The sequence below is a fragment of the Carassius auratus genome, chromosome 9 (genome assembly GCF_003368295.1).
Source record: "Carassius auratus strain Wakin chromosome 9, ASM336829v1, whole genome shotgun sequence".
In the NCBI taxonomy this organism is placed as follows: domain Eukaryota; kingdom Metazoa; phylum Chordata; class Actinopteri; order Cypriniformes; family Cyprinidae; genus Carassius; species Carassius auratus.
Genome location: NC_039251.1, coordinates 30,733,967 through 30,785,974, shown reverse-complemented (window position 1 = coordinate 30,785,974; position 52,008 = coordinate 30,733,967). Strand labels below are relative to the sequence as shown.

At 39.8% G+C, this 52,008-nt stretch overlaps 2 protein-coding genes across 4 annotated transcripts; one reads left to right on the top strand and one right to left on the bottom strand.

Annotated features, from left to right (window-relative positions):
• The first annotated feature begins 4,669 nt into the window (after positions 1–4,669).
• On the top strand, positions 4,670–8,468 carry serp2 (stress-associated endoplasmic reticulum protein family member 2). Its single transcript, XM_026272494.1, has 3 exons — positions 4,670–5,022; positions 7,944–8,016; positions 8,128–8,468. The coding sequence occupies exons 1-3, from the start codon at positions 4,939–4,941 to the stop codon at positions 8,166–8,168; spliced, it is 198 nt and encodes a 65-aa protein (XP_026128279.1). The 5' UTR covers positions 4,670–4,938; the 3' UTR covers positions 8,169–8,468.
• Positions 8,469–9,276: 808 nt separating this feature from the next.
• Positions 9,277–49,543, bottom strand: tsc22d1 (TSC22 domain family, member 1). 3 transcript variants are annotated; one of them, XM_026272491.1, is made up of 3 exons: positions 46,438–49,543; positions 11,838–11,889; positions 9,277–10,557 (listed from the first exon to the last, which is right to left on the bottom strand). In XM_026272491.1, exons 1-3 carry the CDS (start codon positions 48,975–48,977, stop codon positions 10,303–10,305), a joined length of 2,847 nt encoding a protein of 948 aa, XP_026128276.1. In that variant the 5' UTR covers positions 48,978–49,543; the 3' UTR covers positions 9,277–10,302. The 3 variants fall into 3 exon arrangements, with proteins under 3 accessions (XP_026128276.1, XP_026128278.1, XP_026128277.1); XM_026272493.1 differs by lacking the exon at positions 46,438–49,543 and adding an exon at positions 16,133–16,486; XM_026272492.1 differs by lacking the exon at positions 46,438–49,543 and adding an exon at positions 12,350–12,754.
• Positions 49,544–52,008: the final 2,465 nt, after the last annotated feature.

Here is a 52,008-nt window from a genome sequence, read left to right as displayed (position 1 = left end):
GCTCCACAAAACACCAGCACAAAGCTGGCCAGACAAAGACCTGGGATGTGACTTTAGAGGAGGTGCATCGGGGGTGAGCGGAAGTACTTTTCATCATGACCTACATATAGTGCAGCTCTCTGAGACTGAGACATGCGTGCCTGTAATTCATGGGCTGCTGGAGGGGGAGGGGGAGGGCGCATGACTCTGATCTCCATCTCAGTGCTTCTCAAATGCGTTTGCTTCAGAAGACAGATTTGACAGGCATGGACTGAATCAAAATACTGACTGTTTTGGTTCTTAATATCTCAGTGGTTTAGAAGAGACCAAGAGCAATGCACTCGAACAGCCTTCATCAAATATGGTGATGAAAACCTTAAATGCCATGACTTCGGCCACATTTTTCAATTTGGTTTGGCATTAGTTATTATTTGAAAGTTGAGATGGCATATTTGATGCTGTTTTTGTATTCAAGGTAAATGAATGCTACCCACAGATGCCACCCACATTGCTGTGAGCAGTTTTAGATGAGTATTACATTGGAAAAACGGCCCTTCAGAATTGTTTCGGGAAAATTATATTGCATGCTTCTTGCATGACATGAAATGGCCAGTGACTCAGTTTTGAATCTGGCGCATATTGTGGAAGTTTGTTTTGACTATTTTGTTTGAAATTAGCTTATACCCATTCATTATTTAATTATGCATGGTCAAGTGAAAATTTTGAGTGGTAATATCAAAACACACTGTTTTGGCTGTATTTTGTTAAAATGTCATCAAACCCAATCGTTTATTGTTTATCGAGGCCTTTACTTTTAGAGCCGTTGACAATAAAAAATGATTGTGCAGCTTTTGCACTTCAGAAGTCTTTGAACATCGAGCCATATTCATTTCATGCTACATTAATGTCTCTTTTTGTTGCTTAGAGTGCCCCTGTTATGGGTAAACAAAGGTTCATATTTTGGTTTTGGGAGTCCCCAACAACAGGTTGAAAGTATGCAAGGTCCAAAACACTTTAATTGTCTTATAATATGTATTTATTTTTACCTTACTTGCTCACCGACTCCCAAACGATGAGTTTAACAATGAATTTTTCCAAACCCCTCCTTTAAGTGATGCTAATCTGCGGTGATTGGTCGATTGGTCTCAGTTTCATTTCATCATGCCTGTAATTCCTGATAAGGCAGAGTTTGTGAGCAGCATTACGGGGGAAACTGCTATTTTTTGCTCACCTAGTGGCAAAGAATGAATTTGCATTTTCTTTCAGACCAACGTGAAAAGACCAACAAGTGAGCGGCAATATGCTAATGTTTCATGGTGAAGTCAAGCGACTCATTTCAGTGATTCAGTCGACTCTTTCTTTTGAGAGACAATAACTTTATACACGGTGCACTTACAGATTTAAAACTTTGCCGGATGTTTTCATTCACTAGAGCTGTGTTACACACCGCATGAAAGTAATAGGGATAATACACAATAGGGACATTTTAAAACTTTCAGACCTCATTGACTTTTATTATGTGGACAAGAACAGGAGAAAAATTATTCTTCAAAATATCTTCTTTTATGTTCCAATGAAGAAGAATTTTTTTTTTATTTGTATTGTTTTAGCTGAATTATGCCATTAAATGATTGTTGACGGTTTGCAATGTCAATGCATACAGAAAGATGGTGTGGCAAGCCCAGACAGACTCAGACTAAAGAACTATTCATTACCTCAATGTCGTTTGCATCCACCTATCATTTTAATACCACATCCATCTGATTAAAATAAATTATCAGACATATGTAGTTAAACGTATGACTCAAGCAATCCATGATAATTGCTTTGTGTCTCCTCCTCTTTTCCATACCTAAATATTATTTGCTGAAGCATAATTGGGGACGAGTAATTTAGGGGAAAACAGATCTGAATCTAGGTCAGACATTTCTTCTCCCTCTTTTGACTCGGGGGTTGAAAATGTAGCTGCACTGGCACCGCATCGCAGGACAACGGAGTGTGCTTGAGTCTTTTTGTTTCGCATGATGGTTAATATTTGAAAGACACATAAGGGGCCAGTCTTAAGTACTTTGTTCTGGCACCTGACACAGAGAGATATTGTGCTGCAGACACACGAGGAGGAGGGAAAAGAGTTCTGAATCAGGTGAATGCAGAGAGCGAATGCTCCAATTTGTATGTGTAAATGTGTGTGAGGGCAAGCAAAGGACAGAGGGTGGAACGAAACAGAAAGAAACAGGATTTCAAGCTCGAAAAGAGGAAGTAAAAGGTGAATCCTTGGTTGAGGGTTTTACTTCCTTAATCTTTCTAGCTATGATCACATAACAGGCCCCGCTATTTCCTCTTTCCTATTTAACCTTCACCCGTTTGAATCTAAAAGTGTCTAGACACCAAATCAGAATCCAGTATGCTCCTCCTGTCCTTGAAATGAAATGAAAAGACTGCTGCCTGCAGTCGGTCATCGACTGTCTGCTGTATTGGTGTGCTATTTACAAGCAGTTTTTATGTTTCACTGTTAGTACACATCTCAGTTCTCCAGTGTTGTGGTCATATTAAAAGCTAAAGCTGAGTGGAATGCAGAAAGTCAACGCATGCCCTTGAGTACACAAGATCATTTGAGATATGTAATATAATGGCTTCAAACTGTCAGCTAAAGAAGAGTAATATTTATCATATTTGAATGTTGTGTTGATGCTCGAAGGGTCTTTAATTAGAATATAAATGATAAAACAAATACATGTGCAACAGAAGATGTCAAAACAGCGTCAGCCACAATACTGCAGAGGAGATGCACAATGTGTCATTTTTCATGACTAGACGAGTCTTGAATGCAGCAGAAATGGAAAGTGCACCGTGGACCTGCATCACAACATGTGCTGTGCTGTGAAATGTGAGCCTGAGCTCTCCGCTGTGACATTGAAGGTGTGCGCTGATGTGTGTGCACAACCGCCTTGATGCAGTTGCTAAGCAACCCAGTTATCGTCTTGTAGGACCTGTGCCGACTGCTGAGGGAACCACGTATCTGATGCACTGGCACTGACTCCAAAAAACAGCAAAAACAGGGCACTATGCACTTCAACAGTTGTGGGGAAACTCAGTGGGAAAGCACTGCAGTCCCTGAAGAATTACAAATAAATGAAAAGTCCCCTGCAACTGAAAGTTACATGATAAGAACACTAGTTCTACACGATCGATATTAGACAAAGCATCAGACAGGAAGCAATGGAAGAAATCCCTGCTGGAAACGTCAGCTTAAGATGGTTAGCTTGGTTTTTTGGAAATTGATAGTCATACTAGATCAAGATGTGTTTTTACAACATTAACTGGTCAAACAACTAATGACCATCTAGCTAAAGACCAGCTATGAGCAGTGTTGGGGCGTAACTATAGTTAGGAAATTACGTGATTAATTACAAAATAAATGTCATTGTAATATGTTACGGAGAAAACATATATTACAGTTACAAAATGTTAACGATTACAAAGGGATACACGAATATTTCCACACATATAAATTTGATTGATTTCTTTCCCGAATTGCATTAACTGCTCTTAAATATGAAACACCAATGTTTTTTAGTAGCCCCCCACAGCATTATTATTAGATGCCAGTGTTTCCTGTCATATGCAAAGATCTGATTTCAAAAACATTATCGTAACTATTAAACTATATGATTAAAATCTGTATTTAACCTCAGAACAATCTCAAAGTGAAAAAAGAGATGTTATAGTCTGATTTGGCTGTACTTCAAAATTAAATTAATCTAATCTTTAATTCAAGTGATGAGAGTAATCATTGTTGAGTAGCTTACTACTGTAAGGTTAACACTGACTGGTTTAAATGTTTCAGAATAACAATTCAAATTTAGAAAAGTATTGGAAAAAGTAATCAGTTACATTTTAACAAGTCATTTAAATAGTTACACTACTTATTATATTTTAAATAACGTAACTTGTAATCTGTGACCTATTAGATCAAAGTAACCTTCCCAACCATCCTGGAACAGCCAAGATCATCTTGGACAAGCTAATAACCATCTTAGACCAGCTATGGCCATCCGGGAACAGCTATGACTACCTTGGACTAAACTAATATTGATTCTTGAAGAGCTATAGCCAGCTTGGCCCTGTCATGGACCAGCTAATAACCAGTTTAGACCAGGTAGTGACCATTCAAAGCCATGGTCGGCTTGGTACAGCTAGCAACCGTCTTGGACTAGCTAAAGGCCATTCTGGAAATCCCATGGTCAGCTTGGCTAGTCACCATCTTAGGACAGATAATAACCATTCTGCAACTGCTATAACCAGCCTGATCCAGTTTATAACCATCTTGGATTAGCTAATTGTCTTTCTGGAACAGCTATGCTCAGCTCGTTACCATTCTGGAAAAGCCATAGTCAGCTTGGTTCAGCTAGTGACCATCTTGGACAAACTATAATGACCATCCTTGAACAGCTATGGCCAGCTAGTGTCCAACTTAAACCAGCTTGTGACCGTCTTGGATAACCATGATTAGTTCATGGTTTGGATCAGCAAATAAACAGATGGAACATTCAATGTTTCAAAACAACTACCAGTTTGAGCCGGATATCGAAACAGGGAATAGCATGTTTATTTAATTTAATATCACTTTAATATATTATTCAAATATTATTTTAGTTATTTATGTCGTATCAACATTGGGGTTTGATTGGCTATATATCAAGTCTTTACTTAATTTGTAAATATACAAAAACATTAGCAAGAAATAACAAAGCTTAGTTTACTGGAGCTGGGAGATGAATAGCGAGCTCGTCCCTCTAGACGTTGTTAGTCTACATGGAGGCGCACTTCCGTCCCCCAGAGCTCGGTTTAGGGGAGCAGGTGCAGGGAAGGGGACTGAAGCGTCACCTCACATAAAGCAACATAGGCCTGTTTGATCTACAGCAGCGTTTATTTCATACCTTTACGCTGGCTCGGAAGATGGTAGCAAAACAGAGAATCCGGATGGCAAACGAGAAGCACAGCAAAAACATCACCCAGAGGGGGAACGTGGCGAAGACCCTGGTAAGACGAGCCTTTGTCGACTGAATACATGCAGATGAATGGAGATCGTGGCTTTTCTGTGTGGATTTCGTGTTTACGTGCATGATTTGAGACACGCTTCGAGGACCTCGTCGGTTTTTAAAGATGCTGATTTATTCAGACATCATACGAGGCGAGTCTGAGTTAAGACTTCACCTAACGTTAATTATTTTCGGTATCGGGGATCCTCTTAAATTAGGCTTAATTCGCAAGCGATTGCTATTGTTTTACATAATCACATTCTGCTCAGTTGTCTTTATGAGTCGAGAAGCACGATATAAACCAGATTCGGTTAACGTTGACGCCTATGTTGTTGCTATGGCGACAGTCACGAGCTGGTGACAGGTGCGCTTAACTAATCTGACCTTTACTAGTCGCTAGTAAAGGTGCAGGTTAACTGGGTCGCAACCTCTGCCTCAGGCGTCAGTGAAAGCATCCGATGTGTTTGTGTTCAAGGGTTAAAGCATGATGAACATCCCATAATGTTAATAATAAGAACGTGTAACGTCCAGAATACATACAGTGTGGCTCGAAAGTTTGGGCACCCCTTGCAGAATCTGTGGAAATGTGAATGATTTAAAAAAAAATAAAAGAGATCATACTAAATGCATGCTATTTTTATATATTACTGTCCTGAGTAAGATATTGTACACAAAATATGTGTATTAAGTCCACAAGACAAAAACAAAAATGCAGAAATTATTAAAATAACCCCATTCAAAAGTTTGGGAACCCTTGGTTCTTGATACTGTGTTCTGTTACCTGATGATCCACGACTGTCTTTCTGTTTTGTGATTGGTGTTCATGAGTCCCTTGTTTGTTCTGAACAGTTAAACTGAGCAGCATTCTTCAGAAAAATCTTTAAGGTCCTGCAGATTCTTCAGTTTTCCAGCATCTTTGCATATTTGAACCCTTTCCAGCAGTGACTGTATGATTTTGAGAGACATCTTTTCACACTGAGGACAATTAAGGCACTTTAACACAACTATTTAAAAAGACTCAAACAGTCACTGATGCTCCAGAAGGAAACAAGATGCATTAAAAGCTGGGGGGTGAAAACTTTTGAACACGATGAAGATGGCCAAATTTTTCTTATTTTGTTGAAATATAATTGTTTTACATTTAGTTCTGCCATTCGTAAGCAACAGAAGATACTTGCATGTTTCCCAGAACACAAATTAAGTACAATTTACCCCTGATCTTCAAGTTCCAGAAGTTTCCACAACTTTCGAGCCCCTCTGGATATATACAAATGGGCCTTCAGGGTTGGAAACAAAATGTATTTTCCTCAAATTTTGTATGTATGCAAATAATAATATATGATTGATTGTGCAGTTAATTCTCATATTGTATTTTCTAAAAGTTTTGGAATATTTTCCCTCTCCCCAAATTTGTCACTTCCTAAATATCATTTAATAAGAAGGGCTACACTGACCAATTAAGAGTTTGTTTACATCTACCTTGTAAATATAGGTTTTGCTATTTTATCAAAACGTTTTTAGAGGGAACTCAAAAATAATTAATATTTTATAAATATTCAAACTAGTGGTAGTGACAGTAATGTTTGGGTAGTGAGCACATCAAATTACAGAATTTTACAAAACTACTAAAAACATACTAAAATACAGTAGTAAAAAATTGCATAACTGTATTAAAATTTTATTTACTCCCTCAAATAAAGGATTATGTGTTGTCACTACTGAAACAGTAACAATGTTAGGGAATAACAAAAAACAACAACAACAAAAACGTCACTACCGAAACTTCACCGAATGTGCACACACACACACACACTCACACACACACGCATACCCACACACATACACACTTTTTTATGGTTTATGGGGACTTTCCATGGGCGTAATGGTTTTTATACTGTACAAACCATATTTTCTATCGCCCTACACCAACCGTACATCTAAACCTACCCCTCACAGGAAACTTTAGCATTTTCAGATAAATAATATCATTTATTCTGTATGATTGATACACCTTTTGAAATAAGGGGACACTGAAAATTTCCTCATAAATTATTATACAATAATAATTATACAAATTTGTGTCCTCATAAACCACATAAACATACACACACACACACATACATATACATATATATATATATATATACAGTACAGACCAAAAGTTTGGACACCTTCTCATTCAAAGAGTTTTCTTTATTTTCATGACTATGAAAATTGTAGATTCACACTGAAGGCATCAAAACTATGAATGAACACATGTGTAATGATATACATAACAAAAAAGTGTGAAACAACTGAAAATATGTCATATTGTAGGTTCTTCAAAGTAGCCACCTTTTGCTTTGATCACTGCTTTGCACACTCTTGGCATTCTCTTGATGAGCTTCATGAGGTAGTCACCTGAAATGATCTTCCAACAGTCTTGAAGGAGTTCCCCGAGAGATGCTTAGCACTTGTTGGCCCTTTTGCCTTAAGTCTGCGGTCCAGCTCACCCCTAAACCATCTCGATTGGGTTCAGGTCCAGTGACTGTGGAGACCAGGTCATCTGGCGCAGCACCCCATCACTCTCCTTCTTGGTCAAATAGCCCTTGATGCCTTCAGTGTGACTCGACAATTTACATAGTCATGAAAATAAAGAAAACTCTTTGAATGAGAAGGTGTGTCCAAACTTTTGGTCTGTACTGTATATATATATAGTCATGTAATTGATTGCATAACAGCAAAATTAATAAATACTAATTTAAATATAGAGTTTTGTGTACAAACACAACACCGAGTCTTCATGTGTTTGTTTTCTTTCTGTTTCTGTGACACTATGTAGATATTTGTGTCGTGTGTAAACAGATTTACAGACATTCCAGACCATATTTTGTTTGTGGAATATATTTGGTTTCTGAAACACTTTGACTTTGACTGTTCCAGCGACCACAGGAGGAGAAATATCCGGTGGGGCCATGGCTTTTGGCACTCTTTGTATTTGTTGTTTGTGGATCAGGTAATATTAAATTTGTATTTTATGGAATATACAGTTTGCTGCTTGCTATTAAGCTTCCCATGTTTTTTGTATTACTAAACTAATACGTTTTTTTTGTTTGTTTGTTTTCAGCCATCTTTCAGATTATTCAGAGTATCCGAATGGGAATGTGATTTTTGGGGGACTGGACACAATCTGAAGACGGACTGATCGGTGAAATCTGTTTGTGGTTCAGAGGCTTGTATGCTGAGCTGGATCGAGTGTACAATACTACATGACATTGTCACACGTTTACAGTGTCCCTGGAGGAAGGGAGCACATGCTTTTCTACAAAACCATTGTTGTTGTTGACTCATCTTATCATTTTTGTCATATTTATTTGTTTGATTGATGATTGCCATGATCTATTTCTCTATTTAACCGTGTTTGCGTGAGCCTTTTTCAAATAAACGTCAAACACATTTGGATAATGACTCGTATACATTTTGCTTTCTTTTTTTTTTTTTTAACCAATCTTTTTGTTTGTATTTCTTTTGTGAATTTTCATGAATGTTACAGTAGATGTAAAAATGTACATTTGTTGTGTAAAATTAGCAGACAGAAGATTAAGTCTATAGACAATCCTACTGGAGCAGATCTTTATGAAATTTATGGTTCATCTGGATTTTAATCTGCAACCTTTGAGTTTGCTTCTTGTTCAGTGAACATCAGTTTTCTAGCTTTGTAGTTCATAAGAAAACATGGATCGAAAAGAAAGTAGTTACTTTAAAATGAGTCGGTGTTTAGATTTTACAATTCACAATAAAGGACTTTTTAGATTCCCATCCATATAGAACCATTATGCATTGTACGGTTTAGGATTAAATTATGAACGGTACTATGAAGATCAACAAAATAATGCAATTTGGGTAACTTTTCATAGTAATGCTGTCAAAATGGGCATGAACTGAATGAACACCACTTTATGATCAAAGAGTGTACAATTCATGCATACAGTACATTCATTTGAGTTTTAATATCTTCATACATCACTTTTAATTCATGTTATTAATACTTAACGCTAATCAGTTACACTCAAGATGTATGCCAAAGATCTGTCGATTCATCGGTTTTAATCATGTCTTTAATAAACCGATTTTTTCAGAAAAAAAAAAAAAAACGGTAACCACAATGTGAAAATGATATACCAGTCTGTATAAACTCTATTCTGACTAGCATTTCTACGGTTTCTCCAGTATCCCGGTCCATCACATAAGCGAAAGCATCTCAAGGACTCTTCTCAACGGTGTTCACAAACATGACTTTATTGAGAGTTGTGAAAAGCAACTGGCGAGTGCAATTACAGTATTTTACAACTTATCTCCTGGTTTGGAGAACATGCACAGAACATAAGCATACGAGTTGTACACAATGCAAATCCATGTCAGCTATATGATAGTCGAGAGTAACTTTAAATTCAAAGATTGATCCGGAATACTTCACTGTCCAAACTGAAAACAGAAATCACATGGCTGTAATACTTCAAAATCATCTCAAGGGAACAAAGTAGTGTACAGGAGGCGTTAGAGGAGTAGTTTCTATCTGTCAGATAAATATCGTAAGACCGATCCCGCTTAACAGCATTTAAAAAAGAAGGATGATGTCTCTTGGGTAAGCCAACTACCTTAAATCTGTACAACCTATATAGTGTCTCTTTAACCGCTTCACATCGCTATTTTACAAAATACTTACATTAATCATACAATAATATACAGTTGGTCCACCTCGCATTTCAGCTCATCTGCCATTCTCACGGCACAGAGAACGAAAGAGGATCTGAAGCATCAACCCTCCTCGTGTTCTTCATCCAAAAAACAAAAAGTGTCATGATTACGCCAATGCAGCTGTGGAAGTCAATGCGTCTGCCGTCCCCATGCCAGCTGGGGCACAGATCGGCAGCCCTTCAAAGCCTCGTCACATTCGTCACCGTAAAAGTGCTTGCTTTATTAGAAGCTCACAGTCAGCATGTACACTACAAAGGGAAGGGAGACTGAAACCAGACTGAAAACCATGGGGACTTCAGACACAGGCACAGTGATTCTTTATATCGCGTCCTCCGGGATCGTTTTCTTCCTGACCATCACATTCCGTGGATTTTGGCAACGTCCCACCCAACTGGATTGTCACTGGCGTGTAAATCACCTCAGTTTGACATCTGTCAAGTTTCGAAAGGTGTGCAAATTTCGTCAGTCTAATGTGTGAGTGAGGCATGTCTGTTCAGTCCATCTCGAGCCACTCGTCACCCTCAACAGCAGCTCTGGCTGGGTGCTACGCGGACGGGCCGGAGGTCTGTGCTGTGAGTTGGGCCGGCGGGGCAGGAGTCTGCGTGGAGGACGGCGGCGGAGGAGAGCCGCTCTGGACCTGCGCCTGGAACTGTGCGAGCTGCTCCGGACTGGCCAGGTTCTTCAGCAGGTTGTTCTCCTGCTCCAGCTGAGAGTTCCTCTCAATCAGCTCCTTAATCTGTTCCTTCAACACCTCCACCTCTTCACGGACCGCGTACATCAGGTGACTCTTCACCAGATCCTGGAAGAGGACAACAGTGTTATTTTCAAACCTTATTTTTTTTTGTTTATTCAAAGCAAAACATCTGTGTATTAGATTCATTCTTTTACATGCATCATATGTGACCCTGGACTATAAAGGGTCACATAAGGGTCCATTTTTTTACATTTAGATTTAGGGTGCACTCGCCCCAGGCATTTTGAACCATGCCCAAGCACGTTTGACCCCCAAAGCCCGGTTCGTTTGACTATTGTGGGCGCTCCGTGCCACAAACATATTCTATTACTACAACTGCACTACAGTTTTCAATAAACTGAATTCAATAAAATACATTTAGGTTTATAATGCTTCTGATTCCTACTGTATTGGATGAACAGGAAATGTAGCTAGCGAGTAAATATCTGCAAATTATTGAATTAACCTCAGCTGTCTCTGTAATAATTTTCTGATACATACAAGTGAAAATCAATGATTACATCATCTGATAGCTGAATAAATAAGCTTTCTACTGATTAATGGTTTGTTAGGAATCTGAGGGTGCAAAAAAATCCCCTTGAAAGTTGTCCAAATGAAGTGCTTACCAATGCATATTACTAATCAAAAATGATACATTTACAGCAGGAAATTTACAACGTATCTTAAATGGAACATGATCTTTACGTAACATACTAATGGTTTTTGGCATAAAAGGACGGACCCAGACAAATTTTTGTTGGCTGTTGCTACAAATACTCCTGTGCAACTTATCACGGTTTTGTTCTCCAGGGTCACAGATCGTGCAGAAACCCCAATCTACTGAGAGATGCTGCGTTCACCATTTGAGTAAATCCTTGAAAAGCTCTAACCTGCATCCCACTCGCCACCCACAACCCCCCACCCCCCTTTATGCCGTCACCAAACCAACAAAATGGCCGTCCCACAGCGCGTCAGGCCAATCAGAAGCCGAGATATTTATAACTAGGAGTAAAAGCTTTGGGGTTTGCCTAGCAACAATAACAAGGCGCACAGATCGCGTGAGTAGTACGCAGACAAAACCCAGGCAAGTCAGCAAACAAACACCAAACTCTTCGCTCGTTTCTTAACAGTTTTTCTACTTTGGACTAAACTTAACCTATCGCGAATGAACAATGAAAGCGGCAGAATATCGACGCTGTCACAATGACAGAGCAACAGTCGTTTGATAATGATTACAGAATTCATTCCAGCGACACTGATGCAACTCGAAAGCCTTCTTACGGCATGTAAACACAATATCTGTTAGGATACGCAATGTTTATGATGGGAAAGCCAGGATGACTTACCATCGCTTGTTCAATTTTGTTGTCTATGGCCACCACACTGGCACCCGATGAGCTGTGAGGGAAAGAGAGAGAATCGTTACTTCACTGCTTAAATACACCACAGGAAACCATGACAACGTCAACAAAATATCGTCACAAACACAAGAGATATCGAAAATCATTGTGTAATAGTAACTTATACACTATGTGTTTCTATGGAAATCTCTAGAACGTGTTAACTCTGCGTCTGTTTATTCAAAAAGATAACGTTACGTTTTGTACATTCAAAGCTGCCTTCAGCATCATCTCTGAGTGAAGTGAAAGAACATGCGAGCTGCTCACAGCTTAGGCTTTTAACCACAAACCAGCATTAAAAACATTCAGCTATAATATTAAATGACCCAGATTCTCTAAAACAGCACCGCGTCGCGTCTTTGCGCGTTCAACGCTTGTATTTTGCACTGAACGCGGGCTCTCGTGCACGAGCTTTAGCTTATTGACGGTATATTACGAGCACGAGTCTGACATTTTACCTATTGTCGAGCTTGACGGACGAAGTCTCGGTCCCCAATAACGACGAGAGGAAAGATATCGAGAAGTTTCTAAGCTGACAAACACCAAGATCCATCGCCACGGAATAGCATGGAGAATTCATGCTATAGCGTCCATCAGAGATCGCGCAGGGAAGCGAACGCGTGTCCTTCCTACAGCCTCTGGAGCATTACATCCTTTGTGTGCGTTTGCAGGGATATTATGCCGTGACTCCCGCAGAAAAGCTCGCTTTATCAGGAGACCGTACATCCAGTGCCGCAGCACAAAGAAACTCCAAGGTCAGCTCATCTCTGCGCTGGGGAATATCTGCAGCCTGGGCTATTTGCATAATTTATTTCACATCAGCGCTGCTAGGCGCGCTATTGGCGGAGAGCGAGAGATATTTTGCATAATCTATACAGTCACGCCCCCTTTGACGCTCTTCCGACTCGCTCTGGATAATTTATTCAAACTCCACTTGCCTTATAAGACAATCCGCTTGGAGCGAGTCGATGTTATTTCAATCAAAAATCTCAAGGCACCAACAGCTTTTAACAGCCCATTTCTATTACTCAGCATCTATATTTGAGCACAGAATCCAGGCAGGAATACTCACCGCTTCTTCACGTTATTATTGCAAAACCTTATGTGAAAAATATAATAAATACTACTTCCACCAAATATGTTTTCCAGTCTATTTGGTTTTCATATATACACGGGCAGAACATTATTTGAAGGGGAATGAATGCTTTTAAGCACAGTGTTTGCATGACGCCGTATATCGGCAAACAGCGGAATTGCAGTGGAGTGGATCCCTAAAACAGACGAGTTTTTCCCAACAGGACCATCAGCCATCCTGGGACTCCCGATTATACATAATAATTTAAAAAAATAAACAAAACAATTAAGCATAATCCAGATTAAATTACTATTACCTTTTAATACTAATGTTTGATCTAGAAATTTATCAGATTATTAATGCACCCCATTTAGCAATACATTTTGAAACATACCAATTATTTTTACTCTTGTTTTCTGGGTTCATGGCCCTCCAGGGTGACTGAAAGCTCAGACCTTAAAGCTCCAGCATGTTTAGATGAAACTCAGTCCCCTGTGATTTAGCTGCAGCTAAATAACTAATCTCATGTGATCTTTAATTAACGTTTTTAACTACACATCAGCGTGCTTCATATTACGCACGTGTTTGGTTTGCCAAGCTTAAGAGTTCAGAAGAGAAATGATCAAACTAAAGCCAAGCACACTTACTCAACATGACAATTATCTCTTTCAATCAATGGTGATGAAACTATATCTCAAAGCTTAATCTTTCTCTTTAAATTATAACAAGCTTTACATATAAAGCTTCTATCTTATTGTGAAGAACATCCACGCATGTTTGTTTCCTTTTATAGTTTTTGACCTCATAATTCTTAATCAAAATGATCTTCCAATGAAACTTCAGACTTCAAAACAATCATTTTGTTTCTATAAACCGCTCTTTTCTTATAGTAAATTGCAAGCTCGCATTCAGATCCCCATTGAAGCAACAAGCGATATCTCTTGCATAATCCATTTCATTCAGATGTACATCACAATATGGAAGAAAAGATCCATTGTTAATTATTATACTGAGACTAAACTGTATTTACAAGCATAGGGAAGCAGACTTAGGTGGATGAATTGGAAAAAAGAAAATCTCAAATTAACCACAAACATTAGTCTAGAGAGATGAAGATATATATTCAGTTTTTCAATCAGCTGGACATCACAAAATAAACAGGGTGATCAGGTCTTGTGTCGCCTTTGAAAGGGTTTCTTCTGCATCATTAATCATCTGATTGTATATGATTAGATATGGTTTATAACATGAGAAAAGATCCCAGATTAATCAGTTGAGAGTCCGTTGAACAGTTTGCAGTAATGATTCAAACATTTCTGATAAACAGATGTGTTATATTTCATAATTTGCATAAAAGATGTGTATATTTCACAGCACACCGTTGCGTCAACATAATGTTGCCTCGAGTAATGATTGTGGTTAGGTAAGTTTCCACATATTTTTGGTCCTGCTGTAAAGGTGTGTACCCATATGCCAAGCCACAAGCCATAATAAAGGTGGTGTAACACCCACCCGTGCTTCAATACGCTCACTGGAGCACATCATTTCCTGCCAAATGACAACCGATATCCTCTGTTCTTCTGAAACACTGCTCAAGTCCAGCTCATGATTGACACAAAGCTTTGAAAACATGAGTGGGGTTCAGCACCGCTGAAACGTTTCAATCAAGAGTACACTTGCGTCCAGTATAAATAGATCACTTATCCTAATTAAGTGCAGCGGAGGCACACCAAACCAAGCTCAAACCTAAGAAGCTCAGGATGTTGTTAGCTGTTCCAGGCTCTTTGACTGGAAGTGGATTTAAGCAATTACGGCTTCCAAATATACCTCTGCCGTCCATGACCTGACCTCACACTACCACCATTCGGAGCGCTCAACTCAACACAACCTACTTATTTACAGACAGCTTCGCCATCTCAGTCACAGCCACAATTAAAAGGCCATTGCACACAACTCCAGATGAGACACAAGCTTCAAGACCTGACTGGACCAGGAACCGTTTTTTTCCGGACAATGTGTCATTGCATAGTGAACATGAAGAACAAGTTCTAACCGATAAAGAAGCTTCTGTCCAGAAACCTGGAGCAAAGCTCGACAGAACAAATCATCCATTTACACCACAAGTTTGACTGTAGCTCAGGCCCTGTTTATACTTGTGCGTTTTAGTTTTAAAACGGTGTTTCCACAGCAATTCAGAAACGATCTCAGTCCACACTACAATACTGTAAAACGAATGTCACATGACCATACATGCAGGTACAATCATAGATATGTGTATGTTCATTTATAATTTAAATGTATATGTAGATTTCCTTTTATTTAGATGGCGGATGCATCTACGTGCTTGGAGCATCTACCTCTACATATCTATGGCTACAACAATGAGCATGATGTTATTGTTTACATGGTCATCAAAGATACACAGAGCGAATATGGGCAGCTACACAATCGTTTTCAAGAGTCTCCGTTTTTGTCCATTTACACCGAAAACGCAACTAAATTAATTTTCACACTAAAACAGGGTCTGCAGTTTTTTCCAAGTCTCAGTTTTCGGGGGTCAAAAATGGCAGAGTTGTGTAAACGAGAGGCAAAAACGTGGCAAACGTTATGCGTTTTTTTAAACATAAACATACCAGTGTAAACGTAGCCTCAAACAGCAGAGCACCGCAGTAGAAACATCATGGGTTCGAATCCCTGGGAATGCATGACGTTGAAAGCAACGCAAATCGTTGTTAGATTAAATAATCTGCCAAACGCAAATGTAAATTCATGAGATCAAATGACATCTCACAGGAAACAATACAATTACGGAGATGCATAGACTGTCAAAGCACCAAATACTATTTGGAAATATAAACACTTCTTTCTGTAACTCAATGTACTTTGATTTCCTCAATTTTTATTCTCTACATGTACAATGTAAAAATAAATACTGAACACGATCTCCTCATTAAAATGACCAAATTAATCTGACACACATTTGATGCCCAGAGGAACAAAGACCTCCTGAGACTCTCGAAGTAATGGAGCCATACCTTTCATACATGTCAAATGAATTTGCATGCACTTTCAATCTTTCCACATCTAAAATATCTTCCAAATAAAGCACACTAACAGAAAATGCTCTATGCGGATTAAAGTCCAGGCAGTGTAAAACACACTTTACCTTTTCAAATGCTGCTCTAACTCCCAGAACAATAGCTTCATGGCCATTTCGTCTCGGCCGTGAACTTGGAGGACTGTTTCTCTCATTGATCTGTCAATCAGTGGTCCTCCGAACACAGAACTTGCTCCTCTATTCCTCACAAGGCTCAAACACACACACACGAGCACATGCACAAAGAGGCATGGCCACCGTTTGGCTCCCTTTCTCTTCTCCAGCAGTAGTAAAGGCTAAACACTCACAAGGCCTGGTAAAATCTCAGTGGTCCTGTCCCCCGTACTGCCTTTGTGCATCTTACAGGGAGATTCGTGAACGATTGAGTGAAAACAAGACGAGGGCAAGCTGTGATGTCACGTCATTGATGGGTCACGTGACTGTTACATAAACCAGCAACAGAGATTAAAATATTCCAAATGATGGCTTCTCGCACGCACCCATGCTCTCGAGGAGCATGCCGTCCTCACAACCCTCAACGGCTACCCTGTCCCCATGTTTTTTTCCCTCTTTTCTTTTCCCGGCACAGAAGCGTGCATTTCTCCCCTGTGGAGAGAAGAGACGGGCCCCTGCACTCGAGCCGGGACTTATCTTGTCACTTCCCATCAGTATCGTAGCCTGAGTCAGGCTTACAACGTGTGCGGCTGGTGAAACACACACACGTCTCTGCAGCTTAGGCTGCTCGCAGTAAAAAAAACAATACGGATCCCAACAATGGCAGGGATTTTACCTGTTCAAATAACACTCAGTGAGGGCTCTGAATGGCACTGAGGCTCCTGTGCTTACGTGTCTTTCTGTGGGCAACAAACAGCTGATCAGAATCAATACTTGACTGACTGAAGCTCAGAGACATTAAATCAAGCTTTCATAATATTTCAGAATCTAAATCTCTCATACTGGAAAGATGACTTTGTTTCTGGATCTGAATCACTGCATTACACTGTCTACAAGGCGAGTTTATTTGTATAGGACATTTCAATAGGCCTGTGGCCAATTACATAATCCGCTGATCACAACAGTCTGCAACATTCACAATCACTGCTCTTTAAATATCAGTCGCGTTAATATTTCTGCACTTATTTTTCACAGAGCTAAAGAAATCCTTAATGATGTTTTTGAAACTGTAAATAAAACATTTACAAATCAAAAATACTATTTTAAACTTTTCTACTTTGGTACTTGCCGTTTTGTTGCCATTTTTCTAGCAAATTTTACTAATTACTAGCCATTTCTGAGTGAAATTGTTCCTACACTTTTTTTCAGTGCATTTGTCTCTGTTTCTAGTGTTATGAGTGCACTCCGTATGACCTTTAGTAGGCGTGTTTTAAATAGGGTTCATTTCAAGTCCACAGCGCAGCGTTCATTATTATAATACATTACGCACATGACGCAGTATGGTTTTCACCTTTTAACATTTTTGCATTTGTCCAAACATTCTTAGCCATTACCAGATACCATATAAACATGACAGTGCTTTCCAAAAATTAACATTTTTAAGGAAAAAAGGCTAAATGTCCATTTTAATTAATAAAATAATAAATATAAAAAATTACTATAATAATATAATGATTAATAAACCAAACATCTTTTTTTAAGAACAAAAATTAGTTCTATAGAACAAACAATAAAATGTAATTTTATTAAACTGATATTCAGGCCAGTCTACCATGGTTAACATTTGTTCACCAAGCCTTACAGGAAATCATACATCTTGTGCGTTTAAATTCATTGTAAATAAACGGTGTATGTGTATTAAGTTTGCGCTGCAAATGACATGAGCGACCATTTATCGGCAGCAAGTTTCGTAATCATGACAGCCCTATCTGAAAACTGGCCAGCCTCAATATTTACAAGTAAAATAGGCAAACAAGATTTGAATAAGCGCTTTGAGAGTTTCGCAGAGAGCTGGGCTGAAATTGAGACCATGCAGGAGCTGCAGATGAGAACGCCGTCAGCAGCTCCCAAGACTCAAGAGTCACAAAATTTATAGAAAGGTTACGCATTTCAAATAGTGCATTTAGACGGGCACTAGGCAACCGGCCACCCTCAGCGTCTGTAACTTATCTGAGAGTCAGAGTGCAGATGCCATTCTCCACAGTCTTCAACTTGAACCTACTTGAGGTTTTTGCCACATTTCACAATGCCTGGATTTTTCCACCAACTTAACACAAATCAGGATTCTGAATGTGGACCCTGCATACTGCTACACAAGTGTAAAAAAAAAAAAAAAAACATTATGGAAGACCACTGAAGTTTGCATTATGACAAACTTGTCCTGGAGGCACATCTCTTGAGCTGTAAGATCGGTGAGATCACATTGTGGGATTTCAACACGTTGCGTGGGATTTCAACATACCATTTTGCCAATTGGGCTGACAGCAGCAGGTTGCACAACAGAGCTTCATCCTGTATTCTCCAGCTCCAACTCTGACAGTGCAGCACACACAGAATAGACTGGACAACCTCAGCAAGTTTCACTCCATGAGCAAGAAAAGAAGCATGTGTGCATTTCACTGAACTGGATGACTTAATACGGCAGCACTTTTCTAAGAAGGGATGGCCGTGCATTTAAAAATTCCACAATTCACTCCTAATGAAATGAATTTTAGCAGCGATTATAGGCGCAATGTGCCTTTTAAAATGGAAAATGGAACAAAAGTTGCTTCGGTTGGTCCCACAGGTTTGTGAGCAGTGGTTTTATTTTCCGTAGAGTGGCGTGTTCCTCCAGCATTTAGGGACTTGTGAACAATCGACAACCTCCTCATGCATTTACAGTTATGTAATAACTACTGTGCTGGTAGTTTGCACACAGAAGAAACAGGTATAAGTAATGTGGAGTGAAATCTGGAATTATCAGGATTAGCCCAAAAGCATAAGTGGCACAGAAAAGACCCGGGATGATTCATTGAAGTCGTTTCCACTACAGAAAGCACAAAGGCCTGTGGCTAGAATAGTAGAAGCCTTCTTCCCCTGCTACAGTTATACGCACCAAATCTGCACCGGTCCACCCTCTTCTTTTGTCTGGAAGCACTGTAGCCTTTATATAAAGTGACAGACGAGGCACTGTAGAGACGTAAGACTCTGGGAATTCACACAGTCGTTTTATTTTGCATTGTGCAATGCTTATAGCACCTTAGCATGCAATATATTGTAGCATTAATGGATTCGCTGCTGTCTAAGAGCACTTTTTGAAAGAGAACGCTTCAGTAGTACACTGAAGACAGTCGGAGACAAGCAGCCATTGATGTTGCGGTTAAGCTCCAGTTCGTTGGGGCTGATCGAGTGAGACAATAGCTGGGATGTAGGCGAATTGAGAGGGATTTGAGAGGGGGGTTGTTTACATTGTACACGATGTTCTTGATGCAGACGGCCAGTCAAGCATGAGCATTACCTCCACTCGAGCTCCAAATGCGATTTGTGGACTTTTCGGTATGTTTGCAGACACTGTCAAGATGTGGCAATATTATGTCGGACTGATACCATAAATGAAAAGTTGGTATGTCAAAGTTGGCCTGTTCTTGTCACTACAAAAATATAATTAAATTGGTTTTATTTAATTGTACATTTATTTAAAATGCATTTAATTTTATTGAAAACTTGATTTTTTTATTGAAAACTTGAAAATTGAAAATAGAATTGAATTGAATAAGTTCCTAGAGACACACAAAAAAAAAGACACAAACTTGTGCTTTACCATAAAAATATAAATACAACAAGCAAACTTGAATTATGTTTCTTCCAAGCAAAACAGCTCAAAGCACCCAGCTGCCCTCCATCTTTTCATGGAGTGTTAAAGCTTCAAACCCCTTTTACAAATGAGACGTCTCACGGCATGCAGAGAAAGCATTGAGTTTAAACTGCAGTATGATCACTGGGATAATCAGAGAAGGTTCTCGCATCATCTCAATCCATCCCACTGTGACGGAGAAGCTTAAGAAAGATGTATCTCCTCATGACTGCACTCGGGAACACAACGTTCCTCCTGCAACTCTATAGTATATGTAGTGTGTGAACAGCACGGGACCAGAATCACACGCTTCTCAGGTGAAGCAGGGTTCATGTTCACAGGCTGAGCAGCAATTACCCTGATGTAACAAAAGAGATAACAGACCTGCCCTCAGCTCATGATTATTTTGGTTAAAACATGAATCATTCTAGATTCATCTGCCACTGCGTACCAAACCAACAGCAAACAAGTTGTTTTTCCAATTATCTCCAATAGTGTTGGCTGATCAATATCATTCTGCCATTTTATTTGTAATTCTTGGTAAAGCTGAATTTGCAGCATCATTACTTCAGTCTTCAGTGTCACATGATCCTTCAGAAATCATTCTGGTATACTTATTCGCTGCTGATGTTGAAATCATTTGTGTTGCTTAATATTTTTGTGGAAACTGGGATACTTTCATTTTTCAGATATCTTTGATGAATAGAAAGTTAAGACGAACAACATTTATTTGAAACACAAATCTATGTGAAATTTGGATGCCTTTACAGTCCTTTATGATTAATGCATCCTTGCCGATAAAGGATTTAAAAAAAAATCATGTTTTACTGACTCCAAACATGGTTGTGTGTACTTTTACTCATTTATGTGTTAGGTTAGTAAAAAACCTTAGCAGATCAAGCAAAAAGTGTGACAGAAGCCCAATCAGGCCAGCAGAAAGTATTGTTACTGTACCTGTAAAAATTTTAGGTACTAATATGCAACTTTTTACAGAAAAAAATAACAAAAGTGTACCATTTGAAAGTGTACAGACTTTATTATCAGCAACCCTGCTCTTTAGATATTGGTATGTGTGTCCGCCATTAAAAACCCCCAAAGTTTTGACCACGAACCCCAAATATTTCCATGTTAGACGCCTAGGGAAATGCTTTATGTAAATGCACACTCAACACTGGGGCCAATTACTTGCCCAATGATTTACCATGTCCCTGTTAGCTCTTTTTCTTTCTAAACTACACTGGCTGTTTTTCCAGATTCACCGGGCGGACTCCCCCGCCTGCTCCCTCTCTCCATCTGTCATGTCAGCCAAGTCCTCCTCTCTCTCTGCTCTGCCCTAATTCTGAGAAGAATGTATACGCTCGGAGCCAACCGGCAGAATCCAGTTTGCTTATGGAAAAGAGCCCATGATGAGAGCCATGGAGATGTCCGGGCAATGAGGTGGGACACATTCCAAGCCCTCCCTCCACGAAAACATCAGAAGTATCTCTGCAGTCGTGTGCTGGCCTGTGTGAGCAATCACACCTGCAGCAGCGCTGGAGCCGCTCGAAACGCTTGGCAAGAACACAAGCTTGACTCGCTGTATGATGACGCTGAGTAAGGGAGACACATGAAGCACTACTTTATCAGTGACATTTCTAAATGATAGGTGGTGGTCCGAATCATACATTTGAAGTAAATGGTTTGGATTTACTTTTCTGACTTTGGCAGAATTAAAAGTGCATCCTGGTTATAAAACATGATGCTCATGAAGTCAAACAACAGACATAATGCAAGCGATCATATCCAAATTACCCCTGCGGTTATTATGGGTGGCTCAATAGCGCGATATGCGGTATTACCTCCGTATTTTTTTTTTACACACCTAATTTATCCTGATTTTGCTGCATACAAAGCTCTATCATTGAGTTATGTAGCATATATTGTTGCTTTTTTAAGTGACAGAGAGACACGTTTTAAAACATTTTTGTTTATTGTTAAATGCCAAATAGCAACAAGAATATGCGTTTTCCAATATATATTTTTTTAAGAAATCAAAGAGTTCTAACATGTATTACACATATTTGCGCACAACTTTGGACAGCAGCGGAAATCTAGATTGATTATGGCGCCACCACTGGCCCACCAGGACAGTGGATTCGCGCTGGAGTCGATGCACTCCTCAAGCAGATAGCGTGTGTGAGCTCGTTATCTGCTCGCGCTCTCTTGGGTATGTGCACTTACGCCGAGGTTATCCGTGACTTCAGCAGGTATGCCTGTTACTTATGAGAGGAAAAGGCTTAACGTGTTATTAAATGCGTTGAATTCATATTCAGGGATCATCTGATTTTTTTTAGATAATATACTTTATTAATCTGATGTTTAGTGAGTTCGGTCTGTTAATATCAATGTATTGATACATTGAACCACGTTAAGCATTTTAGAATGTCCCAATGACCTCAAATTAGATGTACAGCTGCGTCACAGGAACCTTTACGCAGCAAATTTTGCATATCGGCTCATCTGTATTCGCTGGCTCGCCCTTTTCATTGGGTTGAAAGCCGAAATGTTCCCAAACTGGCGACGTGACATTAGGTTTTGGGACGAGATCGAGCGCCTCCCATCGTTTCAGCCGTCCTTTTCAAAACAAAAGAAAGCACCATAAAGCTACAATGGCTCGCAAGAAAATTACATATTACATCGTAACCATATTGTATGATTAATTTAACATTGAATGCACAGTGACAAATATAAAAAAAAAAAACTGCGGTTGCCAAGGTTTCTGTGGTTGCGATCTTTCCTCTGCGGTTTGCTTGTCAATAGTGTGGTATTACAATATTGCGGTTATCGCAACAGCCCTACCCAGCGCCTGGGCCTAGTGCTCATGAGGGTGATGCAAGCTTAAAAAGAGCTTGCGTCGTTCCCCTCGCTCGTCATCCGTTCTTCTGCTCAATACTTTTTATTTCCTTTATACTGATCACATCAATTAAAATGAGGCTAAAGTGAAAAAAACTATAAAAGTGAAGTGACATTCAGCCAAGTATGGTGACCCATACTCAGAATTTGTGCTCTGCATTTAACCCATCCGAAATGCACACGCACAGAGCAGTGAACACACACACACACTGTGAGCACACACCCGGAGCAGTGGGCAGCCATTTATGCTGCGGCGCCCGGGGAGCAGTTGGGGGTTCAATGCCTTGCTCAAGGACACCTAAGTCATGGTATTGAAGGTGGAGGGAGAGCTGTTCATGCACTACCCCACCCACAATTCCATCCGGCCCGAGACTAGAACTCAGAACCCTTCGATTGGGAGTCCAACCCTCTAACCATTAGGCCACGACTTCCCCTTGAGTTCAGCACCTTGAGAATGCAAAAAGATAAAACGGCTATACTGATTTTTCTCAGCTATGCAAAATCATACACAGACAAATATCCTGCATGTAATTTAGTTATCAAAAATCTGCAGTGGAATGCAGTGTGTGTGTGTGTGTGTGTGTGTGTGTAGGAGGCCCTGTGTTCCTCTGTCTCTGTGGAGACTACAGGAATCTCTCCTCCCACCCCATCGAACATCATGCGCCCCTCTCCCGTATCCCTTTTTCTCCATTCAGGCGGAGGAGAACCTGAGGGAGCCTCAAGCCTCGCCTGTCTTCATTGTGTGTTACATAACCACTGTTTCATTTGGAGAGGGGACCCCCGGTCGCACTAATCACTGCGCGGGAACACGGCTCCGCTCCCTCTGCCAATCCTCCCCTTTGTTTAGACAGGAAGGGGGCACGGGTGCAGGGCAAACGAACCCACCACCTCCTTCTGCAGGGCTGGCAGCACAACAGACGTGTGCTGTGTGTGGCGGAGCACAGTGCTGTCAGTGGAGAGGGAAAACACGATCAAAGACAGAACTGACCACTGCGTTCATGCACTGACCTAAATATGAGTCAGTAGGTCTGATCACAATTATATGCGATGACCTTTTTTGTTAACCACGTCTGCAATGTAAATTTGATTTGAATTTCAAGTGTATAAAAGGCTTACAGTGCGCAAAAAAACATTTTGTGGAACAGCATCAATACCTCTTGCTATCGACACTTGCTCTGCGGTGCACACATCTGATCAGATCTTTAACAGGTCTTTTAGCTGAAGATAAACCTAAACGGAGAGTTCACCCTAAAAATCTAAATTCTGTCATCAGTTACTCACAATCATATCATTCCAAACCCAAAATGACTTGAATTCATCTTCAAAGCACAGATACTTTTAATGAAAGCAAGCACATCTCTGCACCTGGTGAGTCCCAGACTTCTAGCAGCCATTGCATGCAAAGGATATGCAACAAAGCACTAAACGTCAACATTTGCATAATATCGCTGTGTCCCGAACGTTACGGCACTCTGAAATGGGGGAGACTTAAAAGGTGTTTTATTTCTACATGTTGAATCCAAAATGCATAAAAATACCCTTGAATAAAATGGGACACTGTGAACTTTAAGCACTCATGAAGTGTTGGATTACAAATCTAGAACTTCATAGTGCAGAGCAAAACAAATCCAGAAAAACAATTCTGTCCAAAAATTTACGGTAGTGTAATACCGTAAAAACGGTATTATTGTAAGACATTTAAAATACCCGTTTAATGTAAAACGTCTTTACTGTTGTGTCAAATCTAATGTATGTTCGCTGAATATAAGTATTCACTTCTTTAAAAATAAATCTTTCTGACTTTTTTTTTCCAGCAGCATAGCCTCGAGTCTAAGACTAGCACATTTAAGACTGTCAGTTCTTTATGACAGTTTTTAAAGAAGCAGACTGGCTGTCATTCTTGGTATTTATGATGGAGTGAGCATGTCTGGTCTTTGAAAGATGCCCGTTTCATCACTCTGCACTCCTTCGATGACAAGCAAAGCTCAGTCGAGCGACTCGGGTAATTCTTAACATTACTGCTGGGAATTCAGTTTACCTCTGATGCCAAAACAACTGGAACACAATGAACCATAAAGCCGTTTCAGAGGAATGTTTTAAAGCAATTGTTCGTGACGACGACTTAACCTCAGACTGTGTGGTTTGCTGCTCAATCCGGCCTATATTTAACCCATTCACTCTTCTTTCTGCCACGCTCAATGATCATCTCATTAAACGTTCACTCACAGAAACCAATATCCCAGATTACAAGTCTACGTCAGATGCAAATCCATGATGCCCACGTCTTGCCTGTAAAAAGATTTAATCTCTGAGTGCTGTCCCTGGTCTCTATCGCTGTTCGACTGCATGGAGGAGTAGAAAAAGCTGGTGCATTGTCAACATATTTTCCTCCGAATATGATCCAGCCTGTGAGAGAAGACAGTTTGGCCAGTGCTAATTTCTAATAAATGCAAACACAGCATCAGAAAGCTACATTAACTTAAATTGAGTCTACACCAAACCCGAGCTGAACTGCGCCACACGACACAAAATACAACAGAACTGTTGATGCAGTCTTGGCCGGTTGCTGAACGACACGACAAATCCCTGACAGTAAATTGCTGACTCGTTCTATTGGTAACATACTGACACAACGCTCAAATGATCTGTAATGCTTTGTCGCGTCCGGATGTAGTCACAGTGAGTTCACCATTTTAACGTACAAGTTTGCTTTCATTTATTTTCCTTCTAAAACGTCTATTGTTGCTTTTACTATGGCTATAAAGATGATGCAAAATAATATTCAGGCTCACATTAGACACTTTTTACATTGAATAAAAGCACAATCATAATCAGAGATATCGCTGTCATATTTTGTATGCTGTTCCTGCCACAACGTCACAGAAAATAAAAACCGTCCCTAAAATAGAATCCCATGTCGCTTATGGCTGGGTATCGATTCAGATGTCCCGATTCAATTTTGAGTCGCTTCTCAATTTTTTTTCTTTACATTCAATGAATATGGTTTTAAAATAAATGCTATTGCTACATATGTAAATGCTATATTTCTAAAATTAACCGTAGACATCAGTTTACAAACGAATTAATAAAAAGCACGAAAAGTGTCGTCTTAATTTACTTGTTTATTGAAGTGTTGAAAAAAAAAAAAAAAAAAAAATCAATACCACATTTGTAATTATGGTAATTTTTTTAGAAAAATTTAAATGCAGTCTTCAACTGAAACGGATTTACAAATTTTCTGCCCCATGTCTTGAATTTGTGATCATCCTAAATGTATTTTAATAGACTGAATCATGCAGTTCAAGGACACAATCTACACTAGTCTAGACTTCACTTAATGTATTCGTGCGCTCTGTAAAGGTGTTTGGAATGGTTTTTGCAAAATACTGTCAAATCGCACATCCTTAAAAATACAAATTAGGATATTAATCGCAGATGATATATAATCGCACACCCCGACTTTCCATTGATTAAAATGTTCTTTATAGTGAATTATTAGAACATTCTTCACACTAAGAAAAACTGGTTCTTCTAAGAATGTTTCATTGAAAGGTTCTTTGGGAAATGGCCTCTCTGTGAAAACCCCTTTTTGAAACCTTTATTTTTAAGACCGTAGCTGGAGAGAGAGAAAGAGACTGTGATATGGAGGGGGAGCGGCAGAGCCGGTTATAACCGGTCCTCTTGACTCCGAGGAGCTGACGGTCCCTATAGTACAGTTACAAACAGACAGCTGGGTTTCCTGTTCAAATACATCCCTCGGTTTTCTATTGGTCTTTGTCATGTGCACCCAGCTCTAGCAGCTTCATTTCAGGACTGCAAGGTCTCAAAGGCCCAACAAAGGTCATACAAAAATTAGTGCTTAGATGATGACAGCAACACTGAAGCTAAAAACAACAAACAGAGGAACAAAGACAACGAAGGGCCGGGCGGCATGATGGTATAATACAGCTTGACAGTAGAAATGTCTTAACCGGTGGAGATTTTGCTACATTGTTTACAGATGGATATATTTGTGTGACTATTAGTGGGCAGGATCGCTTTACGTAATTTACACGTGAGGGCGACGAAAAACGTGGAGTGAAAACACAAAATGTGATATGCTTTAAAAAAAAAAAAAACTTAAGCAACATTATTGCACAGCTGAGTTTAGTCATTGCCAAGTAATGTTGCAACTTGTGCTTTAATACGATAAAGCGGTCACATTTGTGAGTATTTCACAAAGTGGCTCATCCAGTCAGATTTCAAAGTGGGGACTGTTTTGTAATATTTGTGGTTTTTTTTAGTTTTACGTAATCTAAAGCTGAAGGTGTTTTTGAACTGACACGTTAATCATGAATAATCTCATTGCTTTTATTTTAATCCATCCCAATAATAAGAAAATAAAGTACCTTAAATATGTAATATATAGCTATTGTCTTTCTATTCTGTAGCTATTATTCATTAGATAAATCGTTACATTACCAGCAACAATATTTATTCAATAACGCATACCATTGCAGTTAATATAAAACCACTCTGTGTTACTGTGATGTAACATTTTATTCATGCCAACCCTTATATGAATGCATATATAAAACCTACAAAACAAAATCAAACAAAACTGAATTAATCCAACAAAAATTACACTATTATAGCAAATGCGAAATCTCGAGGAAACAATTACACATGCCATTTGTAAATGTAGACTGAGATTGAGTCTCTTTAATACAGGCTAAGAAGCTACAAATATCCTGGAAATCCATTTTGCTTAAGGATTTACCCAACAAACTCACTTTTTCCCTCCCATAACATGAAAAAACAGAGCAGGTTCGCATGCAAAGAACAATGAGCATGAAGTTTGCACAGCAGCACTTCTAGGAACTCCAGTCTAGTGAGGGATCTCTACTCAGAAGATGCTTTCCCTGAAGAGAAAACTGTATTGCTATGACTTCAAGGAAAATAGATCCAGGCAGGTATGCACTAGTAAAACACAGATCTAGATAAGAAGGCTGTAAAGGGAGGGCAGTGTAAAGTAGCTGACGTTATTTTGGTCATAAAGGCGACACTGCAGTGCAGAAGCAACCTTTCGTTCAGTAACTCGACCCTCAAAAACATCTACAGTGTCTCTCTGCATGAGCGAAAGCTGACGCACAGGATCTGAAGCGGCACTGTTAAAATGACCTTAGAGCAGCGCTGAAAGTAAACGTCATTCTGTCAGCGAGTATGTGTGATAATGTGAAGGAGATTTCATTTCAATGGACTTTCCAAATGGCACGGCTTCTGACATACCCAACGAAACAAGGGGATTAGAGACTTCACACAAAACACTGAGAAAAAAACAACGTACCGTTCAAAACGAATGTAAGCTTAGTGTTATTTCTATAACAAAACAGGGTCTAGACAGAAAGTGTATACCTTATTCAGTTTCCCCCCATCAGAAAATGAATGAACCTGCCAGCTAACTGTAAACAGCAGTCCTACATCTCACTGGCTCAGCACAGCATGAAGCTCTGCCTCGGTGCAAGTCAAGACCATGAGGAGCACTGGAAAACAACCAAGCCTTTCCAAACACAACATCAATCTGACAGCAGCTCAGCTTTTTCCAAACAATTCATCAATCTGACATCAAGTCAAACAAAAGTGAGAAGAAAACAAAAAGTCGTTTTCTCTTTAAGCTTTCTCTTTTGAGTCTCTCCTGATATATAGATCTCAATTTGACTCAATAGACCCACTAAGACCATGCCTGCTGTAAGCTCGCCTATTCAAGTTGCTGTACAAAAGCTGTATGACCATCTGCTGTTGTGTGAGTTACCCGTGCTTTCATATGCAGCTTCTCCATAGCGCCATATCTGTTTCAGTCATAAACTCATATAGAAGTATACAGGTTACATACAAAGACTCTGTTCAGTCGGATTCATTTAGCCAGTGTAGTCAAGACATTTTTAAACATGAGCTCACAGGCTTGTGCACAGCCAGAGTCAGGCACTACACTGGTTTGGATGGACAAATTTGCCCTCTAGTGTTCATTTGTGGCAAAAGCCACATAATACTCAAATCATAATACCATATAATATTCTTGAGCTGTATACCATTAGAATAGCTTATATATTTATATACAAGTACACACATATAATTAAAATGGTTTGGGTATATATACATATAGTGTTACTGTAGCTCAATTGATAAGAGCATTGCGTTATCAAGCGCAAGGTTGGGGGTTCGATTCCCCGGGAACACATGATAGATAAAAATGTATAGCCTGTGTTCACTGTAAGTCGCTTTGGATAAAAGTGCCTGCTAAATGCACAAATGTAAATTTAATATATACACATTATATATATATATATATATATATATATATATATATATATATATATAAAATTTCTTTTTTTATATAATAATTTGGCCCTCTATCTATTCTACTTTTTGTTATTTATAATAATAATAATAATAATAATAAAAAACTAATTTGCTGCGTGGACTGCCTTAGACTTGTCACAACACTTATATATTTATACACTCACCGGGCACTTTATTAGGTGCACCTGTTCAATTGCTTGATGAGACAAATTGCTAATCAGCCAATCACATGGCAGCAACTCAGTGCATTTGAGTATCTAGATGTGGTGAAGATGACTTGCTGAAGTTCAAACCGTGCATCAGAACGGGGAAGAAAGGGGATTTAAGTGACATTGAGTGTGGAATGGTTGTTGGTGTCAGACGGGCCGGTCTGAGTATTTCTAAAACTGCTTATCTACTGGGATTTTCACACACAACAATCTCTAGGGTTGAAAATCCTAAAATAACCAGTGAGCAGCAATTATGTGGACGAAAATGCCTTGTTTATGTCAGAGGTCAGAGGAGAATGGGCAGACTGGTTAGAGATGAAAGAAAGGCAACAGTAACTAAAATAACCACTCGTTACAACCAAAGTATGCAGGGTATCATCTCTGAACACACAACACGTTGAACCCTGAAGCAGACGGGCTACAGCAGCAGAAGACCACACCAGGAGCCGCTCCTGTCAGCTAAGAACAGGAAACACAGGCTACAATTCACACAGGCTCACCTAAACTGGACAAGAGAAGATTGGAAAATGTTGCCTGGTCTGATGAGTCTTGATTTCTGCTGAGATATTCAGATGGTACGGTCAGAATTTGGTGTAAAGAATATGAAAGCACGGATTCATCCTGCCTGGTCTCAACAGTTCAGGCTGCTGGTGGTGTTTTAATGGTGTGGGGGATATTTTTTTGGCACACTTTGGGTACTTCAGGACCAGCTGAGCATTGTTTAAGTACAACAGCCTGCCTGAGTATTGTTGCTGACCATGTCCATCCCTTTATGACTTCAGTGTACCCAACTTCTAATAGCTACTTCCAGCAGGATAACACACCATGACACAAAGCTCAAATCATCTCAGACTGGTTTCTTGAACATGAAAATGAGTTCACTTTACTCAAATGGCCTCCACAGTCACCAGATCTCAATCCAACAGAGCAGCTTTGGGATGTGGTGGAAGGGGATATCATAGCAGCATGGATGTGCAGTCGACAAATCTGCAGCATCTGCATGATGCTATCATGTCAATATGGACCAAAATCTCTGAGGAAGGTTTCCAACACCTTGTTGAATCTATACCAAGAAGAATTAAGGCAGTTCTGAAGGCAAAAAGGGGTCCACGGCCTTTTAATTAACAGAAGAATAATCATGGCTGATAGTAAGAGATGCAAAGGTAAAAGAAAAACCAAACTGGACGCAAGAACAGCTGTTGCTTCTTGCCCATCTGGTTAATAAAAACAAGGATATAATCAAAGAAATCTGGAGTTGGGATAACCTCCAAAAACAAATAAGATCCATGGGAAAACGGGTTGTGCAAATAAATGCAGTGCATTACTAAAATGCTTTTATTCCGAGGCAGATTGTTGGCAACAGTCCCATTAGGATAGTTTGTGATTTGGTCTTCGTGACTCAGGAGTCCTCCTCAATACTCATTTAGGAGCTAGTTCTAACACCAAAATGCTCTGTGAAATACTCTTAGAGCATAAATTTAGGAGTCCTTAAAACAACCATTATTCGAAAGATTTTCTCCTAAATCACCAGCGATGAACTACTTTTAGCCTTAAGATGTTTTGTGAAGATGGCCCCTAGTCTTCAAAAAATGTATTTAAAATTAAAATTATGAATTTAGCACAGCAGTACAAACAAAGAAAATCATCAAATTAAAAAAAATTAAAAAAAATTTGAACAGTGAAGCCAAAGGATTTTGTGCTTTTCTCAGTAAGATTAAATTGACTAGCCTCTAATCCATTTGACATAGTAAGCTAAGTTTAAGACTAAAAACTACAAAAATGATACCAACTAAAGTCCTAAATCAGGAATGGTACATCATGACTTAAGATGTTTAGATGAGCTGGGGACTTTCAAACCATTTGCAATATTTTGTAAACTACAAAGATAATCGTATCACTATCACCTTTGCAAAACTGGAAACGGTTCTGAAAAATGTAAACACTTTTAATCAGCCAGACTATCTCTTTGAGGCATTAAGCGTTCTTCTTTTCTTTCATTTTGTTAGTACTTTATAGTGAAGTCTGTTTTGTTTTTAACATCACCACTAGATGGCGCCATAACACCCTACATTTGGTTTGACTAATTGCCGGTACAAGCACTTTGAATGCTTTCTTTTCTCCCCACTTCAGTTGGGAGCACATGACTACTGAAGACACAACACCATACCAGATTTGGAGTTGTTCATTTATTGTGAATTTGAAAGATATGCATGAATCATTCAGTCATCACACTGTGTCCAAGAGGTTTGAGTTTGGCTGATTAACACAATCTAGTCCAGTCTGTGAGCATTGTGTGGTCTGTGGAGGTACTGCAGGGGTTCACCAATTCCTGTTCCTGTTCCACCCTACATCAGTTTGAGCTTTCTCCATGCAACAGAAGCATACTCAGTTGCACCAATGTCAGAAAACGGCCAGCAGAGGGCAATGTAGGCAAGCACTGTCAAACACTCATTCAGCTCAGTGCTGCCACATCCACAGATTGACACAACACTGACCCCTCCTGCCAAAACTCATTTATCAAAAGCCAAAATCATTGTGTCGACCATTGCCAATAATGCCTCTCAACTCTTACGTAACCCGTAGGGAGTGGCAGCTCTGAGAGAGTTCACGTCAGGTGATGTGAAACAACCGGCCTCAAAACAAACAGAGCTCCTTCATCGTGTGTGTCTGGGTGCAGAAGCGATCCCAAAAGCAGAAGAAACCCAGTCAGACACACAGGAATGCCTTGAATCCGAATGCTTGGGTTTTAATGATAGGTGAAGATCATGTTAACGTGGCCTTGATGCCGTCATAGTGTGACACATACAACGCTTTGATAAAACTCGTTTCATGACCTCAGCCATGACAGATACCAGTCGGTCACTGTCATAAGAAAACTATGCCGAGCGAGCACCACAACACATTTAAAGGGAAAGCTCACCCATAATGAAAACGGTCACCTCGTGAGTAAAGCTTTCGGAGCTTGGAACATTTGAATCCCATTGACTATTACTGCATTGATGAAACAGATAAAGATTAATTTATCTGCCTTAAAGGTTTGCAACAACATGACGGTGAATAAGGGTGCTTTCTAAACTGCCTGGTCCGAACCCGGGCTCCATTTATTAATATAATACAAAGAGCAACAAAGAACTCAAACAGAAAACTCCGACACATAACATAATGTGAAGCATGCAAAAATCTGTTCACAGTACGAGCAGCTTGACCTGGCCATCACCGTGGCCTGAAAGAGCCCGACTGTCACATCTAGTCCTCATTAGCACTCTTATGCAATCCTGTCTGTCCAGGAGCCACAGTCTGTGTGTGTGTGTGTGTGTGTCTCAACCGCAGGCTCTCTACTGAGGCTGAAGGCACAGGAGGCAGACCAGGACACATTTAACCCACACAAACTGTCTATTTAAAGGTCTTATTCACACCAGACGTAAATTCTGGGTAAGAAAATAAATAAAAATTCTTTGAACTCAACACAGAGTTCAACATATCATGATTTCCATGATGTGAAATACGATGGCTGTTGTGGAATCCAGACACAAATTAAATTTACTGCATTACTGTATTACGCAGAAAGTCGAAGAATATGTAAAATTGTTTTAATGTAATAATGATACCAAAAATGTTCAATTGTTCATTTTTCATTTGATTTAAAGATACATTTTTTTATGCCTTGAATAGAAAAATGAAGGTACACAGAATTTCTAACAAAAACTTTTTATTATGTAATAATGAAACCAATATATTAAACGATTTTATGAATTAAATCAATTAGAAATGCTTTTTGATTGTTAAAAAAAAAAAAAAAAAAAAGAAAGAAAGCTGAACCATTGAAATGGATTCTGGTAAATCTTGTACAAAAAATAAAAAGGTATTTCATAAGGGATTAAATTTTTTTATTTTTGTTCAAATTAATATATTTTTGATAAATTGCAAAAGATTCAATTAGACATGCTTTTTGATTGTTTTAAAAAAAACAACCGAACCATTAAAATGGATAGTTAAATGTAAAAATAAATAAAAAAAAAATTATGATATTTAATTTCATAGGTCCTTAATTTATTTTTGTTAAAATTGTAATATATTGTTGATGAATTGCTTAAGTTTTAATTAATTAGACATGCCTTTTGATTACAAAATTTTATTTTAACCATTAAAACAGTGCAGAAACTCTTTGAATTTGTCAAAAATGGGTTTTACTTCAATTATTGCTGACTGCATTTTTTTACTACATAAAATTCAAATAAAATAAAAAAAAACCTGTAAAAAATGTGATTCAGATTTAAATAAAAAAAAATGTTTAAACAAATAAATTACAGATTTACCAATTTTTTTGAATATATTAATTAAAAAAATAATATATATATATATGTGTGTGTGTGTGTGTGTATGTATGTGTGTATATATATATATATATATATATATACACACACACACACACACTCATATATACACACACACACACTTTTACTTCACTGGACATCTGAGCACCCCTTTCTAACAACGTTGCATACGTTTCAACAACTGCTAATAATAGTGCCAGAATAGAAACGTAGATGAAAACTAAAACCTATATAAGTGCCAAGTGCAGTAAAGCATTAAAGAAATGCCTCCTCAGACCACGACAGCTGAGGACACGGTGATTCATCACAACAGCCACAGGGGTCGATCAGTCAGCGGGGCCAAAAGCCATCTACACAGTCATTAAAACATCCAGCAGCACCTACATGCTGACTTGCAAGACTGTGGGCTTAAATCACAAGCCTGCTTCATCTGAAGGGCCGATGAGGAAGGATCTGATGCTTTATGTAAAGCACATTAAAATGAGCTCATTTAATAGCAAAGGGTAGTACAGGCCAGTTGTGTGCATTGTGATTGTGTGTAACAAGTAGCACACAGAGTGAGGAAACACAAGTGAGGGAAATGTGAGAGCAGGTGTGTATGTGTGCCGCTCACTCTCTCTTATTCACACACACTCTCACATTACTCGCTGAATGAAAGGCCTGTGTAAAGGCCTAAAGGAAAGTTCTCCATCAATACTGCATGGATGTCACTGGAGCCGTGGCTTCTTTGCGTCCATGCTCCCCCGAGAAAGCTGCACACACTTCAACAAATCATCTCCAAACCCAATTTACGCCGGACAGCACATTAGCAAAAGCAGAAACAGAAGTTATCAGTGGTTTTAACTCAAAAGCAGCGCTGGATCACACCGTTAAGATGAGACCAGAACATCTAGATCAATTCTTTCTGGATTTAACCTCGTTCTGAGTGAGATGCAGCCATTCACTGCCAACACACTCCCATTCAGTGTGATTTACACCCAGCCTACCTGATATGCCTGTACACATCCACTCCCTGAGCCTATTTCAACACTGACGGCTTAAAATACTCTCTGCAATTTAACCAGTAATTCAAAGCATCAGCTTCACCACAGTCTAGATGATAACCTCAGCCATTAAGAGCTTCAGAAGCCAACAGTCAACACCAGAAAGCCCATGATGACAGATTCTAAAACAAGAGGAGTAATCTCTGTATCAGCTCCACCTGTGTGGCACCACACACGACAAAACACCAGTCAACAATAAAGCAACTGTGTAACACAGCATCTAAATCAGATGAGAATCATTTCAGCAGTAGACATGAACCCATGAAAATGGTTCTTTTTCTTATTTTATTTCCCCTGGCAGAAAATGTATCAGTTAAATACAAAAAGTTAAATACATTAATAAATCAATATTAAATAGCTAAATATATATATAATATATAAATGTTTGTGATTATTTTGTTACATTTAATTATAAGAATTGTTTTCAATTATAAAATGTTTATAAATTAAATAAATTCAAATAGCAAATTAAAGCAGCAAGCAAAAATGCATTTAATAAATTAAACCGTGATAGACCAAAAAAGAAAAATACAAATACAAATAGGAAATTAAAGCATTAAGAAAAAAATCTATTTAATGACTAATCAGAAATAATATACATGGGAAAAATAAAAATGAAATACAAACAAGAAATAAAGAAGATAAAAATATAAAGAACTGTAAAATATAAATAACTAAACAGTTTATGTATCTCAAACTTATTAAATGTTTATAAATTAAAAAAAAGAGAGAAAAAAAAACATTAAATATGAATGCAAAAAAAAAAAAAACAATTAAACAAATAAAAATTGGAATAAATATTGTAGAGCTGTAGTCTTACAAAAAAAAAAAAAAAGATTGACTTCGAACTTCAAGTAATCACCAGAACATGTAAAAATCGAGCTAAAATTTCAGTGTTGCTCAATTGTAGCTGACTGGTCTGTTGTTCGTTAGCACTCTTGAGGTGATGGACAGCTTCCAGTGCAGCCAGCCTGAAGTCTGCAGCAGACACGCTCTGAATGCTATACAAGACTCCTTCAGAAGTTTGGTCTAATAAAGGCTCTGTGTACGGTGTTTCAGGTTTGCAGTGAGTGAAAAGGCAGGATTCTTGGTGCATGTGTGTGGGTTGCCTGAGGGGACATGGCTCTAATTTACAACAGCCAAACCCAGCGCAGTCAGGGAGCTTCTGGCACTGTGTGCTTGAAACAAGCCACGGCAGAAACCCCAGTCATCTGCGGCCATCAGAGAGGAATGAGATCTGATCTGACATTTCACTGATAGACAAAACGTAAAGTGAAAATTATGTGTAAGATAGTCCTACAAATCTGACTATACTTTTTAAAGTCATCTCTCTTGAGCTGAGCTGTCATACATGCCACTCTGTTACTTTTATTCTTTTACTTCCCGGCCACAATCCAACAGGAAAATCAGGCCTGCTGAGGATGCTACAAGGAGGCTAACCACGGCTCTGCCACAACCACATTATGTTTGCATATGCATCACATGGAGGACAGTGGGTACAAACTCCCAGTCGTCTGGAATAAGTCCTACTCTGTTCTGTTTTTGAACCATTGCTGTTTATCTTGCACCTAGAATAGGATTATAAGGCATCCAAAAAAGCCCAGACTACATAGCATGAAGGACAGCTTCCCACCAGCCAGAAAACAAGGACAGGGCCTGATTTGTTAAAGGGGCCGTTCCTGGAAAGTCCCTGTTTGAGACGAGTATCGCAAATACAGATGGCCACAGGACCCATGGATGAGATAGAGAGAAAACATGCTAGGTTTGTGTATTCAATCAGTGCGTAAAAATAAATAAATATAAAACAATAAAAGGCACCAAGTTACAAAATGAAAAACCTGTGAAAGTGGAAAGGTTCAACATCTGTATTTATTTCATTGTTTTACAATTGTTTTCTCTAGGAATCCTGTAAGGACGTTTTTTATTGATATTAAACCGATGTAATTTTTTTTATTTAGATCGTATCGGAACCCCTGTATCGTGATACGCACCATATCGCCAGATAAATGAAAACTATGAAGAAACTAAAAGAAACCACACATGAAAACTATGGTAGATGCACATTTGTGCAGCAGAGGTACTCTCTCGCAGTGCATGACGTGACAGACAATTAATTGTTCCAGTCCTGTTCCGTTCACACAGCGACTGTGCTCTGGGAATGCGGTTGAGTCCTGAAAATTTGCAGGTGTGAGTTCGGTTACAGAATAGAGCTGCACTGTAAATCAAAATGAAATATAAGACGTAATTAGAATAGAGCTGAAACAACTAATCGATTTAATCGATTAAAATTGATTATTAAAATAGTTGTCAACTAATTTAGTCGTCAATTAATTGCTAAATAACTTATTTGCTTTTTAAGTGACTCATTTCGTGCATATTTCAAATCTGCGGTGACCAAAGTGTGGCAGTAATGAGCCACCGGAGGTTTTTCTCAGCCAGTACAGCAGAAGTAGCGAATAGCCAATAGCTGGCATCGTTTTATGTCACCAACTTCCCGAACAGCATCTCTGCAGCATTCAACGAGATGTGGGAGTACTTTACTTTAAGCCTTCAAAAAAGAAGAGTAACCTGTAAACTCTGCACTACTGAACTGTTTAAGGGGCCGTTCACATATCGCGTCTTTTGCATGCTCAAGTTCGTTATTTCCAATGTAGGTGCGCGGTATGCATGCTCATAATGGAAGCGACGCGGTAAAGACACGCCCATTTTTTCCAGACGTGTCCGCACAGCATCGAGTTAAAAACATCAACTTTTCAGAGAGCCGCAAGCGCACCGCGGGTCATGTGACAAGAACTAACCAAGCTCAGCCAAGATGAAGGAACAGCTGATCATAGTTGTATATGGATTGCCATTTTGAAATAAATTTAGTAGCAGAGCTACTGCAAGCGATTTTTAGAGCTGCAAATCCATTTATCCTTTGCTGAAATTTCCACATCTTCATGGAGAGAGGGAGAAAGAGGTGCACCTAGCGTTTTCCACTTGTTTTTAGGCGCGATATGTGAACGGCCCCTAAGACTTTTATTTGTGCAGATTCTCCAGTACAAGGTTGTTTGCAAATGTTTAGTCGTAAAAGTTGCTAACATTGCTTTTTAACAGTTAACATTTAAAGCTTTACAAACATGTTCTGTGATCAGTTTGTCGTTTACCAGTTCATAATTCAGTCTAGCAGCCCAATTATGACTGAATGGTAAATGATTAAATATATTTGAAATGCAAGTATTCACTGCACTTTTTCACACAGCAGGTTTTTTGTGTGTGTCCAATTTTTTTTTCTGGACAACCTTCTGATGGATTTTACTTTAAAATGCGCATTCCATTCAGGTTTCATGCCATTGGCACTTTTTTCAAAGGATTGTTTACAATTTCACAGCATAAGCTATAAAGCGGTTTCCCAGTAAATAATAAAATGCAATGTACTGCAATTTTATTCTGTTTTATCCTTATTCTTCGTGAAAATATGTTCTGAAAGATTCCTTAAGCTTTGTTCAGGATGTTCAGAACTACTTTAGGAGCCCTAAGGACTGTTATGGTGAAAACATTATTTGAAATCTCCTTGTGAAATTTGCTATACATATGGGTCAGTGTTTTGATTGCAGAAGAGTTCGACAAAGGATTACTAACACATAATAAAACAACTCCAGGTATATTTTTGATGAGGATATGACGATGCAAAATGGTTAAAATCTCTTAAAAATCTATGCTGAATGATAAAGACCCTTTATTAATTACTTGGGGAAAAAATGGGTAACACTAAAATATAAGTACATAAACTGATTAATCGATTAATCGTAAAAATAATCGACAGATCGATCATCAAAAAAATCTGCCCTAAATTAGACCGAAGCTGTGATTGTCATGTGTATTTTTCTGTGAAGTACAGTTCTGTGATTAGTGGTAAATCTCAATCCGAAGGCCAGAGGGTGCTCTTGCAATGAAATTCAAAATACGCCCCACAGAAGAAACCCAGGAAATGCCTATCAGAAGATTTGACCGCTTTCTTGGATTCAACGTGACTAAAACACATGACTACAGCAATATGTGGTTTATCCAAGTTCTTATAATTTTAATCATAATAAAGTATATAATGCAATGCTAATTGACATAGCCTTTAAAACTGCAAAGAATCCTATAAAATATGTGCCGTGCCTTATTCTGTGTAAGAAGCCACATCATCTCACTGAAGGATTTATTTAAAACACTCAACTGATGTTATGAAGTGAATTTGGAATAAAAGTATGTTATTAAATGTGGTATTTTCATGTGCTTTCAGATGGAGCAGCATTTACTACACAGAGCCATAGTTCACGGAGAAGCTAAGCAAACAGCTGTCATTATCGTCTGCGATTTTTTTCTGTAGCTGGCTGGTGAATATCAAAATAATTGCATTGTACATACCTACCGTATTTTTCTGACTATAAGTCGCACCTAAGTATAAGTCGCAGCAGTACAAAACTATGTCACGACAAGGAAAAAAAACATATATAAGTCGCACCGCACTATAAGTTGCATTCATTTAGAAACAAGAACCAAGAGAAAACATTACCGTCTACAGCCGCGAGAGGGCACTCTACGTTTTCAGTGTAGACTACAAGAGCACTGAGCAGCATAGAGAACCCTCTGGTGGCTGTAGACGGTAATGTTTTCTCTTGGTTCTTGTTTATTTCTCTCGGTTCATGTCAAAGTAATTTGAATAAATAAGTCGCACCTGACTTTGAGTCGCAGGACCAGCCAAACTATAAAAAAAATAATAATAATAAATCGCGACTTATAGTCCAGAAATTACGGTACACAGGCACCATAAATATTTTTTTTCCAAAGTCTGCATGTTTACAACTCAAATCATAATTAAGATATTTTAATATGATTTTAGATTCTGGTTCTTAATGAACCTTTCTTTTGAAATCTTCATTTATTTTCAAGGCCATTTTAAAAAGCAAATAAAATTTAAATGTATATAAAAAAAATTATTATAATTGGCACTGAACTGTTAAGTCTACTGACTGCACACATTTCATTGTTTATCTGTCCAAGTAATAAATATATTATTTATACAGGTACTGCACAAAGCAAAATGTTATTAATGATTTAGTCCTGGAACCAACCTAACCCAAAAGTGTCCCGGATGAGAAAGCAACCCAGAATCCTCTGTAGGGATCTGTTCTTTATTCATGCTTCCTTGAAAACCACCATGACAGAGCACTGCACTGCCATTCAGCCAGACACTGAACCAAGGCTAGGCATAAATTTGCATCTATTCCACGGCTAATCCTCAAACTTCTAAGCAAACAATAATTCTAAAGTCCTTTGATTCCGATTTCCAGCACAAAGCAGCCAGGCGTTGTTTTTAAAATGGGAACTCATAGCCCCTGCTGAATGAGAGCAGCTTCTCCAGAGCCAGTGTGAGAGTGATGAAGACAATTGGCTCTGGAACGGCTATCCTGGGGATTTTAGGGCTGCCGGTTTCTATAGCAGTTCGGTGGCAGCTCAGACAAGCGGGCAGACCGGCGCAAAGGACAGGGATGGGCGAGCGCACAGGGGTCTGCACTGAAAGAGCGAGATGGCCGGCGGCCAGGCGACACTGGCAGTGTGGCTGAAACAATGACTCAGTGCTAATGGCACACAGCAGCATGCTAACTACAGAGCCCAGCACTCATTCAGCCTCCTCGCATAAGAGAGAGGGATTACTTTGGACAAAGTGTTGGGAGAACAACGATAAACCTCATCATAACCAAAGCATGTTTTACCATCGGATGGGACAGTGTTAAATAGGGCTGTGCGAAACATCGAATGTGATTTTCATGCGCAAATTGTCAGTAAAGGCACTCCTGTGATTAGTAATATATCTCCAGGATGTGCGTTCAGATCAGGATTGCCAGGTTTTCGAAACAAAACCTGCCCAATTGGATTACACTTTTGGGTGAACTAACCCTTTAATATGTTTAACCAAACTTGTGTGACTCTCAGAGCAGTTTTGGAGATTTATGAAGTTTATGTCCTCATAAAGTGAGATTGCAGAAGCTGAAAGCACAACGAGCATCACGCATGATTCAGTATTGCACTGCTTACACAAAGGCCATTTTGCATTATAACATGCACAGACCAGTCGATAACGCAAAATTCCATGAAATTACAGGATATACTGTAAATTCCATTTTATGACTGGGATCCACAATTCGGTCCACATTTGCTTTATTGCGAAAATCATACAGCACTCAAATGATGGTAGATCTAGACTCAGGTGGCTGTGGATTGCAGCAGCGATTAATTTGCGCCAGCCCAAGCTGTGTTCTCTAGTATTAAGAGTTTAGAATTGTGCAGAGGTGAGAGCTTGACTGGCAGATAATCCGTGGCACACATGGTGTTTATGGCAGGGATGGGGTGGAAGCGGAGATAAGACACACCGGCACAGATGGAGCAATCCCTCAGGGATCAAGCAAGGTGCTGGGTGGGAAAAAATTTCCCACTGTCAAAGATCATCAATCGTTCACCTGACAGGCTGTAAAAGTATATGTTAAGCACTTAAAAATAACAATCAAATAAATGTCAGCTGAAAAGACAGTTCTGCATTCATCCCAGAAGAATAAATCCTATTTAAATTAGAAGCTGTCCAATTAAATGTGTTGTGCAGCAGCCGCCATGTTTTCCACGGTGACCTCATTTCACTCCATCCAGCCTGGTGATACAAGAAGAGGAAATCTCATTGTGCATGTTTAACAGAGCAAGAGCATGGGCACATGCTCAAGGTTGCACACGAGATTTCCTGCCTGGTCTGAAACCACAGCGAGAGGCAGCTTTCCAACTCTGCTGACTCACGTGCCGCCTGCTCTTAGAAAGCCAAAATAGGAAGGGATCAAAGTTTCTACAGGCTGTAGCTCAGGCATGAATAACGACTTGGGCTGGGGAGCGGTTTCATTTCAGAGCAGCTATCTGGATTTCTCTGTAGCCATATTAATCAGCTGGCACAGGATTGACCTTTAAGTAAAAAGCATGCATCTTTATCATTACATGTCAGAAAATGAGAACACAGAGTTTGGAAGATAGATAATACAACATCTGTGCAATAAAAGCACACACTCTTTTTTTCTTTCACACTAATTCAGTCCATTCCCAAATAATTTTGGATGATAAAAGAGCAAACAAACATGGACACAATGAAACACACAAAAGGTAGAGGCTTGGTTATGCAAATACCTCCTGCATTTAAAAAAATAATAAAATCTACTGATGAGAAGAATAAAACAATACCCATCCCCAGTGATCTGTGAATGCAAACTAATAATTCCTCTCACTGCTGAACAAACATTACTAAAGCAATGAAAATAAAACTCACTGCAATCATTAAACCCAGCAGATCAAAGAAGGATGTTAATTGTCCGCTAAAACATGACAATGCAACAGCCATGGTGGTGTTTTGCTTGGTCTCAGTCCTGCTGTTCTGAGAGCACTTAAATAGGGCTGGCTAAATGGGCCAGTTGAAAATACCCACTTGGCAAATATGCTTTATAAGTAATAAAACGTGTTTCTGCACCCGGGCACGTCCCTGTACGCTTTTGTGTAGAGGATTCAAAATAATGAAATGTTTACATGTGAATGTGTTGTGTAGCAGCTGTCCAGATGAGAACATGCTTAAAGAAACACTGCACACAACAGTTCCACCAGATGTGGTTCTGCACTTTTCATAATGTCAACTTTAAAAGGCGATATCAGCCTGGTGTGTCTTCAGATTAGAGATTTACCAGAGAAAAACAACGGCAATTAGGAGATGCAAAAAGTAGCAAAGCGTTCGAGGATCATATGTTCTCACGTCTGGGAAAGAATATGAAAGGCAGCAGATTTGAAACCTGAAAAGAGTTGAGACCAGCGCAAACGCCTGTTGTGAATGTGTTCGAGAAACCAGTTCAGCTGAGCTCATGAGGTCTCTGCCCCTATTAGCTTTCAGTCCCTAAAGTACTTTGCTGTGCTCTATGCTCTCAGGTTTGGAAGGACAGGTTCTCATCCAAATGACATCATCCTAAAAGAGAGACGTGCGAACAAAGAGCCTTCTCTGGTCTAAAAAAGACTTCAAAGTACAGGATCTCGTCTTGGATTACAGATGCAGAATGACCCCTCTGATGTTTGATAATGATGCAGCTGAAAACCACATTAAAGGGAAAGTTTGTCCAAAAATGAACATTTTATCATTTACTCACCCCCTCATGTCATTCCAACCCGTATTATTGTTACCCATCCGGGAAAAACAAAAAGAGATGCGAGCCAACAGTTGCATTCATCAAATGCACTATATCAAGTTTCAAAACAAATAAATTAAATAAAAATAAAAGTAGGGCTGAGTCGAAAAATCGATTCAGAATTTGTTCGTGGATCGATTCTGAGATTTTCCGAATGCATCACAATTCCTCTGGGATCGATTCGGAGTTTAGATTTTAACAGCAGATGGCGATCTAATCTAGTTTTTATCCGCACTCTCAAATGCTCCTGAAGAAGAGTGCTAAAGAACGCTTGTGCATTCGGCTGAGTCATGTAAATGTTAATTTCACCTCAGCTCAGAATGCTTTTGTGATGCAACATTAATGTAAACACAGCCAACTGAACACCCTTGTAATTCACTTCAACCTTTTCGAATTTTATGAATGATTTTAGGTTCAAGTGTGTGTAAGGATTTGGAAATGAGGAGAGTACGGCTGTTTCTTAAGCATGCAGTGCCATCTGCTGTTCAAAAATAAGGTCAGGATCGACTCAAAGAATCGCGATGCATTCGGAAAATCTCAGAATCGATGCCGAATAATTTCTCGATTCGCAATGCATCGATTTATTTTCTCAGGCTTAAATCAGAGTGCATATAAACATGGTCCATACAGCTTATGCGCTACGTTTCAAGTTTTCGGGAAGCCATACAATGGTTTAGTGTGAGGAACGGGTGAAGAAAATCTTTATCAGAGTCCTATGATTTCCATAATGTGGAAAATCCAGACAGAAATGTGTTATGTAGTCATAAAAACTTAATTTACAAAATAAATTCACAATTTTTTTTACATTTTGGAGGAATTAGTAAAAGGTAGGGCTGTACACTTATTCAAATTGCAATATTGCAAGCATTGTCTCCACGTTGTTTTGTCTATTACACACATACTGAAGTAAGTGCGATGCTTGTGGTGTTTTCAGCATCTGCTGTCTCACTAAACTTCATCTTCAGGGGCCAGCTGCATAAACTCAGCCTAAACTCAAGCCTAGACTGTTCTGGGAGTCTCTTTGTGAGCATCTTAGGGTTTAATTTGATAAAAATAAATCATATGCACACTGAAAAGTTTAAGACCGAATCCAAAAAAGTAAAAAACAGAAAATCAATTTTAGGGTAAAAAGTATTTCATAAGGCTCTAAAAATGTCATTTTTGTTCACCTTAAAAACTATTAATTTGCAATGTGCAACTCATCCCAAGGTGTGGCGTCACTGAGGCTAAATTAATGTTCAATAATACAAGTATTTCGGAAAAAAATAAAAATTTCAGTCTGTTCTTCAAATATAGTTAGAAGATTAAGACCATAGCACCAAATGAACACTTTTGATGCCTTTTGTTTTTCTTCTTGGAGCTTGAAGGTACGATCAACAATGCATGAAAAATAGCAGCTCTAACATGGTCTCAAAAAAAAAAAAGCATATAAAAGCTAGGATGAGTACATAAGAACAATTTTGATTTCTGGCCAATTTATCCCTGTAATAAAGATGGGGAGAGCAGTGAAAATGAATCTCACTGAGGGACCCAGAGAGAAAGCGCACATGTACTGCCGCTTTAAGTTCTGCTATTTATCTGCTCTGGTCCGATCTGGACGAGTGAAAGCATTTCCTCTCCCCTCCCACTCCACAGGGTCGTTAATTGGAGAGATAATCTACTTGATCTCTACACAATGAGTGATTCATTGAGACTCTCATGTGTGGCTTTTATCACTGCCAAGAGCAGATTATATTGAAAAAAAGCAAATGTGAGATGATAATCTTTCGATACGAGGCTGCTAGTCAACACCGTGACCTAAGAATGGCAAAAAAAACGGATTAAAATGATTTGCGCTGACTTAATCTGCTATTGAGCAAGAGCAGAACGGGAGAAAACAGAATGATCTCATCTTGTATGAGTGGCCTCACGCTCCACACCAAAACAGCACCAGCTGATAGCCTTTCACAACAAAGAAATAAAACAGGGAGAAATTAGATAGAGCGAAAGTCTGTTATATTTGAAATGGCTGGCTCTAGTTAGTCCTACTGTCCCTCACCCAAACAAACACAATCACACCAGTCAAAACGAATAGCCATGATACAACACGCAACAAAACAGATCTTACAAGGATAACAAGCCTTGAAAGATAGATCTGAATCCAATAGAGGTTTTAGCGTTCGACGTTACGTCAATCACATGATCAAACATCAAAAAGCCTCAAGCAGTCAACATGCCAAGTTCAATTTAACAGTGATATTGCAGGTATACAAAGGACTATCTAGCTGTGGCTGACAGTAAGTGCTGACCATCAGTTTATAAGGTCATCAAGGGTCTCATGACCACATTTTGCTTTGTATAAAACATAGATCTGAACAGTCTCAGTCTGGTCTGTGACATATAGTAAAGCCAGACAAATACCTTTAAGATTAGGACTTATCACCTGAAAGACACAAGCAGGGCCACAATGATGTGTGCATTGTGACAAAACTGTCTGTTTCATTAAGGAGAGTCAGATTACAGAGCTCTCTGTCATCCCTGGGACATCTGTTAGACAAGCTCTGTCAAGCACAGGAAACTTCATTTATGAACAACTCATAAACATTGTACAGCATAAACACGCACGCCTGTTTCTTCTGAACAGCTCAAGACAAATTCAAACATGTGTCACAGTATTAGCAGTATGTTTAACAGTGTGTAAGCAATCATATTTAGGTTGCATTTTCGGCCTTGCTGTGAGAAAACTCTGAAAGATGGACTACAACGAAGCTACGGTTTCTGAGTCTTGTAAAGATGAACGACAGAATAAAAAAATATTTTCAGGTATTTTAATCAGCTCGCATCCACTAAAAGAGTATAGTGCTGTATCTGCAATAATAAGAGACAACCAAAGAGTTTAAACAGAAACACTGTATTGATCTCTTTTGCCTTTAATAGAGTTATAGCTAGAAGCAAACATGTCACAAATGATAACCACTCAAAAAAAAAAAAAAAAAAAAAGTGTCTGCAGCAAGCTAAATATAGTGGCAGAATGCCTATTTTTTCTTACATTTCCAGCTTTTTATCCATAAAATGTTAGCTAAGATGCCACTTAAATGCTAGTGTATCCCTTAAATGATGACAATACACTTTTAACAGATATGCACATTTTAAACCACCCAAAAGTTACAGCTAGGGAAGAAAAAAAACATGTTTGTGGATGTGCCCTAACTTCCTGTTTCAAAAGGAAATTTCAACAACACAAAATCACTGCACACTGAAGTGATTTCATGGGGTCTTTAAAGACACGTTGGGATGCTTTGGAGCATGTCTATAATACCACTGTGATAGCCTAGCAGTCTGCAGTTTTGTGTAATAGTTCTATGAAGAAAAGTCCTCCTGTTGCCAGCCTGCAGTGAGATTTAATGCACAGCACCATTTAAGTTTATAGCACTACATTAAGCCATACCACTGACCACCCACTGCCTGCATGTGTCATTTTTAATGAAGCTATTCAAACTGTAATTACAAAAGCAAATGAATTGGAAACTGTAAACAAAAAAAAAAACAATTCTGAAACTTACCCATCGTCTTCTCCATCCACAGGTAAGCTCTTCAGCAGGCTGGCCGAGGCAGTTAAGGCATTGACTCCACCGCTCCCCTCAGGACCACGGGAGGTGATGACCTGGGAGGCAGCTTCAGCACCGGCGGGCTTGGGTTGCGTGAGCAGAGCCGGGTGCTGTAACAGGAGCTGGGCGTCCTCCTGCAGGGTGGGCATCACAGAGGACAGGGTGCTCACCGCAGGCCCGGGGTCCTTCGAGCCGTTCTGGATCAAGCTGGAGTCACTCTGAAGGTTAGGAGGCACGTTTGAGGAGGTTACGGCTGGGACGAACTGGGTGCCGTGGCCTCGACTGCTGAGCTGCGACTGCTGCTGCTCCATAGAGGGCTGAGGGGCGAGCTGCTGCCCTTGGGTCTGCTGTATGAGACTGGCGCCGGCGGGCTGCACCAGCTGGACCATCTGCGGGGCGGGTGTCTGTTGTGGCTGCAGGAGCCCTTGTGGAAGGGGTTGAGCAGCAGGGGGTGGCACACTCCCCACGGGCTGCTGCGAAGCTGCAATCAGCTGACTGTTCCCCGCCACCAGAGGGATGAGGGCAGAAAGGTGAGGAAGTGTTTGTGTTGACCCAGGTGGCACGGTCTTCATTATCTGCTTGGGTTGAGGGAAGTCCGGTGGCAAGCTGCCTCCTTGGTTTAAGGGGTTAATGTGTGCCGGCGCTACCTGGGATGGTTGAGCCGGCTGCTGTGTTGGCGGGTAGCCCATCTGCTGCTGGGTCACCACAGGCAGGGCTTGAGCTGGGGGGGACTGCGCTGCCTGGGCGTATGTCAGTTTAGGCATATGAGTCGGATGCCCGATTGTGGTCTGCAATGCTCCCATGTTGGTCGACGGCTGAATGCTCGGAGCAACCGCATTAGTCTGAAGATGTGCGTGAACTAAGTCTTGGGGTTGCATCTGAGACACGTTATGAGTAGACGAGTAGTCGTGCTTTTGAGCAGCGGGCTGCTGGAAGGTCAAACAGGGGCCGCCCGCATCTCCGCTGCCCAGGCTTTCGGTATAATGGCTAGCCGTGCTGCTGACACTCTCTCGGTCCTGGCACGCCACACTCTCAGGCACAAACTGGCGGATGCTTTCCACTGACCGGGTGCTGGGGGGATTTTCAGATGACGACGACGACACATTCGGGGCCTCCTTGTCGTAATATTCGGTGCAAGTCCAGCGACCCTTCTTAAAAGGCTCAGAGGTAGAATCCAATTTGACCACTCTGAAACGTGAGCTGGTGGAGGCTGGAGGAGGCACTTGAGCCTGTTGAGGCTGAGCGTTCTTTGACGGGACAGAGGGAGCAGACACTGCATGCTGGCCCATGACAGCTGGGCCCACCAGCCCCCCACCCGTTGAAGCAACACCAACGGAAACAGTGGTAGCAGCGGTGACGCCCTTGCCAATTATTCCACTAGGAATGCGTGTCAAGTTTACAATTTGGTTACTAATACTATTCAAAGCAGGGGAGTAGTTTACACTGCTACTGTTGGTGCTCTTGCCACCCACAACAGGCACACTGGCTGAATTTAACACAGAAACATTATTCGTTATAGGTTTACCAGTACTAACTGTGGCACCTGAAGTCACAGAGATCATTCCAGTTCCTGAGGCCACAGAAGCCAAAGGCGGACCGATGACAGCAGTTGAGCCAACAGAGGAGCTCTCAATAAATCCTACCACATTTGAAGGCATTTTCTGGCCTGTGCAAACAGAACTTGAGGTCACCGCAGACGTGACAGCGGCACCCCCGGATATCCCAATCTGTGTCCCACCAGCAAGATGGGATTTTCCAGAGGAAGCAGGATTATGGTGATGATGGTGAACAGTCCCGTTAACCATAGAGCCGTGCATGTGTGCTTGGGTGAGAACGGGAGGCTGGTTGGGCGACACGGCCCCCGGGGTCTCCGCCTCATGGAAGTTATTCAGCGTCTCCTCCGAGGAGCTCCTTTCCGGTCCCCCCGCATTGTTGGCCCGCGAAAGAGACACGTCCATGATCTCAGAGGACGAAAGGTCTTCGGTGTGGGACTCGTCCAAGTCATCACAGCTCTCAGTATCCTCTGCAATGCTGTTGTTGGTGCTGACAGATGTCTGAGCGGGAGTAACGCTGGTGATCTGAAAGCCACTCTTCTTCTTCATCTGAGCCACTGTGGTGGGGGGCAGAGTTTGGGGTAACAGGGTGGTCTGCACTGGGATATTCAGGCTCTGAGGAGGATTCTGGGACCCGAGTGAGGGTGCAGCCGGTGTTTGAGACTGAATCAGCACCGGTGATGAATAATCATCCCCCAGCATCAAGTTGTTGCTATTAAGGATGGTGCTTCCAGAAGTTGTCAACGTAGAGGAACCACCCACCGAGCTGTCCCGTTTGGGTAAACTCATGGGGTGAACCATTTTTCGGGCGCTGCCGGAGTCCCCGGATCGGTCGTGGTGATTCATTTCTAGAGGATGGTCTCCAATAAAGTTATAAACGCAGCTCAAGAGAACAAGCTCTTTTTGGGAAGCAACTTGAGGCAGCTCAAGTAATTTCCACATATAACCAACACTTTTTTCAATAACTGCCAGGATGATTCCACTTGAGGTGTATTTAAATGTCCACCATGAGGAGCAGGCTAACGTCGATGCTAGTTAACACTCGCTAGCGAGCTAGCTGACGCGGATTCGCTTCAGCTGTTGTTTTCAAACGTATATCCTCTTAAAACCATTCAGCACACAAGTTTAAACGTGAGGGAGTCGACACAGACAGCCGGGAAGATCGATATATCCAACCTTACAACGATACAGTCTCTCCCCATCACAGTTCAAACTGCCAGGCGCATTTTTTAATTGTTGTATCGCAGTCACCAGAGCACGAAATCACACGAAACAAAGTGCTTCAGCTGGCGTCAGATGACAGAGAGAAACCGAGCGACTCAGCGCTGTCCTGCTTTACTCCATCCCGTGCTTTCTTTTGTTTTAGTCCGGTGTTAGTCTCTCTCACACTCCGCTCTTGTTCACCAGCTGCCTCCTCCTTGTAATGTAGCCTGTGCTAGTGCTATCAGCCTGTGTGACGGGTCCCAAAAAGGGGAGGAGTGCGCGATAACATGGCGACCGCGCATGGCAGTTCACCTCCACAGCGGCCAGACATAAAGCCCAGCGAGTCTGGCGAGGATGGGCGGAGGGGGAGGGAGGTTCCTAGAGACGAAGAGTTCCGAAAACACACGAGCGCAGCCGAGGACAGCCGACTGTGTTGGCGAGGAATGTTTCTTATTATAGCGTTCTGTAACTGTGGCAGCAACACTCAGAATAACATCTTTTGTCCGCTGTGGTTATTATTATTTGACAAGAGAAAGAAAGGGCACCGGTTTCTTGGGCAAATAAAGCTAAAAAAAAATGTTTATGAGAAAAAAGTGTATTTTATTAATGTCGAGTTGGGAAATAAACCGTTTAAACCTGTTAAAGATTTCGCAAATACCTTTATTTTAGGTTGGGTGCTATTGTGCGTTTTTCGCTATACAGGGCAGCTACATCAACAAGATGTAAACAGACGCTGACAACGATGTTGTCAACACAGTCCAGAGATTTGTTCTGTTTTTACAAAGCAGCTAGTCTGAAAGAGGAGCCAGATATTTCCACAGACAGAAAAGAGCAACCAAACACATCCACACTGACACAGTTATTTCACAAACGCTTTGTTGCTCGGCTCATGTTTGGGGACGAGATAAAGCTCTAGCTCCAGCAGACACTGAAAACATCTCACATTTTACACAGAATAGCATACATCCGACATTAACCATGGTTTTATTGGAGTGATGTATTTGTAGTTTTTTTTTTTTTTTTGGCATATTGATTACCTTTTGTATAACCACAGTTTTACTACAAATACCATGGTTAAAACAAAATCATGGTTAATTTGTGGTTACCATACACCACACACACACACACACACACACACACACACACACATATATATATATATATATATATATATATATATATATATATATATATATATATATATATTCATGTCTTATGGCTTAAACTGCTATAATTTGATTCCACAAAATGTGTTTTATTTCAGATGCTGAAAGCTAGGTTATAAAATTACAACAAGGAATGTATCCCATGTGCGCTGATCCAACTATATTTAGCTTTCAGCTGTGACAGTGAGAATAGCATCTTTGCTGTCTGGAAGATGATACATTTTCAAAAGTTTCGAACACCAGATATGTATAACACTCAAGATTTGCCGACTACTGGGTGAAATAGTGGTTTCCTTTCCTCTTAAAATCTCTAAACATTTAGATATTAAAAAAGTCTGTTTGGCAGAAAAGGGTAACAGAAAGTAATTGAAGAATATATTTCATATTTAGTTATATTTTATATTATAGTACTGTTTTTATAATATTATATGTATTTAATGTGTAAAAGCTGTTGTTATGTGCTGTAATATATAGTATTGTTGAGAGCTCTTCTTGTGGTTTTTCTAATATATACTGTACATTATGGGGATTTCTCATACAGACAGCACTCGTAAAGACAAGTCACCAAATGTCTGACACATCATCTTGTCATTTAATTGAAAATTGTTGATTTATGAGTGTCTCTTTAGAAAAGGCTGACATCCCTTTGCCCTCACCAAACCTTTGCACTTGAATGTGAAATGGGATGACCCGAGTGAGAGATCGTAGTGTAACACATGAAGTATGAGGAAATGAAGTCTGACATTCCCAAAATGGGCGTGTGCCCTGATGTCCAGACCCAGCAGACAGGCTGTGCCCATCCATACAAATTTCAGAGAGAGAGAGCCAGCGAGAGCTGATTGCAATGTAAGCGTCTAGTGCTGTCAGCAGCTTTAAATCACACAGGCACTCCACAACAAAAAACACAGAGAGCTATTGTGCTCCCCAACAATAATGGTCAATTTATACACTGAAGTCTGCCTTCATTTTGTAAACACTTATTAAAACAAGTGATATAGGAAAAATTAGAGAACATCTATGAGAATTGGCATTGTTTCTGTTTAATTTCAGTCAGAAATGAAAGGTTATCCCTCCGGAGAATGCCAATGTTAGGCCGATGTTTACTTCATCAAGGCTGCCGATCGTTTCAATCTGACCTCATCAGTTTGTGTGGAACATTTTAACTGAATCTGTCCTAATGTAATACAGGCCTTGCAGAGAGTTTGCTATTGAATGATCTGACAGCAAACCAAAGCACTGTTGCTGATTTCACATGTGAACAGGGTGTTTACATACTGAACACATTTAATGAAGGGTGAAAGGATGGGCTAAATCATGTTTGATGTGAATTAGAAGGGTCTGATTGAGTTTGATTCCCTGCCACTTTCGACTTTTGACTTGGGGTTCAAAAGACACTTAATATTCAGTAATATTATTGATTTGACTCCACTGGCACTGTCGAATGGAAGTCATTTCATTTTAATTTTGCAACACTCATTTTCCTGTTTATTTCTGTCAAGCTGTTTTGAAACAATGTATAAAGCTCTATAAATGTAACTTGACCTGTTTTGATTAGTCTTTTTCTGCATGTAGCCACTTATGCAGCACCTGAAGAGTCAGCTATT

Excerpts from the sequence above, each read along its gene's own strand:
- serp2 (XM_026272494.1), top strand. The coding sequence starts at position 4,939 with ATGGTAGCAAAACAGAGAATCCGGATGGCAAACGAGAAGCACAGCAAA. Across the intron at positions 5,023-7,943 it reads GGAACGTGGCGAAGACCCTG|CGACCACAGGAGGAGAAATA; the intron begins GTAAGACGAGCC and ends TGACTGTTCCAG. Across the intron at positions 8,017-8,127 it reads ATTTGTTGTTTGTGGATCAG|CCATCTTTCAGATTATTCAG; the intron begins GTAATATTAAAT and ends GTTTGTTTTCAG.
- tsc22d1 (XM_026272491.1), bottom strand. The coding sequence starts at position 48,977 with ATGTGGAAATTACTTGAGCTGCCTCAAGTTGCTTCCCAAAAAGAGCTT. Across the intron at positions 11,890-46,437 it reads GTGGATGGAGAAGACGATGG|CTCATCGGGTGCCAGTGTGG; the intron begins GTAAGTTTCAGA and ends TTTCCCTCACAG. Across the intron at positions 10,558-11,837 it reads ACAAAATTGAACAAGCGATG|GATCTGGTGAAGAGTCACCT; the intron begins GTAAGTCATCCT and ends GTCCTCTTCCAG.